Genomic DNA, 72,089 nt, shown 5'->3' with positions numbered 1-72,089 from the left:
CAGAGTTTCAGTCCAATGGAAATTACTTTTCTTTCATATATATAGGAACTTTCTAGCACGGACTCGGTTTTATACTGCAAACTGCTTTTATTTGAAACCGGCTTTGAGAAACATGCTGACAACTCAGAGAATCTGTTTCTGTATATCACTTAACCTTCAATGCTGGATGAAAAAACTCCTCTCCACAGGCTTACTTCTGACATATGAATTTGTTTTGGAGACGACCTTCACCTAACTTGTTTGAAAACCAGAGGTTTTGTTATAGGGGAACTAAGCTACTTACGTATCTAAGGGCAGGCGCTCACTCCAACGTGGTTTTCCACACTAAATTGCTTTTACATTGAAAATGGCGTTAGGAAACATGCTGAAATTTTAGAGAATGTGTGTCTGTAATACCTCTGCATTTTATTCTGCATGAAGGAACTCCTCTCAACATGCTCAATTTTCATAACTCTATGAGTTTGGAAGCTGTAATTCACCTAGCTTGTTGGAAACCCAGAGTTTCAGTCCAAGGCAAACTATGCTGCTTCCATATATATCGGGATGTAATAGTACTAACTCAATTTTAAACTGAAAATCGCCTTTACTTGAAATCGGCTTTGAGAAACATGCTGAGAAATCAGAGTACTTGTTTCTGTATGTAACTTAACCTTCAAGGCTGGATGAAAGAAGCCTCTCCACAAGCTCACTTTTGACATCTGAATTTCTCTTGGAACTGTCCTTCACCTAACTTGTTGGAACTCCAGAGTTTCTTGTATAGGGGAACTACCCTACTTACATATATAAGGGGGGGCTCTCGCTCCAACTTCGTTTTCCAGATCAAACCGCTTTTACATTGAAACCGGCGTAAGAAATATGCTCAGAAATCAGAGAATGTGTGTCTAGAAGTCCCTCTGCCTTTTATGCTGGATGAAGGAACACCTCTCCACATGCTCAATTTTCAGGAATATAGGAGTGTGGAAGCCACCGTTCACCTAGCTTGTTGGAAACCCAGATTTTCAGTCCAAGGTAAACTTCGTTACTTTCATATATATGGGGACGTACTAGCACGAACTCAGTTTTTCACTGCAAACCGCTTTTACTTGAAACCGGGTTTAAGAAACATACTGAGAAATCAGAGAACGTGTTTGTACATTTCACTCTGCCTTTTATGTTTACTGTGAAACGCTGGTTTGAAAGAAAAATCACTTTGCTTTGGTAAACTGCTTTGAATCGAGTTCCTCCGCTTTGATATGTAAATTGGGTAGTTCCCGTTTTCCAGAAGCTCTGGTTTTCCAACATGTTAGGAGAAGGACGTCTCCAACACAAATTGAAATGTCAGAAGTGATCTTGTGGAAAGGCGTTCTTTCATCCAGCATTGAAGGTTAAGTGACATACAGAAATACTTACTCTGAATTCTCAGCATGTTTCCTAATGCCAGTTTCTAAGGAAGAGTGGTTTGCTGTGGAAAACCACTTTGGAGCGAGAGCCTCTGCTTAGATATGTAAGCAGCGTAATTCCCCTAGACCAGAAACCCTTGTTTTCGAAGAAGTTATGTGAAGAATGGCTCCAACTCACATTTAGATGTCAGAAGTGAGCATGTTGGGAGGCGTTCCTTCTTCCACCATTGAAGGTTAAGTGACATACTGAAACACTCACTCTGATTTCTTAGCATGTTTCTGAAATCCGTTTCAAGTAAAAACGTCTTGCAGTGGAAATGAGAGTTGGTGCTAGTTCGTTCACATATATATGAAAGCAGCGTTGTTTCCCTAGTCCAGAAACTGTTGGTTCCCAATGAGCTAGGTGAAGGACGGCTTCCATACATATACAGATTTGAAAATAGAGCATGTGTAGAGGCCTTATTTCACCCAGCATAAAAGGCAGAGTGACATGTAGAAACACATTCTCTAATTTCTCAGCATGTTTACTAATGCCGATTTCAAAGTAAAAGTAGTTAGCTGTGGAAATCCACGTTGAAGCGAGTGCCTCCCCTTAGACATGTTAGTAGCGTAGTTCCCCTAGACCAGAAACAATGGGTTTACTGCAAGTTAGGTGAAGGACAGTTCCAACACACATTCAGCTGTCAGACGTGAGCATGTGGAGAGGCTTTCTTTCATCCTGCATTGAAGGTTAAGTGACATACAGAAACATTTACTCTGATTTCTCAGAATGTTTCGCAAAGCCGGTTTCAAGTAAAAGCGGTTTGCATAGGAAAACCGAGTTGGTGCTAATACGTTGCCATATATATGAAAGCAGCGTAGTTTCCCTAGTTCAGAAATTCTGGGTTCCCAACAAGCTTGGTGAAGGACGGCCTCCACACTTATACAGATCTGAAAATAGAGCATGTGGAGTGGCGTTCTTTCATCCAGCATAAAAGGCAGAGTGACGTGTAGAAACACATTCTCTGATTTCTCAGCATGTTTACTAACGCCGATTTAAAAGTAAAAGCTGTTTGTGTGGAAAACTGCATTGGAGCGAGTGCCTCCCCTTAGATATGTAAGCAGCGTAGTACCCCTAGACCAGAAACTCTTGTTTTCCAACATTTTAAGTGAAGGACGTCTCCAACACTCATCCAGCTGTCATAAGTGAGCATGTGGAGAGGCGTTCTTTCATCCTGCATTGAAGGTTAAGTGACATACTGAAACACTATCTCTGATTTCTCAGCATGTTTCTCAAAGCCGGTTTCAAGTAAAGCGGTTTGCAGTGGAAATGTGAGTTGGTGCTAGGACGTCCCCAAATATAAGAAAGCAGCGTAGTTCCCCTAGTCCTGAAACTATGGTTCCCAGCAAATAGGTGAAAGACGGCTTCCATACATATACAGATTTGAAAATAGAGCATTTGGAGTGGCGTTCTTTCATCCATCATAAAAGGCAGAGTGACATGTAGAAACACATTCTCTGATTTCTCAGCGTGTTTACTAACGCTGGTTTCAAAGTAAAAGTGGTTTGCTTAGGAAAACCGCGTTGGAGCGACTGCCTCCTGTTAGATATGTAAGTAGCGTAGTTCCCCTAGACCAGAAACTCTGGGTTTCCAACAAGTAAGGTGAAGGACACCTCCAACACACATTCAAATGTCAGAAGTTATCATGTGGAGAGGCTTTCTTTCGTCCAGCATTGACGGTTAAGTGACATACAGAAACACTTACTCTGATTTCTCAGTATGTTTTTCAGAGCCGGTTGCAAGTAAACACGGTTTGCAGTGAAAAACCATTTTGGTACTAGTGCATCCCCATAGATATGTATGTAGCGTAGTTTCCCTACCCCAGAAACTGTGGGTTCCCAATTAGCTAGTTGAAGGACAGCTTCCAAACTCATAAATTATCTAAAAATTGAGCATGTGGTGTGGAGTTCTTTCATACAGCATAAAAGGTGGAGTGACATATAGAAACACTAACTCTGATTTCTCAGCATGATTCTGAAAGCCGGTTTCAAGTAAAAGCTCTTTGGAATGGAAAAGCCAACTGGAGCTTGTGCCTCCCCTTATATAAGTAAGTACCGTAATTCCCCGAGACCAGAAACTGGGTTCTCAAAATCCTAGGTGAAAGTTGGCTTCCACTCACATCTGTTTCCAAAATGGAACAAGTGTAGAAGAATTCCTTTATCTCACCTAAACAGCAAGGCTAAATCTCAAGCACTTACCATGATTTCTCTGCATGTTTACTTGAGTAGATTTAAAGCTAAAAGCATTTTTCACTCAGAAACCTAGTTAGAGCTTATTCCTGCTGTTATATATATTGGTCGGGCAGTGCCCCAATACCACAATTCTGTGTTTCCAGCAGTGTTGGTGAAGGATGGCTTCCACACACATTCGGTTTTCTCTCCACCTCAGTCTTCTGCTTAGACATCAATGCAGGTTGTGTATTGTGGAAGCCAAGGAAATTTTTTTTCATTTAGGAGCAGCCTCGGAGAAAACTGAGACCTGCTTCTACTTCTTTTCCCTGCTAGATTTCCTCTTGGTGCATTACCAATCCTCAAGAGTGAGTTCCTTTAACCAAGTAATTATTTCAAAAAAATGAGCAGGTTTCCATAGGGCCATTACTTCTTTTATATTCTTGCTTTTTAATACCTCTCTTCCATCTCTTTATCTCCAGGTGTCTTATTTCTATGTCCTTTGGTTTGGGCTGATGGCTAATCAGCATTAGTGTAGAAATTGTTGCTTGATATTACTGATCTACATTCTTTCCATGGATATTTGATTTATCATTGGATTTTAGGGAAGATAGTTTCTTTAAAAAAATTCTGGTAAGTAACTTGTGGGGGACTCTGATTCTGTTGGTCTAGAACTATAATGCTTAAATTCTGAATAAGTGATACTTTCACAGAGCTCAAAATTCCAAAGGTTTGAGTGCCACCACTGTCCCAAAGACTTTCAAACTTTTCTTTGGGGGCACTCAGAACTGAGTGTGTGTGTGTGTGTGTGTGTCCTTCTGGACTTAGTTTGGCCTGAAATGAGCAAAGGCAAGTACCCCCCATTTTACACAATCGACAGACGACTTTCACAATTTGATACCTTTTAAAAATATATGAACTGTAATGTTGTAGAATTTTACAAGAGGCAGTGACCTTCGGGACTGTCAGCAATGGAGGCAGAACAGTTGGAGGGACAGCAGGTGCTCGTGCTCAGTGGCTGAAGTCACACAACATCCACGGCCACCTCTGGTTAATCTTATAGAGTGGGTGCTGTCTGCAGGCTTTCAGGGCTGTGCCCCCTCCCCACCAAACATATATATTAGGAAAAGTGGTGAGCCTCAGTATGAGAAACAATAAAGAATTAGTAGGGGAAATTGAGTTTATTCTTTTTAAAAGAAAAATTAGCATCCAGGTAGTTTAATTTCAGCTCCTAATAGACTGATGTGTTGACATTCACAAGGATGCGTAAACACCTGCAAGATCATGGGGCAGGACCGGAGACTCTGAAGCAGCAATCACCACACACAACTTCCGCTGCTGTCCTTGACAGCCTTATAGAATTACTTGATTAAGAAAAGGCCATAGATGTTAAATATCATCATTTTGAGAAACCAGTTCTTTTGAAATCTTATATACTAATGTAACTGAATTGGATAAAGAAATGCTAAATGTGTAATAAAGTATCCAAAGAGGTAATGATTACTGAAAACACCACAAATTGAAGAGGACCACAGCATAATGTGCATATATATTTTAATGATCTGGAAGAATCAGCTCAGCAGTGTATTCGAGACATCTAGAGATGATGTCAAAAGTGGGTGTCCTTGGAAAGATTTTTGTGAATGTTAGAGTGAAGTCAGGGTCAGGTACACAAATTTAGTTTAAAAACAAAAGGTGAACCAGATTTCTTTTCAAAAATCTATTGTGTCTTGTTAGAAATCATCAAATCCAGGGTCAAGGGAAGGAAAAAAAAAAACCTAGTGACCACGTGACTGTTTCAGGAGCTGGTAGTAAAATGACGGTTGACAATTGTGTAAATTAGATATGATCTTGATGTCCAACTGACCCAAAGATTTTTAGTCCATGTGCCAAAAATATATCAAGGAATAAATAGTGATCTATGTTTTATCAGCTCTGTTATCCCCCCTTCAAGCCTGCATTCTGATTGGGAAACTAAGAACTTCTACTGCAGGGAGGAGGATTTTCAAAAATGGAGTGTCCCCCAACCGAGAAAATAAAGAAAATGTAGCCATACACTGTAGAGACACAGGGAGATCTGTTGAGCCAGATGACACTTGCTTTACTGTCAACTAGTGGAGGTGCAGCTTTTTGATGACTTGGGTACCACGTTGCTGCCTTTCTCAAGGTATTGCCCATGGCTCTTGAGAAGCGATGAAGTGGGGCCAAGGAATTAGCCTCCGAATGCCCTTTGCCATGGATGTTGTCTCTATTCTCCACTTTTAAGCTTTAGCTTAGACAAGTTGCCGTGTCTTGCCAAGTGAGCTACAGACAGTAAGTACATCTTGAAGCACACGGCTCTTTCCTCCTCACTGCAGCAGAGAACCTCTGCATTGGAGCATCCTGAGATGTCATCGATGGTCATTTTTCATGTTAGGAATCAGTAAGGATGTTATGTCCACATGGATGAGGAGGGTAAGATTTCAGTCTCTAAAGTGGCAATGATGGGTTGACCTTTTCACTTAAAGAGTCTCACATCAACAAATGCGTGTCTGTTCTGGACCAAGAAGAAACAAGTGTTTGAAAAAGAATAGCTTGAAAGGTCAGTGGGACATGCCAGGCATCTTCTTCATGTCCTCAAGTTCGGGTATCCAACATGGTTTTCCTATCCTGAGTGATACTGACAATTTGCGGTGCTCTGTGCCTCATGTATACCAAAGGCTTTCCTAAATAAAATATCTAGAAATGGTAATATTCTTGATATGTGTTAAACCGGGGGAGGTGAAGGATTTAAAATTAGTCCCTAATGTGCATTGATTTTTTTAAAGACATCAATTTTATAGAAACTTTTGAAGAATTAAAGCGACAGAAAATTACAAAGCACCTTTTCCTTCTGGTAAGAAAGGGTTCTGTATTCCATTATTGATGAATCTAACATAGAATCAGTACTAATATTGTTTGTATTGTACTTAGTGTTTACAGAGTGATTCACAGATATTCTCCTATTTCATCTGTGCAATGACCTCTGGAAGATAAGATTTCCTAGTTATGCTTTTTAATGTCTATTTTTAACTCTGTCTAAAAGCAGAATGATTGAGCCCCATTTGCTCAATTTAGAAGGCTGGACTGATTAATTGTGTCAGAACATTCCAGGAGCCAGAGGAAAGGAAGAGACAGGGGTTCTACACGATGGAAGCTGCTCCTGAAATGATTTGACCAGCAGTCTTATCCATTTTTCCCAAGGCTGGAAACAAAACATAACCCAAGACAAGGAAAATAGGGAGCCCATGTGACTCCAGCATTGGCACGTAGAGTCACGGCTGTCCTTCTGTGCCTTGGAAAGGAGGATGCTTTGGGTCTCTGTTCTACAAACTCTGTTTTGCTTTATCTCCACAGTGTCTTGTTTTACTGGCATATGCTGAAACTTGATTTACACTTCATAGCATTAAAACAAAAATCAAGATCTCTTTATCATTTATTAACTATGTGGTAAATAGTTTTTGGTGAATATTTAACTTTATTATTAGGTCTTACCATGGCAATGCACAACACCTAGTTCCCCAGATAACAGCAGTGGCTTAAACAAGCTAAAATTGTATTTCCCTCTTACATAAAGAAGTCAAGCAATCGGTAGCCCAGGGCTGGTTTGCATAATGGCCCCTGGGTCAGAGAACAAGATGCCTGTTATCTTCAGCCCATCAACCTGATGGCCCAAAGTGGCTGCCTGAGGGTCAACCATCAGGTCCACATTCCAGGCAGCAGAGAGGAGGGAAGAAAGGTGCTTCAGTTCCCTTTTGGGATGGTTCTGTAAAGTCCCAGGTAGCTTTCCTGCTTTTATCTTGCTTTAGACAGAGGGCTGAGAGACAGCTTGCTATGAGGTAAGCTCAGCTCAGGACCAGCCTTCTCCCTCGAGGGGAGGGGAGGGAGTGGGCGGGGAGGAACCGATCATCCTGCACATGGTGTAAGACACCACGATGAGCCGCCGGGGGCCTCTGCAGTCCGCCCATTGCTTTGGGCTGCACTGATCGGTTGGTAACGGTTGAGATTTTCATGTAGAAGTGCGTGTATGCTTGAACAATTGCTCGGTTCATTTAAACTAGTGGCTACTAGAGCACGTTGGAGAACACATTTGTTCTCACCTTCTAGCCAGTGACCCTCCCGCCAGGTTTCTGTCCTGCTGTTCATTTCCACGTTATTTTCCAAGACTTCCAGAGGAAATGTAAGCAGCCTGATGCTCAAATGCTTTTCTGTGTGATTCCCCTCTTGTTCTTTGAAGGAACAACAAATTGCCTAGAGAAGAGTGGACAAAATTCCAACCCTCCATTTCTTTAAAGCTCTGAGATTTGGTGTTAGGAAATAGAAGAAAATTCCAGAAAGACCGTTAAGAAACATTATTTCTTTCAAATGTGATTTGGAACAGCAAAGGACAATATATTTTATAGAACAACTTTTAAGACAACTGAATTGGCAGTAAGTTCACATAATGAAACTCCCAACAAGTCTTTATATTTCTCCTGGAAATTCCTTGGCTCTTGGTGTAAATTATTAATAATTAATATCAGCTTTCTATACTTTCTCTTCCTGTAGTTGTAGAGTTAACGTGAAAATAGCTTGTTGTGTCACTGAGAAAGCCTCCTGGTCAGCCTTCTAGTTAAACAGCTTGTGTGCGTTTCGGTGGCAGGTGTGCCAAATAGTAGTTTCCAGGCACTTGGGGGATGCCCATCACACCAGCACTGCGGGAGCCTATTTCTCACCCACAACCAGGTGAGACCCTCCTTTCCTCCACTGCCTCGCCCAGCCCCCTGCATTCTGGTTCTTTCTCACCACCCATTTTCATCAGGTTCAGCCCTGCACCAGCAGAGCAAGTCTTGGTTTCTCAAAGACCAGGATCTTAGTTCTAGGCTTTCTGTTAAAGGGCAGTGTATAAAATCAGGCAAATTTATGTGTCTTTTGAGGCCTCGGGATCTCTGCAATTAAAACAAGAACTTGAGTTACAATACTATTCTTTTCCACTTCTGAATTTCTATAACTCCACACAATAGCTTTTTTATGAATTAGCTAAAAATGTTTCCAGAATATATTTTCCTAAGATTCACAAATATCTGTTACTTTATATTTAAAGATGCTATATTTAAGAAATGGAATAATTATTTACTTTTGAAAAGTAATTTAAGTCAAGAAATGTTTGATACTGAATGTTTACTATGAGTTCAAGTATGTAAGCTTAATTTTTGTGGTACTGTCGATAAACCACACAATGTGAGAGTTGTGGGTTAAGTTTTATCTGGGGCAAAATGAGGACCAGAGCCCAGGTGTCAGCATCTCAGAGAGCTCGGAGGAACTGCTCTGAAGTTGAGGGGGAGTTCAGCTTTATATGAGATTTCATTGAATGGGGATGTGCAGTCAAGTATACGTTAAGTCAGAGGCTGCTGCTAGTCGAGGAACAGGTGTCTCTGTTAATGATTTTAGTGCTTTTCTAGATAGGAGGATATGCAAGAACTTGGGCTCATAAAATTTCCTGAAAATGTCTAACTATCTGAAAGATTTCCTGCCCATTTTCCCAGAGCACAGAGCGCCCCATTCCTGATCTCCACCCTGAACTACTTTCAGAGGGTGTTCAAGGTCAGCAGCTGCAGCGGCTCATGACTTAATCAAATCAGAGGCAGATGACAAGTGCCAATTTTTAGTTGACAATATGTATATATTGTAGGAAAAATGTTACTTTCCAACCCTACCCCTGTTTTACTTTTAGTTAGAGCTCAACTGATAACTTTTAGATGACTTAAGTCAGATGAGGGGTGAAGGAGTCGTCTCGTGAGCTGGCCAGTGCTCTATGTCAGCCTCCTTGATCACATTCAATTGTCTTTCTGTTCAAACAGCATGCATCTGATTTTATGAAGTTTGGAGCCTGTCCTGAGCACATGGGGTCTGGAGGTGGCCCTGTTCCTGTGGTCTTTGTTTATTCTGTGAATTATGGTGTGAATCTTTATGTGCCCAAGCTTCATCATAATTTCAAACTTTAAGGATTTAAATATGGGAGATGGATGCCAAGTTCTGGGAATAGATTTTCAGGATAACAGCCAGGATTGGTAAAAAGTAGGGAGAATGGATACAGCCTTTAAAAAAGAAAAGTTATTTTACAATTTCTGGCAGATAAATTGAAGTCCTTGTTGGGATTCTATCAGGAATGTTTAATTGGGAGACCAACGTCCCATTTTCATGAAATAAAATAATTTTATTATTTGTTTAGTGCCTACTGTCTAACAAATAAGTATCCCGTTTGCATATAGTTTTATCGTTTAATCTCTACAAAGATTCCCTGGAGAACACACGTGTCACAGGTGAGGGAACCAAGATCATCCAGGGTAAGTGGCTGGAAGGCAGATGGGTTGGAGGGCTTACCCTCCTTCAGGCTGAGACAGAGACACCAAGGTTTATTGACAAGCGTGTAGCTGAAGTGGTTTATTTAATATTTTGCTTCCTTGATGAATTGGATCTCTTGAAATTGTTTATGTCTGGCTTATCTCCCCCTCTCTCCTTTGCCTCAGGACTTCTCCTCGTAAGTAGTATGAATTCAGCCTGAGCTGATTCAGGAAAATCAGAAAATAAAAAATTAGCCCACACAAATGACTGCTTAGTCCTTGTAATTCAGTACTTCCTAAAACTCTCAGAAACGCAAGGAAGGTGTGTTACCTCGGGGACTGAGTGCATTTGAAGGGTGAGAAATGTTAAGTGTGATCTGGTAAAGGTGCAGGCTCTATAGACAAAGATCCGGGTTTGGATCCTGGCTCCATCAAGTACTGGAAACATGACCACCTAGAGCCTCAGTTTCTTCATGTGTTAAATGGGCTGATGGGGCTCACCTCCAAGTGGTCAGGTCAAAATGAGATGGTACGAGTGACTCTCAGGCAGAATGCTTGGCAAAGTGCTAGTTGCTCTTGCTGCTTTATAATGTCCTCTTAGGTAATTCCGTTGTCCATTGGCTTGAGAATACCTCCTCATTTGATTTAAGAAAAATAGCATGCCTTAAGAATTTTAAAAATAAGGAATGAAGATTTACTGATTAATGAATGAAGATTTACTGATTAATGCTGGGTGTATTTTTATAGGTCATTTATTTAAAAAAAGTAGGATTTCTCTAAAGAGAATTTATTCAGTGTGCCTAGAATATGATTCAGTTAAAAATGATTTTCCTTTAAATACTTTTCAGAAATTTTCTGTGATATTTTTCTTGAAAAGTACTTGAAGATTTCTGAGGAGGTTTTGCATTTAGAAAAGTTTATTCTTGTAACAATTGACACATTAAATAAATGATTCAAAACCTGGACAGCATAAAGCCCTGGCTTTTTTTTTTTTAATATATATAATTTTGGTGGTTAGTTCTATGACATTTTATTGGGTAGAATTATCTCCCATTTCCATTTTACAGGCAGAGAAGATGAGTCATACGATACTCACTATACAAGAGAAGCAGAGGCTGATTAATTTGGGCAGAAGAGTAAAAGGGTGTGGAGAAAAAAATCCTTGACTCACAAACTGGACGCATTCTGTGGTGCTGTGCAGCTGAAACGGATTTGATTTTGCTTCTGGGTTGTCCTAGGTTTCGGCGCATGTGCCTGGAAATGTCTCTCGGGCAAAGATGCTTATTTAAGAAGGTTGTCATTGTAAATGTTCTTAAGAGGATTAAACAAATTCCACAGCAAATAAATGAACATGTTTGGAAGGTTTTCCACCCCCATGTAATTTCCAGAAAACAGACATGATTCACTTGCTAAACCAAACACACAGGTACAATAATGAGCCTGGCTCACATGACTGGACAGCACGGAGGGAGCCTCATCTATTGCCGTGGGTTACGCTGCAGTAACTGCACCTGAAATTTTAATTAGAATTTATTTACAGCGAGTGCTGCTTCCGCGTTTTTCTCCCCAAAGTAAGGAAGGGCCCTCCTTGCCCGGCCATTAGTCTGCAGAGCCCCGCGGCTCACACACTCCCCTGCTCATCAGGAGGCTGATGGAGCCAGTTTGCTTAGACACACTTAGCTACACTCGCATTGGGGATCATCAGTCTCTTCTGTGTGTTGATCTCCACGTGGAGGGGAGAAAATCGACTTTTGCTGCCGACAAACGCTAATTGACTACCAGTTGTTTCAGAGGGACTGTGATGTTGAAAACTGGTGTCCCATTCATTTTTATATGTTGGATGCTGACAAATTTCACGGCAACACCTGCACGGTAAGTACACCCACCAGGGAGGGTGTCGGAGTTTGAATCTGTGTGTTTTAGTATTCAGATCCTGGCACTGGTCAGTTTTCAGTGTTCTCGCTGGGTTTGGGAGACTGTTTCTGGAGCGATTTCTTTGGCTTCCAATAAATTTGCAAAGCCATCTCCTTCAGTCGATTTCTGATGAGTTGAGTTGGGAGGGGCATGTGAAATTGGGGCGGCCAGAGAGGTGCAATGAAAACTAGCCACCATCTGGTTACTATTCATTTTTTGTGGGCCAAAAATGCTTGTCTTCTTTTCTTTTTTCCTCCATCCATCCCTTCAGGTCAGGGAGTAATCTTCAAGAATTTCTTCCTAAAATGTAAAGTAATGATGAAGGCAGTGTGTTTCTGTGGTTGATTTCATTTGATTTGCTTTCATTGTTAAAGATTTTCTGGTGAGGTTCTTATGAGCTCTTAAAAGCTGGAAGAGAAGCAATACCAAGGAGAGAAAGTCAGAGAAACGAGTCAGCGGCCCCTGTGAGGTCTGCAGGATGAAGGCAGGAGGTGGGGCGGAGGCAGCACCGTGGCCTCCCCTGCAGCCCTGAGGGCAACGTGCGCATGTAAAGCCAGCGTCTCTTGTCACCATGTGTTCTAACAGGACTCCCACTAAAGGAATGCGAGGAGATTTGGGGAGGCCTTACCTTTTACCCTCTTGCCAAACATCTTTAATGCTGACTGTATTTATTCAAGATGACACAGAGATCGCCTGCAGAGTGTGAGGGAGCGGTGCTTGCTTCCTGTCTTGCCCGTCCCAGGCTCACTCATCAGACACCTGATTCTTGCAGGCACTGCAGTGCCCTTGGGGGGAGCTCTGCTCCTGTGGGGTCTCTGCTCCTGTGGGGGGAGCTCTGCTTCTCGGGGAGCTGGGCATGGGAGTGCGCACATTGGAGCCGGTCGCACCATCGCTGATCCCACTCCAAATGGTGAGATGAGCCCTTTGTGTAAGTAGTAGAGGTGGGATCCAGAGTCTTCCTGTGTCTAAGGAGTTCTGCAGTAAAGCCAACTTGGAGGAAAGAAAGAAAATGCCTACTGTCCCATGACTGTGTCCTAAGGGTTTAAAGCTCACTGTGGAGCACACGTGAGATCTCATTCAGTAAATACTCCGGGGTCTTGACTCTGACTTGTTTTGAATTTGGCATTCTCATGTTATTTCTCTTAAAATATGTCTAAGCAATCATTTTTGTGTGATGGTTATGTGTGCGTAAGGGTCCTGAAGAAACTGTTGTGGATGGAAGTGTGGGCATCAGTGGTACCAGAAGGCCTGGTGGCCCTGGGGGCTGCCCGAGCTCCACACCATTTGTTACCAGCAGTCTTTCAGATTGCATCTTATTCCAGAGCTCATCGGGGCTCCCATCTCTCACTACGTGTCTTGAGAGAATATTTGTTCAGAGGGGAGGGGATGGGGTGCTTCCAAGTTTGGGTTCTGGGGTTCCCTGTCTAAAGGTGGCACTGGCACAAATCATTTATTCATCGAGTAATGAAGCCCCCCAGTCTCGTGGCTAATTGGGACTCCCTGTCCTTCTTCATGTTAGGAGCTGGAGGGCATGGGTTAGGCCCCCAAAGCTGTTTTTTGGTGAGATTTCAGCCCTATCACACCACCTGGGTTGTCCCGTTTCAGTCACATGACTTTGATTTTTGCAGGTAGGTGTGAATCCTGGATAGTGCCTGGGACTTCCAGGTTTCCCCTACAGTAGGGACACTGAAGAAAGTTCACCCCATAAGGTGTGTTCGGGGGCCTCGAGGACAAGTAGGGACCCACAGACAGATGTCTGGATGGGTGGCGATCAGGCCCGAGTCTTGGAAGAACAGAGATTCCATTACTGTTTTAACAGTGAAATTGAAGGAGTAATTCTGGAAGGTCTGATGCAACTGAGATTAAAATTATTATATGGTTTTTATTGTTAGCAGGAGTGGTTTTTAACCCTTAGACCCAGTCCCCCCTATTTATAATAAATATTTTGTAACCTTTCTTTTCTGGTGCCCGGAAGTGAACGTCATAGAAAATGTAACCTAACTATAAATATGATAAACAAATAGACAGGTTGATGGAAAGATGTGGTGTCTAAATTCTTATATTATGGGGTATTTTATATTCTATGCTAATTAGTGACCTCTCAGGACAAAAGGCACAAACAAAGGGAGTCACTTCTAATAAACTATTTTTCCAAGCCTTACCTAACTGGGAAACAAGTGGCTTCAGAATGTTAGAGCACCTCCCATGTCCCCGGGGATATCTCCTTGTCAGAGTTACACTTGCTGATGGTGTCCTGTGCTAAGTGCAAGCAAATGCGGTTCGGAAGCTGCCCAGGGGCTGACTCCGGGGATTCCTTCTCCTTCGCAGCTGTGAGGGAGCCTTGTCTTTCCTGACCACAACCACAGAGGCGATTTTGAATCTCTTAAAACTGCCATACCAGTGTATATCACAACCCTCACAAGATACGTTGAATAAAGTAGAAAACTTTAAGTGTCTCCTTTAGGACAGAAATAGGGTATAAAAGAAATAAATTAAAAAATTCTAGTGCCCGAAAAAGTGCTACATTACACTGGCTGCATTATAAGGTTAGAAAACTTCATTACCGCTTTACACACCACATCTTGTAGTTAGATTTTATTTATCTTTTTTTCCCTAAAGAAAAAACAATCATTTGATGAGTTCTTGTGTCAGAGGTGACGAGCAGAGAGCAAGTGTAAAACCGGAAATCGTGGTGCTGGTTAGTCTAAGACCATCTCTGTCACTGCGCAGATCATCTTTACTCATTTTACTGCACTTTTTGGAATCACCTTCTCACTTGGAAAAACCCCTGTGACCGTTGGATTTGCTAGTAAAGCAATTATTTTCTTACCTAAAACATCAGTGATGTTTTCAAGATGATAAAAAAAATTTGCCCATGGCATTTAAACAGTTGCTTGTTCTTGTAACTCATGGCTCACTGTCTCGTATTTGTCACAATTGGAGAACTGTGTTTTCTTTGTGCAAATTCTCATTGCTTTGGTGACGCAGGGACACTTGTCCTTACTGGATGGAGTATGATAGTAGTTTTTTGCATTCTATCCCTAAATCTGGAGTCCTGTGTTATGTTTCCTGTTAACTTAAAAAATAGGAATATTGTTATTTACCTAAATATCTAACCTCACACCAGTGGTGCATATCACATTGGTCCAAATAGGAATTCCAATATTAAATGAAACAGTGATTTCACAACCCACTTTTCCAAAAATTTGGATTGATGGTTCAATTATACCAGGGACATTAGCTGTTTTAATTGAATCAATCATTGCTTTCTTCAATAAAATTTTCCATTCCATCTGCTCTTTTGGTTTATTGTTCTTCAGTGTTTCATTTGCTTTCTTTCCCAAAAATATATGATTTTGGCTTTTGTCATTGAAAACCCTTACTGGTTTTGCTACCTCATGCTGGAGAGGAAGGCTTGTGACTGTTTTATAGTCACTGGTTTCATGGTTGTATGAGTGCTTAATGCCACGTTGCAGGGGTGTGGAGACCTAATGAATTGTGTACATAAAAGGCTTAGTCTACACTGAGTGCAGGGTTAGTGTTCGCAGTCCATGTCATCAGTATCATAATTAATCCATTACAATCATCCTCTATTAATCAGTGTTTTCCTTCTAACGTCTCCAGGAGAGGAAATGTAGTAGTCTAAATGCAAATCTTTGCCAAAATTTGTCAATTCAAAACATTTAAAACTTTGCTGTCAATAGGACTGTGTGCTTTCTGTCCCTAATTCTGCTCCTCCTGACCCAGGACGCGGTCTCCACAGCTGGTGATCCGTGAGACACTGGATTCTTGATCCCATGGCTCTGTGTGTTCTGAGACATCTGGGGACTTCAACACTGTTTTAGGGGCTTTGGGTCCCACCTCTTCATAGCATTGCTGAGATGAGATCTGTGGGTTCACCCTCATTCTTGAGTGTATTGTGCATTTTTTCTAGAACCAACACACGCCACCGTGGCAGCACTGCTTTGACCACGTGCTGGGGCAGCGTGTGCTTGTCAGTTCTTGGGTTTAAATTTTCTGTTCAAATTTCTATAATGGGGTATATTGACAGATACACTCCATGTAAACAGAAGCTCTGTGGGGTTTTCAGCAACTTCTAAGAGCATAAATATTCCTGAAGCAGCTAATCTTCCTCCCAACAAGTGAGGAGCAAGCCGGCAAGTCCTGGGTGCCTGTGGCGGCCAAGCTGTGCAGCCCAGGCTGCTCACCGAGGAACAAGGAGAAAATCTTAAAAACCTACTTCCATGCTGTCTTTCACAGAATCTCAGAAATGAACGTTTTAATATCTAAAGAGGGGTGATTTTTTAAAATAAATTTTTTATTTTTTTCCTTTTTCAGTTTTATCAGGTAGAATTTTTACAGTTCAACGTCACATACACTTATTGCATGTAAATACATGTATAGAGCATACTGCATTTTTTAGTTTACATATATGTACTAATTATTGTTTCTAAGAACAGATTAGAGCTTTAGATTTTTAAAATTAGTTACCAGAGGAATAAGGACATCTACAAAAGAATAAACAGATTATGGTAATCCAATCACAAAGGACAGTCAGATGTGCTTGCATATATTCAAGAAATCAAAACAATATTTAGTTCATTTGTGGTCTTATTATTATTGCTATTAATTTTAGATTCCCCATAAATGAAGTCATATGGCATTTTTCTTTCTCTTTCCACCCCACTTCACTTAGAATGACAGTCTTCAGGTCCATCCATGTTGCTGCAAATGGCATCTTTTATGGCTGAGTAGTATTCCATTGTATATATGTATCACCTCGTCTTTATCCAGTCATGTGCTGATGGACATTTGTGTTGTTTACATGTTCCTTGTTCTATGTCCCTTCTGGCAACAATTACGGATTTTAAATATTTTCCACCTTAAAATCCTTCCTGAAGGAGATGTGGTAACTGGAATCAAAAACAGTTACAGCACAGGGTTGTTTGTGATGGGCCCTGGGGGCTTGGTTGAAAGGTTGGCAGAAAGGATTTCAGATTCTGATCAAATGAGTCCTCCTCTTGTAGCCCTGCTGACCGCCTCTCTCACGGCCTGCCCTACAAGTCTGACCAGTCCCTTTTGTGAATCCTACTGTATTGTGCACAAATTTTGTCCAATTGGTGTCATCCAGTAGGGACCTTAAGTGAGGCACCCAAGCTCCTGTGTTGCTTTCTTCCATCAGCCCTTAACTTCCTTGGGAGCCAGGACTGTCTCATTGCCCCAAGGATCCCTAATGCCTAGTGAGATGCCTGATAAAGCTGGTACTTAATGAGCACATGGGTCAAATGGAAAAACCTGATCAAAAAAAGGCCCTCATTTTTCAGACTTGCCTACTTGAGCACATAGGGTAAAATGACATGTCTTCTTGGATTTGCTGTCAAATACTTCAACAAAGGACAAATAAAAGAACAAAGGTCTGAATAAAGGAAATATGGAAAAGTTTGTGAATTCCTTAATCTGGGTGATGGGCTGATTGTACTATACTTACTGATGTATACTTAAGTTAGTTTATAATTTTACTGTCATTAGCTGAATAGCAAGTATTAATACGTATTAATTGAAATCCTTAGAACTGAACAAACTTACCCCACACAAAATCCTTAATATCCTAGTAGTTTGTCTTTCAGAAATCTTTTCCCACAAAGACAAGAAAAAAGGGAAAGGCAGATCCGTGCAGTATTTCCACGTTGTCAAAAGACCAAAGGCCGATACAAAAGAAGAGATTGTAAAAAAGATAAAGAGGCTGAAATCAATGTCCGGAAAACCTAGCTAACAATCCTAAATGGCCCAACTTAACTAACCTCAGCACTGCTGCATCAAGAATGGGGCAAATAGCACCTAGTGGGTTTTTTTTTTAATAAATAAATAATAATCCAGTTCCTACCACAGGCAATTATGAGAAGACTGAGTATAATTTCTAACACCAACTAGTGTACAAATCATAATTTCTACTTGATTCAAACTGCTTCTTCTATAAAATTTGAATCTTTTTATTCTTAAGACAGATTTGTGGCCTATGACCTAGTGATAAAATTTTCAACTGGCTTGTATTAAAAAAGTTCACCATAGTGAGAGTTTATTACATCAAGTATTCCTTTTTGGGAAACCCATGTGCCTTGTCACTCTCTTTCATAAGATTTCCTGTGGAAAATTCAATCCTTCATTCAGGAAAAGGCTGAGCAATATATCTCATGGAAAACCTTCATAAACTGCAACACAAGAAAATGAAAATGACAGTGAGCAGCCCGTGAAGCCGGCAGACACACAGTGCACGGCTGTGTTCCCGCCTCGACTTTCTGTAACCAGCAGGGAAAATGTGCATTTCAAGAAATAGACACAAACACTTTTCAGGACCTGAGCACACAATTTCCCTTTCAGGGTTTAGTGGGCTTCCATTTAATTCTATGAGAAATGTTTAAAACAACAGAACAACAGCTGAGATAGGGTTTAAAGTAACTTTTATGTCTTAGTGAAAATAAAGCCAACTGATAGTTATCATTTTTACTTTATTTGATCTCACTCTCTTACTTTACCTCCCCACCCACCTCCACAAAATGATGGTGAACATCTCCTCCTGGGTCAGAAGGCTAAGTAGAAAGTACCAATCAAATGGAGGTGTGCTTTGTTGTTTTATTTTTCAAAACAAACAAGTTTCATTCATGTGATTTAATAATTAAGATCAGAAACAAAGTCTACTCAATAAATGGAAGCCAACACATGTCATAATAGCTGCTCATCAGGTTTGGCCCCACGTTACACACTTTTACATGGACATGTGCCATGTGCTGTCATGGGAAATGGTGAGTGGGGACAGGGCCTCTGCTCTCACAGGGCACACAGCCTGGTGGGGGAGGCAGTGTTCAATCATTGCCCTTTTTTTTTTAATGTACTTACAAATTATGGGAAATGCTATTTAAAAAGAACAAAATGAGTCAATGAAAGTGAAAAATACAAGGACAGTATTTAGGCTGAGGGAAGACAGGGAACCTCTTTGAAGGGCTGACACTCCACTGAGACCAAAAGGACAACTCCGGTGCTGCAGGTGAAGGGCAGGGACACACTGATAAAGGGCTGATATCCAGAATACACCAAAATCTCTTTAAACTCAACAAGAAGGATGAACAACCTGATGAGAAAATGAGCAAAATGCCTGAACACACACCTCATCAAAGAAGAAATCTAGATGCCAAAGAAGTCTATGGAAAGATGCTCCACAGCATCTGTCACCAAGGGGCTGCAGACTGAAACAGCGAGGTACCACTGCACACCTGTCAGAACTGCCAAAACGCAGAACACTGACAGCACCGAATGCTGGTGAGGATGTGGAGCGTCAGGAATTCTCATGCATTGCTGGTGGGAATGTAAAAGGGCCCAGATACTTTGGAAGACGGTCTGGCAATTTTTTACAAAACTAAACGTACTCCTAACATATGATCCGGCTACTGTGTTCCTTGGTGTTTACTCGACGAAATGGAAACTTATGTCCACACACAAAACTGCATACAGATGTTAATAGCAGCTTTATTCATAATCACCAGAACTCAGAAGCAACTAAGCTGTTCTTCAGTAGGTGAATGGATAAACTTTGGTCCAGCCAGAAAATGGACTATTATTTGGTGCTAAAATGAAATGAGTTATCAAGGCATGGAAAGACATGGAGGAACCTTAAATGCTTATTACTAAGTGAAAGAAGCCAATCTGGGAAGGTTCCGCAACTGTCTGATTCCAACTGTATGGTGTTCTGGGAAAGGGAAAACCACAGAGACTAAAAGATCAGTGGCTGTCAGAGGCTAGAGGGGAAGGAGCAATGAATGAGGTGCAGCACGGAGCATTTTAAGGTCACTAAGACAGACTACTCTGTATGATGCTGTGACGGTGGATACATGTCATTGCACATCTGTCCAAACCCACAGAGTGCACACCACCAAGTGTAAATCCTAGTGTCAAGTCTGGGCTCTGGGTGATGATGACGTGTCAGTGCAGGTTCACCCAGTGTCGCAAATGCACGCTCTGGTGCAGGCGTCAATAGTGAGGAGGCTGTGGGGACAAACTGCAGTTCATACACCGAATCCAGCCCCAGCCACCACAATTAATAATGCTCTGTGGGTGTGTGGAATGTCCGGCTGCTCTGGCGTCTGAACAGCAGAGCTGAGCAGCTGCACCAGAGATCAGGAGGTTTGCAGACCCTGAAATACTTACTCCCAAGCCCTTGACAGAAAAAGTCTGCTGAGCCCTGTTCTAAACGAATCAGAATTCACCCTGATGAGACAGGAAAGCAGGGCCCAAACCAGGCATGGTTAATGGGACTGAAGCAATGTTTTAGTTCCAACACCTTTGCTGAAGTCCTGCAGATCCAGCGACAGACTGTAGCCAGGAAGCGTCTGCAGAAGGAGTCGGTAGCAGGCCTTCCCGCCAGGCTCCGGGATGCCGGGGGCCGCGCGCTGCACGGGGGCCACCCGCTTGAAGAAGGCGGTCTTGCGGTGGAAGCCGATCAAATCATAGAGCTCGGAGAGGATGCTGCACTGCTGAATTCTCTCCTAGGAATGCTGAAGCACAGGGAGAAAAGCAACAAGCATCTGAACGAAACATGTAATTAAAAAAAGACCCGTAAAAAATTTTCCCTTAAAACAGAGACCCAACGACACAGGAAGGAAGAGGAAGGATGACTTCATGCACTGATGGGACCGGATGCAGAAATGCAGGGACGCAGCGCTGTGCAGACGCTCCAGACCCCCTCTGGGCCCCACCTTTCCGAGTTCCGCCTCTCCTTTTACTAGAAAGGTCCGTATTCCCTGAAACAGAGGAATCTGCTACCTAAACATGGGACACAGAGATGGGAAAGAGGAAAAGGAAGGGAAAGTAAAGGAACAACAGTTCATCTAGACCCTAGGGTTTGGGCGGGACTTTCACCAAACACACAACCTCTCAAAGCACAGAGCACACAGTGAGAGGCTGACAGAGTGTCTGCGACTTCTGCTCCTTAAACACCAGCTACCTGCCAGCACACGCTGTGCCCGTTACTGAATCATTACAATCATTTCAGAAACTATTACTACCCCGGCTCACAGGCAAGGAAATCTGAAACTCGGGGAGGAATTATTATCATCCTGGACAAATTCCCACGGCCCAGAAGTGTCAGAGCCTCCGGCAGACCCTGGACTAAAATGCTCCTCATCACCACGGGCCCTGAGCCTCTGGCTGAGGCCACGTCAGGTCTGCACGGGCCCAGAGCACGAGTCTGTGGGGCAGGGAGTGGTCCCACTGGAAGTGCCAGGCCAAGGCCCTCAGGAACCTATGTAATGAAACCAAATCCCCAAACTCATTTCCAACACACTGCCCTGTCCGGGAGGACTGCTCGGCACATCTGGCTTATCACCTTTGCACAGGCTGTGCAAGGGGCCCAGACAGTGACGTGACGTCCCAGTGGAAGTGGCTCGGAGACCACTTCATCACAGGACAGACTCTCCCGGCTTCCAACGTTAACTCTCCATTCCATTTCCAACTGGAAAGTAAGTTTAGACTTGCTTTCCTCTCCAGAAACAAAGAGAGTGGTAACATCAGCAGGAAACTCAAGACTGAGGAAGAGTCTCCTGGCCATTTGGAAGGATAGGCTGGGGAGGGAACAGAGACAGGGATCAGAAAGACCCGTGTTCCAGTCCAAAGTCTGCACGTCACTCGCTTTGACAGTTTCCTTATTAATACAGGTGAGAAAATCTAATTATGATTGTTGGGAAAACTAAATGAAATAACGTATGCCACTAGCATAGGTGTAAAATCCTCCATGAGTGTTCCAGAAATGGACGTGACCATGGTTAGATACTGTCTGCCAAGTCTTGTGTGCTAAGTTCACATCAGCCAGCCAGAGATGTGCCAGAGAATGCCTCAACAGCGAGCAGCCTTCTCCAACTTGGAAACTCACAGTGTCCGAAGAACAGGCAGCGGTGGATGCTTTGGGACACTCTGGAAGTAGCACTCCAGTGATGACTTTAAAAAGCTGGGGAGAATGTAGGGGACCATACAGTTCAAATACAGAAAACTCATTCCATGTCTACAAATATTCATCTCGAGCCATGATGATTCATAGAGGAAATACATATTCAAACGTACATCATTTTCCCATATAAGTGCATCAAAACAATTTGGAAAGAATGTAACTTTCTTCTCTAGATCACACAGTGGGTATTACAAGGTTTGTACTGAAAGCCCTACGTGTAAATCATCTGCAAACGTAACTGGGTCCATTATCAGTCATCATCATTCGAAGGGAAGGATGGAAAAGAACAAAGCCAAGCTAATACGCTCCGGTATTTTGTTGGGTTACGATGTCACAGAGGAGACGGACAGGTCATCAAGGAATCACTCTGCCGTGATCACGGAGCCGGAGAGCGGGATGGGCGGCAAGATGTATGACGCAGCCATAGCTGTGCCTGCGCTTCTAGGCAGGTACCCAGTCACTTCGACAAGGTGTCAAAAGTGTATGCTCACGTCCTCATCACCTGTCATGCATTAAAGAGAAATGGAAACCTATAAACGGCCAATAACCTCGGTGGGTACACCGTCCAAAGAGCAAAGTCACAGTTTGACAACTGGCCATCCCGGTTCCCTGGGATTCATTCTTGGAGAACCTTAAAAGCCACTCCTCTGTCCTCAAGAAGTGCTTCCTACTTGTCCTATCTTTGGCTCAGGGATACACCACGTTCACATGGACTTTAATGTCTGCACAGATTTGACTGTCTTTCTCCAGGTTCACTTGTCCATTCTGAAGAGGCCTGAGTTAAGTCCAAATTCCATAAGATCAATTCCCTCTAGTGACAACTCAACGAGTCTGCAATTACAAACCAACTGAACAGGACTGTCCTCAGCTAAAAATGTCACCCACCCTTCACTGTTTTCTTAATCTCCTCTCCTGGCTAATTGCAACAGACTAACACCACCCTCCACCAAGTTCCCCAACTATGTCAAATAGAAAGTAAGGTCCATAAAAGAGGAGACAACTCCATAGTCACCTCTGAATTCCTAGCATATATTAATGTCAATAAATAGAACTATGATTATGGCTTCTTTCCTTTAAAACCTTTCTGGTTATTTAAATGAGACCATGGAAGGGAGGTGTTTGGGTCCAGTATCTTGAATCCAGAAGACTCTGGAGACCTTTTTCGGAATGGCTGCCCACTGATTCATTCAAAACACTACTTCTCTTTCCGGGAGGAGCTGTGATTTTCTGCCAGGAGTTTGTTGTCACTCTCATGCCAGAACAGATTTAAACTAAATACTTACATTGGATATGTTATTTTTCCCCGCTTCCAAAAATTTGACTTTCCTTACTTCCTTGCCTTGAGGAATGCTTTTTTACTTTTCTTTCTAATTCACCCTTTTATAAAGCAGGATTCTCAGGATGTGCTTGGCCTTACATAAGAACAGCCATCCAACTCCCAGTGTGAGAGGCCTGGGGCTCACCTCCTGCCCTCCTGTCAAGGCAACTGAAACTCAGTTCAGGAGCCAACTGGCCCCCCAGGGCTTCTAAGGCTCGCATATCTCCCAGAATCCCTGCTTTCTGGTTTGACTTGGCTTCTGAGGGTTTCCCCTCACTTTCTTGACAATTAGCTGTGCAGCTTGAAAGATGAGGAAGGAAGGTCTTATTTCTTAATCAGCATTTTAAGGAACTTATGTAATGAAGGTTTTCAAGAGTTTCTAAACCCTCCATTGCCGAGACAGAAAACACAATAGATATTTTCTAAATTTAGCTATCATGTGGATTTTTTCTTTGCTTTTGTTTTCTTAACTGCTAACAGACATTTTTTAATTAAAAAATAAAATAAGGCCCCAAATAGGATAGAACTTTGAAGAGGAAACAAAATTAAAGGGCAAAGACAGAAAAATGATAAGTACTCTACAAAGTTAATAGAAAACATACACTATGGATCAGATCAGCAATTCTCAGTAACAGCTAATTGAAACCTGATCATGAGGTAAAATGTCTCTCCTGTCAGGAGACGGCCAACAGAAAACAGAATTAAATCAACAAACTAAAATTCTAAGTCTGGCGAGGTAGAGAAGTCTACCAGCTATATGTGTTTTCTTCTGGAAAAGAGGGAGACTCACAAAATCTTTTCTGTGGAGCCTGAGCCCAGGTGAGGACGATGAAGTGAGCTCTGTAAGTACCCAATAAGCAAAGTGAGTGATGAATAAAGAGACGTGAGCTTTGATGACAGAGATGATACTACTATTCACTTGTCCTGTAAGTATGTCTTCACGTTCAATGATCAATACCTCGGCGTCCTCAGGGATTGAGATTATAGGAAAATGCACAGCCCAGGCCCAGACCTCCTCTGTGATTGTGGCACTGCACTTAGATGTTTCAAGGGCACCTCCAACTCCACCTGCAAAGAGCTGACTTCACGGTTCTCCTCCAATAACTGTCCTGCCCAGGGCCCCTGGTCGGGGTCAAGGTCTCTGCCTCTCCCAGCTCAGGCCCATCACTCACAGATGTGACTGGACCCCTCCTTCAGGGCCCAATTTCCTCAGTCATGGAGTCCCACCACCCACACCTCACCTACCAGGTTCTCACTGGCACTCCCTCAGCACTGACTCTGTGCTGGGGACCACGCTGCACACTGTGCACACGTTATCTCACTGGATCTCCACAGCAGTCCTGGGAAGTCGGTATATCACTGCTTCAATTAATAAGATAAATTGTTTCACTTCCTTGAGTGTGTCATCCAAAGTGACACGGCTACTGAGCCACAAACCTGGGACTGAAAATCACTTGAAAATTGAACACTGCTACACCTCACAGCCACCCTACTCTGACTTATCACATCACCTCCTGCCGAGCCTTCTAAATGTTTCTAAGCATTCTACAAGACAAAAGTGATCTACGAGAGCACCCCACTCCCCTATTAAAATCTGACAATGACGTTCCACTTCCCTTAGGAGAAAGCCACACCGGGCCTGAGCACAGCCCAACGGCCCGGCATCCGCGTTCCCTGCGCGGCCGCGCTGCCTCACCCACCACGCAGCGCTACACGTGCCGTGTCCAGGACAGGGATGCTGACTCCGTACAACCCGGGGCTCGTCTCACTCAAACAATGATCACCCTCTTCAGTGCTGACCCTCAGAAAAATGTTTTCTCTGGATGAATCAATATCTTTTTCCTTACAACTTCCCATCATTGATAATGAGCTCCCCCCAAAAGAGAGAAGACCTAATCCTCAGTCTCCTTATCTGTAAAGTGTGAATAACAAGGAAATATGAGGGATTTTAAGCAAAATAATATTCATGTGAAGCTGAGGGACAATTCCCAACATACAGTAAGCACTCAATATGTGTTTACTTAATATTAATAAAATAGATTCCATTCCAGCAACCTTAAATCAATGCTTTATGGCTTTGTCCAAAATACTACTGACAAACTATTGGACGAACCCCTTTGAGCAGATCAGCCCTAGTGTACTGGGATAGGTAAGCCTTGACTCCAGTTACAGCTGCAGCCAACTAGCACTATGGGGCGGGGGCAGTTTGCTCAAACTCTTACATGTTGTTTGAGCATTTAGTTGTAGTTATTGAATAAAGACAGGTATTATATAGTCAAAGCTCCTGAAACATAAATCTTCAAAGATTGATGCAAATTAGGTTTCAAGTACAACACTCTCACTAGAAATTATTTGAAAATTATAGTCTTAGCTCCTCCACACATCAAAAGGGCATGTTCTTAATGTATCTGACTATATACACTGAAAGGATTGTTTAAAAGAAATTAAGATGAAGCCATAATGAATAAGCTTTCAGTTTAATCTGCACAAAGCCCCACCCAAGGGTCTCAATCCTCACTTCCACATAGGTGTTCAGGTAGCTTAACCTGGGTCTTGGTTTCTTATGACACGGGGGTGGGAAGAATTCTGGATAGATTTATGTAGCAAATATAAATCTAAGGTATTTGCTGTGTAAGAATCCTAGAAATAAATAAATTGACATATAGTCCCACCCTTAGGAAGCTCAGCCTTTCCAATTACAACAGCATTAAAAATAAAATGAGAGATACATTTAACAAAATTTTACAAGATTTGCACATTGAACATTTTGAAGTATCACCAAAAAAAAATTAAAAGATCTACATACGTGGAAGGCATCCCATGTTCATGGAATGGTAGACAATATTGTTAAAAATGTTAAGACTCCCCAAAGTGATCTACAAATTTAATGGAATCCCTATCAATATTCCAGATGACTTCTTTGCAAAAATTGAAAAACTGATGCCAAAATTCATATGGAAGTGCAAGGGGCCCAGGACAGCCAAAACAATCTTGAAAAAGAAGAGCAAAGTTGGAGGACTCACTCAAAGGTTACTACAAATCTATAGTACTCAAGCCATTATGGTGCTGGCATAAGTTTGGATGCAAAAATCTATGAGACACAATAAAAAATCCAGGGGGGAAACTTACATTTACAGTCATTTTTCCAGAAATGTGCCAACAACACTCCATTGAAAGAATAGTCTATTCAACCAATGGTGCAGAGACACCTGGGTATCTGAAGGCAAATGAATGAATCTGGAATCTGGACCCCCGTATTTTATATAACAAATAAAATATTAATTCAAAATGGATCACAGACAGAAACGTAAAAACTAAATGTATAAATTTTCTAAAAGAAGACATAGTTTAAATCTTTGTGGTCCTAGGATAGGCTATGGCTTCCTAGATACAATACCAAGAGCACAAGTGAAAAAAAAGAAAGATAAAATGGACTTCATCAAAATTAAAACCATTTGTTAGAAAGGACATCATCAAGAAAGTGAAATGAAAGAGGAAGGGGGTAGCTCAAGTGATAGAGTGCGTGCTTAGCAAGAAAAATAAAATGAATAAATTTAATTACCTCCCCTATAAAGAAATTGTTTTAATGTTTAAAAAAAGTAAAGTGAAACGACAATCTGCAGAATAGGAGAAAAATTTTGCAAAGCATATATCTAATAAGAGACTAGTATCCAGGATATAAAACAAATGCTTACAATTGACCAATACAAAGAAAATCGACCCAATTTTTAAATATGCCAAGTATTTAAATAGATACACAATTGGCCAATAAGCATATGAAAAGATGTTCAGCATCACTAGCGAAATCAACATCAAAATGAGATCTGATTTTGCACTCACTAGGATGGTTATAATCAAAACATGGACAGTAACAAGTGTCAGTCAGGAGGCAGAGAAATGGGAACCCTCAATACGCAGCCGTTGGAAAGGGGCAATGGTGCAGCTTCTTTGGAAAAGCCTGGTGTTTCCTCAAAAGGTTAGAGTTATATGACACAGCAATTCCACTCCTACATATAGAGTCATCCCTCAGTATCCTCGGGGGGTTCGTTTCAGGAAACCCCCACCCTGGATACCATAATCCAAGGATGTTCGAGTCCCTTTACAATCAGCCATCTGGATCCATGAAGTGGAAACTACTGATATGGCGGGCCAACTGTACAGCCAACAGAATGAAAATATATTCTCACAAAAACTTGCACATCAATATTCATGGCAGTATCATTCAGAGTAGCCAAAGGTTACAAACAATATCCATCCATCAATGAACGGATAAACAAAATTACCAAGAATAGTCCCACAAACTTTTGGTCATTGAATCTTTGACAAAGGAGGTGAGAACATACAATGGAGTAAAGATAGCCTCTTCAGCAAATGGTGTAGGGAAAACTGGACAGCTGCATGTAAATCAATGAAGTTAGACTACTCCCTCACAGCATACACAAAAATAAATTCAAAATGGCTTAAAGACTTAAACATGTAGACAAGACACTATAAACCTCTTAGAAGAAAACACAGGCAAAACATCTGACATATATCTCAACAATGTTCTCCTAGAGCAGTCTACTCAAGCAATAGAAATACAAGCAAAATAATACAAGTGGGATCTAATTAAACTTACAAGCTTTTGCAAATAAAAGGAAACAAAAAGCAAAACAAAAAGACAATCTATGGAATGGGAGAAAATAGTTGCAAGAAATGAAACTGACAAGGGCTTAATTCCCAGAATATGTAAACAGCTTTTACACTTCATAAGAAAGAAAAACAAACAATTCAATTCAAAAATGGGCAGAAGTCCTAAAGAAACATTTCTCCAATGAAGACATACAAATGGCCAATAGGCACATGAAAAAAGTGCTCAATATCATTATCAGAGAAATGCAAATCAAAACTGCAATCAAGTCTCACCTCTCACCAGTCAGAATAGCCATCATTCAGAAGTTCACAGACAGTAAATGCTGGAGAGGCTGCAGAGAATTGGGAACCCTCCTACACTGTGGTGGGAATGCAGTTTGGTGGAGCCATTGTGGAAAACTGTATACAGGTTCCTCAAAAGACAAAAAATTGACCTCCCATATGACCCAGCAATCCCACTCCTGGACATATATCCAGAAGGATCCTTAATTCAAAAAGACACCTACACCCCAATGTTCACAGCATCACTATTTACAATAGCAAGACATGGAAACAACCTAAATGTCCACTGAAAGATGACTGGATAAAGAGACTGTAGTATATTTCTCCAATAGACTACTATTCAGCCATAAAATAATAATAAAATAATGCCATTTGCAGCAACATGAATGGACCTGGAGAATGTCATTCTAAGAAAAGTAAGCCAGAAAGAGAAAGAAAAATACCATATGAGATCTCTCACATGTGGAATCTAAAATATATAAATAAATAAATAAATAAATAAAAAATAAAAAAACAAAGACACAAAAAGATAAACTTATCTACAGAACAGAAACAGACACAGAGACATAGAAACCAAACTATGGTTACCAGAGGGGAGAGGGTGTGGGAAGGAATAAATTAGGAGTTCAAGATTTGCAGATACTGACTATGTATAGAATAAACAGCAAGTTTATACTGTATAGCACAGGAAAATATATTTAATATCTTATAGTAACATGTTTAAAAAGAATATGAAAATGAATACAGTTATGTTCCTATTTAACTGAATTGTGCCGTACACAAGAAACTGACACAACATTATAAACTGACTAGACTTCAATGAAAATATTTTTAAATAGACCAAAAACGAAAAAAAAAGAAAGAGGATATTATGAAACCAAAAGAATAAAGTACTGATTCAGGCTACAATATGGATGAACCTTGAAATTTTATGCTAAAATAAGCCAGACACAAAAGGACAAATAGTGCCCTTTAAGGTGAACTGTATCTAAGAGTTTACTGTACTACTTCTGTAAATTTTCCGGAGGTTTGAAGTCTATCAATATCAAAATAAAATGTATTATTCTTTAAAATCATAAAGCGCTTCCTCACAGGAGGGCTTTAATTATTAAATGCAGAAATGCATGTAAAGCTCCGGGAACAACACTTTGCACGTCCACACACAGACACTGCTGTCACTGCCGCTCAGAGGGTGGTGCCAGCGCTGATGAGGGCTGCCTCCACTCGCTGCCCTGCAGACAGGAGTGAGGGCCTGGGCTCTGACAGGCAGGGTGAGCGTGACCCTGTGTCAGACACAGCCATGCCCCAGACTCTGCGTTACCCAACTTTCTTATACAAACTGCAGCATGTAATGTAAACACGCTACAGGGATGTATCTTACAACACAGGGAATACAGCCAATGTTTACAGTAACTATAAATGGAGCATCTATTGTACACCTGAAACATATCATATTTTAAATCAGCTATATCTTTGTAAAAAATTAAAAAATAATTTAAAAATGTTATCACTTTAATATTCAATTCGGTTTTTAAGTAACTACTAAACAGCTTAGAATGTATAAAAACATTTAAGTGTGACGTTTGTTTACATATTTATTTACTTTCTGCCTCCTGCTAAAAGAGAAATTAAACAATTTTTTTAAACACACTTTAACAACCATAACAACAAAAAGGCAAAATTGAGAGTGAAGGGAAATTGGAGATTCAATACTTAAATGAAACCAGGGGGAGGTAAAGTCATAAAAATGGATTCCCTGGAGTCAGGGCAAGTGTTAAAGGCCGACTAGAAATTCAGCTGTAAGATTCTTGGCAGCTAAAGCAAAAAGAAAAGATCATAGGGGGGTGGTAGAGGGTGTGCTTAGCGTGCACGGGGTCCCGGGTTCTAGCCCCAGGGCCTCCACTAACAGATAAATACACCTAATTACCTACCCCCCCAAAAGAGCCCCAAAGAAAAGAAAAAGAGAAATTTCTTTCCAAAAAGCCCTGATATTAAATTTGGATTAAATACTTAAAAAAAAAAAAACAGAAATATAGAAAAGATGAGTGACACTGTGAAGGAAAAGCCCAGCTGGGCTAACGAGCTAACTCACAAATCTAAGTGTGATAAGTGTCGGTTTACTGATCTAAGTTTTGCTGGGATAACTCGTAAATCTGAAGTTTAGTGTCAGTTTACTGGGCTAATAAGCTAACTCGTAAATCCAAGGTCAACAATTATCAGTAACGTGATCTGTTCCAAATTCATAAGTTTCAGTGTACTGATTCCTTGCTTTTTGTTGTTTGAGCCTTATTGGCTAATAGCCCCTTACGTGTAATTAACCCTATAGAACCTCATGTGCAGATCTTGGAGGTGCTCAGAGCTTCGGAACAGAAGCCCCTCTGAGCCCGCCTGCGTAATAAATCTCAGTGCTTGTTTCTTGGCTGGCCTGTTGTTTCCGTAACAACACAAGCGATAATGCCCGTGAGATAAATCTGTGATGGCTGCTGGCAGGTCCCCATGTCTCACGTGGGAAAATCTGAAACATCCTTTTCACCACTCAGAGTCATCATAAGACCACCCCACACCTCCCGCTGTTAAATGCAGGAGAATAGGCAGGGCCCGGCCTTTGCTCTCTCTGTGTCATCACAGTGAGACAGGATGGAAGGGGGCAGGGCACAGCCATTCAAGGAAGGCCACAGCAATTAACATCAAAATGGTGAAGGATTCAACCCCCAGTAGGCCTTGAGGCTCAGGATGAAGAGATTTAACTTCTAGCAGAGCTTGAGCTTCATTATACACCCATTGTAATAGTAACATGGTGAATAACATGCCCCAGGCACCATGGCAGTCCCAAGGCTAGCCACAAAAGGTCAAAGGGTGGGAAATGGCCAACTCCCTGGGAATCCCAGCCCCTTGCCCTTAGGCTGGTCCTTCTACATATTAGCAAATGAAACCACCAAGCCCATGAAAACCAGCAACACAGCGCCTCCTCGAGGTCACCACTCTCTCTCCCTCTTAGGAGAAGGCCCACACTCAGTCTGTGGAGTGTGAACTTTCTTTTAATATGATCATCCAACCCCCGCAACTCGTGGCCTTTCTCTTGCCTTTCAATGAATCTCTCTGAGTAAATCTACCTTTACTCAACACTGGCTTGCTCTTGAATCCTTTACTGCATGAAGCCAAGGAACAACATCCAGCGGGGCACATCCCAGGGGCTCAACAAAAGCCTGGGACACAGCCCTTCTCATGCCGCACCTTTTTTTTCTTGTATCAACAGGACAGGGTTGTGAATGGAGCTCTGAGGCCCCAGCTAAGGGACAAAAGCAGCCCCCAGGGCTCGAATTGGCGGACAGCCTCTTCCCCAGCAGGGGCCTTGGGGTCTGCCAGGTTCTCTGTGTTTCTCTGTTGTGCTGACTTCCCAGCCACAGAGCGTTCTCCCTAGGCCTGTCCCCACAAAACCCTTCTCTCCAAAATACAAGCACATCATGTCAGAATCCTCTTGTTCAACCAGGAAATGTACAACCCACTTTTTCCCTCCACAGTAAAGTACCTAACTGTCCTCCCTCCCATCCCAACACTTCTTTCTTTGTGAGAACTCTGCACTCCCCACACACCATCCTGAACGCAGGTGCCTTGCTGGCTGGGACCGAGATGTTTCAGTCTCACACAGCCTGTGTCCTTTCACTTTCCCCTTGTTACCTTAAAAAAGCCTTTCCTGAGTCACCCACAAATCTGATTCTGAACTTCATAAAGTGCTGAGGTTGCAGTCACTGTGTGCATACCTCCCAGGTTTTGACTAAGTTTCCTTCACAAGATCTTCATTAAGGAGCCGCATCAAGAAGTTGAAAGAGGCTATTCTTACATCTGAGCGGAGGAGCCTGCATAAAACTTAAATGGCTTTGAAGAGAGAGTTAACCAGGGACAGAGAGGTCGCAGGTCCTAGTCAACATTGTCATGAGGCAAAATGTTCTTCAAAGGCTCAGAGTGGCTTCTGAACGCGGAGTCGGCAGGGAGGAGGTGACACGCAGTGAGTGGGGTGAGTGACACGGGGTACGCTCCCCCAGCTGGGGAAGAATTGGATTTTTTTCTAGTTTTCCAAACAATTTTTACTACCTTTTTCTCTTATTGTCACATACAATTTCCTACGAATTAAGAATATCAATGTCAGTCATTTGGGCCACTTGGGAGAAGCAACACAATGACATTCACAGGGCTGGGACATGACAGCCACACCAGTCTAGGTTGAAAGACCAGTGGGGGTATTTCCATGGTGATCACGGGCATGCAGCAAACTCCCCAGCTTCAATGACCTCATCTCAAAGGTGGGGCAATAAAACAACCAAGAAAAGTGCGTGATGATTATGGAAGACATCTGTTTACTAGGTAAGTGCCCGTGACAGCTGCAGCTTAATGGGGAATGAGTATGATTAACAAGGCCCTGTCTACCTGGCCACACGCTCCCTGCCTTCCTGCCTTGGTGCAGCAGCAGAGTTTGTTTAGCTGAGATGAACCTCCCCAGAGCAGCCCCGACGGGAAAGCTCGCAGCTCTGCATTGCGAGGCGTGTTCCTTTCCTTCTCAGTGCTGATCACAGTTTGCTGTCGTCTGTTTTTATGTTTATCCCTTTTGTAACTTCCTCTCCTCCAGAGTTTTTGCTCAAGCAGCGCAGGGCCAGGTGTGTCTTGCGGCCTGCCCGATATTCTGGGCTGGGAAACAGCCGACCACACATCTGGCTCTGGTGCTGAACGGAGAGGGCAGAAGGCCCTGGGGCCCATGCTGAACCGAGGCCCCTGCACCCAAAATTATGGTCTGACTTTGGGAAAATTACAGTCTTCTTTACCCTGAGATTCCTCATCTGTCCATGAAAATAACTGCCCATGGCACACAAAGTTACCAAGATTAAAGGAAATCACCAAATTCACAACCTATTCAAGGGGCTACCAGTGCATCCTCAACAGACAAATGCTGCCTTTACGGCTCTGACACACGCCAAGCAGGGCGGCTGCACACAGTGAACACTGCTAAGTGGCAGTGTGTTAAGTGCTTCATGTGTGCTACAATACTCTTTAGAACTTACAACAATCCCAGGAAGAAACGAATATTATCATGCCCATTTCACAGATTCACCAACAGGTTAAGAGAGGTTACATTCTAGTCCAAGGCCGTATGGTGAGGAAATGGTGATTTAAACAGGAATGTGGGCCCAGGCTTAGGCTCCATCTCTCTCCCATCCACCTGACCACTTGCCTATGAATTCCACCTGTCCAATACACAAGTTTGCAGCCGGCCAGCTCTTAAATGCAATGTGTGCCACCGTTTGTCAATGTTGGTTAATTACCATAAACTGTTCTCAGAAACCACTACAGAAAAGAAAGGTGGACTTAAGGAATTCTGCATTGCGTTCTCCTGTAATGTGCAGAATCCCTTCCCTACACCACCAAATCCAAATGTATGCTTCCTCCATGTTTATGTTTGCACACGGCTTATTAAAGTAGAATGTACCTGCAGTAATTTCATCTCGGTTGCTTTCCAAGGTTGCAGATTATCCATAATCAGTCCGTGAATGAAAATACTACAATGTGAATGAAAATACTGCAACCATGTCAGTAAACAAAGAATGCTGAAACCAAGTCATCAGCGGCTGCTGCCACCCCCCAGCGAGTGCATGCCTGCAGCCCAGCCTCTCAGCCACTCACAGTGGTGCCCTCTGAGTGGACTCAGAGTAAGAAAGGACAGGATACTGGCCCTAGATACCTAGGTACCTGCCAAAGGGATGAATTCAATGACACAAATATTTGCTTCCTCCCATACATACAAAAGCACTAAATACTTGATCTTGAGATATCTGGTTTTCTTTAGATAACAAGCAATATTTTATTGTTCCAACTACCTGGTCTTTCTTGTAAAACTTCTATATTTCCTAGCTCCTCCCCTACCTCTTGGGAGCAGTCCCTCAGAGTGATCTGAGAGGTTGCCATCCCGGCTCGAGTCCTCCAGCCAAATAAAACATAACTCTTAACATTTAGGCTGAACGTTTATTTCAATGAAGTCCCGGAATAGACAGAACTCATCAATTCTGTAATGGAACACACTGGTTCAGGAAACAAAAGCGTGTTTTAGTCTGGAAAAACTACGGTTTCCTCTTTCTTCCTGTCATTATACAATCCCACCAGAACTCATTAATTTGCTGTCTGCTCATCTGGCAACCAAACTCAGAGAAGAGTCAACTCAACAGAGTGCTCTACTCGGGAGAACACCCCGCAGCAGCACTGCAGGCTACCTGTCCTCCCGCACGCTCTGCTGACCCTTGGTGTCCTCCGTGACGACCAGGACAACAGAGCTGTTCCCAACAGCTGCGAAGTCCCACACGTTAAATAAATCATTTTATTTTATACGATATTTTACTTATATACCCATCTCTGAAAACAGCTTTGCTAGAAGCCCAAATCTTCAGCATCAATCTGCAAAGGCAAATCCGGTCCGCAAGGGAAAACAAGACTTAAGAGGAAGCTAAGGAGTCCAAAGTACTCTCCACAACCTAAGGCCTCCAAAGTCCCCTGCAGGACCTTCAACCAAACTGCCTGCAGGCCTGCAGCTGCAGGCGGCAACATGTCTGCTTTTAAAGCAACCCCTTCCTGCCCTCAGGCACTACAATGTCCCTCTACGCCCTCCCATCCCAGGGTTAGAGCAGCCGCTGCAGAACCTCACAGGGCAGCACTGACAGGACTGGACAAAGAGGATCAGAGCTAAACTAAGCCTTCTGATGACACGAGCTTGTCACTCTGTCACTTTACAGATGAAGTTATATATAGAGAGAGGTGGGGTGATCTTGCTCAAAGTCACACAGCTAATAAGTGGCAAAGTCTATAACTCTGCTCCTCCCTCCGGCGTGACGCCCCAGCTGGGACGCCCACAGGGTTCTCTCCTGCCTGCCGGACCAGTCCTTTACTGTCACTCATAAAACACCACAGGGTCTGACCCTAGCCTAATTTTCAGCATCTTTTCCCTGCAGTCTCGCAGGAACAAGGCGGTTCGGGCCATTGTATGACTTCTGGCTCCCAGAAGCCTCCGTGCTCAGGCTGGTCTTGCCTGTGCATCCAGCACCCTGCTCAGAGGCTCTTCCTCCCCTGCAGGAACACGTTCCCACTCTCTGCATGACACCCCCTCAGGAAAGCCCTCTTCTCGCCCTCAGCTCAGCAGGTGTCCCAGGCCACATCCCGAGCTGCCCCATTAGGACTGCGGGTGCCCAGGTTTGCTAGTCAGACCAGCAGCCTCAGAGCCAGGGTTTATGCCCGGGTCCCCCTGCAAACCTACTGCCCTCCTCACATCCCCCAGCCAGCAGGTCACCTGAAAGTCGCAGCAAGTGCCCCACCCAATCCCGAAGTCTCTTCATTTGCCAGCACCGCTGATGACTGGTCTCCAAACTTTGGTCAGTTTTGCACAAAACAGCAGCTTCCACTGTGAAGCAGGGGGTTTTCTCTTCTGCTCCCCATCCTTACTGGAAACGTCTAGGGAAATGAAAAGGCCTTTTCTCAACCCTTTTCTGATGACACCCACCCACCCACAATACTCACATGCTCAAGAGCTTTGGGTAAACCTGATTTTGTTTCCCTTACGCTAAGGGGCTCAAAATACTGCGGGATTCTTTCTCTTTTGAGGGAATTTTTACTCAGTTTATCGGCTTTAATCTGTTTTTGTCTCTCTCTTCAATATCCCTAGAAGTTGCCACTTCTTATTCCCTTCAGCAGCCTCCCTCCCAACATCTAGTCTAGGAAATCAGCTGTGATGAGGGGCCCGGGGGCAGTCACAGAAGATGCAACTAAGGCACAGAGAGGTGACATAATTTGCCCGAGAAGATCAGCTTCAAGCCCCAACACTGTGTGTCACGTCCCTCTGTTTAACTCTTATGGTAAGCAAGCGAACTTTTTGTAGATTATGGTTATAAACAGATGAGGTATGAAAATACATACAAGGACACACATCAACTCTAAGATGTTCATTAACTCCACTATTTTGTTTCTATTTATTTTATTTCTATTAAAAAAAGTTAAGAACCTCTGCAGTCAATATAGCAAAATGTTACTGGGCTTTAAATACAGAATATAGAGGTTTTAAGTGTGTCATTACTCATCCTTATTTGTATGTTCACAAGACAAACTGATTTGAAAGTCTCTCTCCCCTCCCCCTACTCACTACTGGCTCTCACCTGAGCTCCCAAACCACACATCTAACAGCCTTTCACTTTACCCACAGCTGAACTCATCAGTTATCCCCCAGAACTCCCTCTACAGCTTTCCCTCCTCAGAGCACAGCAGGACCATCATTTACCTCATTAATCCACCCAGAAACCTGTTCCTTACTCCATCCTACCTTCACAGACATCATTCATCCTTTCCTTTTTACCATCTAAACATGCCTTCAATCTGTTCGCTTTTACCCGCTGACCATCCCACCGCTCAAGTGGAAGCCACCAACACTGCCCACCTGGACTCACGAGTCTCCCAAGTGGCCCCAAAGCCACTCTCCCCTACTTGAGACAAATGGGATTGTGTCACTCCCACGCTTTTAGGACTGTTTTCAAACCCACTGTTCTTAGAAGAAACTCCAAGTTCTTCACCTGATGAATGTCTTTGCCATCAAATTGTCAGCTCAGGGAGGGGAGGACACGCCCTCTCCCCTAGGACCTGCCCTCTGCCAGAGCATCAGCTTGGGAGGACCTGCTGAGCTACACCAGCCTGTATTCTAACCCTGGTCTTGAGTTCTTAGCAAACTGCTTCAACTATCCATACAAATCCAAGGTAGATTAGAAAGATTTTAGATGTTGAGCTAGACTATTGATTTGGGGATTTTGCACTAGCAACCTGCAAGTACATGTTCTAATGATTCTGTCTTCTTAAAACCACACCCAGATTTAAGTAGTATTTGTGGAATGTCTTCGGAGTAAAAGGGACTGTACTTTTACAGACTTTATGTTTTATACCATGAACAACCCGGACAGAGTCACAAATGGAACCCCCTCACAAGTGACAGAAGACAGTGGACAGGCATACAGCAACAGGTCACAAAGTTGGTAAGAGCAAAGTTGTTTCTCCAACCCCCCAAAAAAATTTTGAAACAACTGAAAACTCTGAATTTTGAAAGTAAAATACTATCATATAAAGAAATAAAATAATCCTCTTCATCAGTGTTTCAAGATCTGACTCCAGAAATTTTAGCATGCCATATTGAATCCTAGCACAGAAAAATCAGATGGACTAGTGGTGAGTAAGTTCCAGGAAAACTGCAGTAATTCCTCCACTTGTAAAAGGACATAAACTCACCTGTCGAAGATGAATGTAAACCGCATTCTGGAGAAATTCGGAAGCTCCCAGGCTCTGCTTCTGGATGGCAAGGACACGGACAGCTTTGAAGCATGCTTCTAACTCAGTCACCAGCATTCTTACACTGCAGGGGGAAACGGAGGCCCTCAGTCAAGAGCAGAGGTGTTCCTGTCGTGTCTCGCAGGCCGTGCCTCAGGGACTCAGTGCCCTGCAGCAGCCCGGCCCCAGGCGAGGACCCGCAGCATGGCCCACCCAAGCAGGAGGTGCACTGGGCTTGAGAAAGCCCATCCCCGATGGGGGCAAGAGTGGCTGGTGGGTTTGAGTGAACCTATAAATGCCCGTAGAAATATGCCTGCATTCATTCAAGTGATACAAGCAACAGTAGCAGGCTATTTAACAAAATTTCAACTGTCAGTGGAAATTTACCATTCCTTTCCGCTTGTCCCCTGCACTCTGAGACAGGCTTAGGCTCTCTCACACCGGCAGCTCTGATGCAATAGTTGTGAAATCGTTTTACTTTGCTGCAAGTGTCCTTGCTCCCCGTGTGGCTGTGACTGTCGTCTCTTAACACAGTCAGATGTCTTCCTGGATCTCTCCCTGCGTTCCTTGCTCCTGCTTCTCAGATCCTAAGATAAAGGGCAAGTGAAGACACATGACCAGTAAAGGCACCGTGGACTTGAACTAAGTCCTCAGTGATCCCCTAGGTGAGTGCTGCCCACCCCTTACCTTCGATTCTCAAGGTTCTGCAAAGGGTGACATCCAGACAGGAGAGCGTCCTGGGCCAATTAAAAGCTGTGTGACTTGGGCCCTGGGGCAGGTGCAGGAGCTGGTTCCAGAGCCGTGCCCCTCCCCACCTCTGCTCCCCTCTCTCCCAAGGACCCACTGCCAAGCCCCCAGGTTCCCTGATATTCTGTCCTTCTCTTGTAATCTAATCCAAGCCCTTTTCCTCTTCCTTTATTCCCTAATTATCACCAGCTGAAGTGGTTTTTCAGTCACAGTATCTGAAAAAATTTCCGGCAGCTGAAAAAGAGTTCTCCAGAGGTCAATGCCCATATGCTGGTTCCTGAAGAGAGCCCCTGGTTATGGGGTCCCTCACCAACACCCACGGGGCATCAGACATGTTGCAGAGTCGACCACCCCCAACAAGAGTTTGCTGTGACCCCAATGCCCGCACAGCATCCCTGCTCTCATAAATGTATTTGGCCCACTTATCCGTTACTAAGAAGCAAAAGTAAAAAAATTGCTCATGTTTCTTACTAAAATTATTTATGAGGTGGAAAAAGAAATTGTAATAGAAAAGAATAAATTTGACTGCATGTTAGATCTGTTCCTTTGGCTTTAAACCTTTGCTGTTTTCTAGGCTCAGACTTGGTAGCTCTGTACCTTTTGTAAAAGAAAGTTGCCTTTAGCCTGAAATATCCAGGAGAGCCTATTCTCCGGGCTCTGATCTTTCACGATGTTAACTCTTCTGCACTTATATAGAGATGGCAAGTTGCAAAATAGAGAATCAACTTTGATTTCTTTCTGGAGGTTTTAGAGGGGCACCATGATTTGACCCACGTGGACAGCTGCAAGAACAAAGAATTCCAAGGAGAAACAATTCGTACTGCAAGAAGTTTGCAACAACCAACCACATCCCCGCCCCTTTTTATTATAGAAGCGGACTGATTTCTGACTTGGGGGAGACGGTTCTCCAGCATGTCATTCTGCCATCTTCTGGGTCTGCCAGCTTTTCAAATAAAGTCACTATTCCTTGCTCCAACACCTCAATCTCCCGATTTATTGGCCTGTCATGCAGCAAGCAGTACGAGTTTCAACTTGGTAACAAGATGACTGCATTGGAGGTAGTATGTCTCCACTCTTTCCTCGTTTCCAATATGTAACATGCACATCATTTATGATCTAGTGCAAATAATTCATCAAAGACTACCACAAAAAGAAACTACACTCACCTAGCTATCAACACTGAAGTCACAACCTATCAATTTTATATGCTGTTTAACAACACAACTAAAAAACCTAACATAGGGAATTGATTCCACAGAAATAAAATTATTTCTACTCCTTCAAAACCTTTTTTCTTTTCTATTTTATTTTGTTTTGCATATTGAAAAGAAAATAAAAGACAAATCATTTTATTTCACGTATTTTGTTATAGCTACATAATTTAAATACTACAAAGAGATTTAAATTGCAATAAAAAATTGTTCATATATTGTACAAAGATATATACACAATCAATGTGGATAAGGAAAGGAATGGACATTTACTAATAATCCACTGCAAATCCAGTCTTTTAGAAGCATATCCTGGAATATAAGCTCTATGATCCAGGGGTCCCCCACCTGCATTCTCACTGCTGAGTCCCTTAGTAATCTTCTACCAAGGCACCAGCATAGAACCACGCGATCAGTATTTTCGGTATAAATGAGGGAATTAGCTCATTCAATTCTAAAACAAAAACCCTAAAGTAAATACTGAACTTATTTACAGATAAAGAAAATTGGGCACAAACAAGTAGAGTTTCTTCCCCAAGTTCACAAAGCTAATAACTGGTAAAGGCAAGATTTGAACTCATCTGTCTGATTCTAAAAACTAAGGTGGAAATCCCTTATGACTGGGGAGGGTCCAGCAGCACAGCCTATCACCCTATCTTTGTTCAGATCTAGCCTTAGACAGCCTGAGACAGCACCCCATTCCTATGGAACTTGAGGGCAAATGATAACAATAAGGATTTTATATCCAGTAGTTTCTTAGGTATCATTTATACAAACTGTCAGCAGGACAGCAGAAAAACTCTGGGAAATATGAGTGGGTCCAGGGCTTTTTGCTGATTAGAAACTCAGTCTATCAGGACAGAGTGACCTTCCCATGAGAGGCCACACGGACCTAAACTAAAGGCAGCTGAGCAATGAAAACTAGCAAGACCCTGGAACTCAAGCAAGAAGGATCCCTGCCATCTCCCGCCCTGTTGCCTCTTCATCCACGTGGACACGAAGACAGAAGACCTAGGTTCTTGTCCAAGTTACACTATCATGAATTCTCACCCATAAAAAGTTACGACTCTATGCTGTCCTAAGTCCTTTCCAACTCAAATATGTTGACACCAATATCTCAACAGAATGTCTATGTCTCCACATCCTCTCTTCTATAAGGAGAATAGTTCTATGGCCACAAAGCAGAAATCCAATTAAAAACACCATGCACTAATCAAGGTGAAATTCTGCGTAAGAGAATTTTCTCTCACGCTCAGTGAATGAAAACTCAGAAAAATTGGTCCTTCTCCCTCAGCAAGTGGGAGGTAGGCTGATTGTGTGTGTGGGTGGGTGTGCGTGTGTGTGTGTAAATCAAATACAATGACGTCTGGGATCTGTACAGATTTTTTTTAAGTTACTATCATTTCATGAGGATGAGACACCCTTTAAAGTAATTTGAATCTAGTGTTCTGAGAGAGTCTCAGGATCTTTTGGTGGAGGAGGGGAAAGGAAAGGAGGAAAGAAGTAAATGAAGCAAAGGAGTAGTAATACTGCAAGGGAAAGGCAAGACATTAATTTTGTTCCTACTTGCATCACAAACAAATTACGGACTGGCTTTGCCCCAATGTCCTGTCGAGCACTGAGTTGCAGATGAAGAGGTGACAGCCCATTTCTCACTGAGATTGTGACTGTACGTGGCATCTTATAGAAACAAATCATTTATCCTGATCAAACACTCTAGCAGCAGGCCGTAATTCTCCTATTTTGAGAGACAAGAAAATAGGAGTTCAAAGAGGGTAGATAACTTGACAAAAGTCAGAGGACCAGTAAACAAGAGAGGATGAATTCAAACTCAGATCTGAATGCAGAGTCTGATCTTCCCACTCCCAGGACTGGAAAATCCTTAACACACAGACTCCCCAGCTCCCCTGCAGTGTTCCTGGCACCAAGCATTTCCCATGATGATGGACTCCAGTTCTCACAGACACAGTTCTCTGTGCAGCCAATGACCTTGATCAGACCTTGATCATCTACCTGCCACGCCCACCAGGCTTCACCATAAAGGTAGGAAAGCTGGCTTTCAAGTGCATACAAAGCCACCCCTGGTCTAACGTGGGCTCTTCTGGAGCTTCTCCAGCCTAAATGCAGCCATAAAAGTGCTCAGAGTTTGTACATGAGCCACACTACCTCTCTCCATCTGTCTCCACACCTATACTTCTTAGCTATGACCATTTTGATAATATTGGAAACAAATTTTTAAAAACACAAAAGAAAGGATCCTCGAACAATTACTTAATACTTACAATTTTAAATGATTTGTTACAAAGTGAGTATTTACAAACCGAATCTGCCTTCCTAGGTGTCAGTTTAAACAGTTAAAAAATATAATAGCAAAAAATTCTCCCTTACAAAATTAACAAAAACATCAACAATAATCTGGAATAAACTCACAATTAATGCCCATGTTGTACATGGAGAAAACTACAGGACTGTACTGAGGGGTAAATAAGAGGTGTGAATGTAGAGACATCAACATATTGCATGGAGGAAAACAGTTTTGTAAATATGGAAGTTCTCCTAAAAATAATTCAAAACTTAATAAAAATCCCATGAATACTCTTATCTGATTTTTTTTAACTTGAACAATATATTTTAGAATTCTTCAGGAATAATAAAGTCATAATAATAGCCAAGAAAGTTTGGGATGGAAGAAAAGAACAAAAAAAAAATCGCACTGTCAGATAATAATTAATTTTTACATTATGTAAGATATAGCGCTGGAGTAAGGAAGTAAGATTGACAGAAATAAAGCATGAGCTCAAAAAGAGACTCTAGTGTACATAAGTATTTTATACATGTGGGATTTCAAATCAAAGAGCAAAGTATGAATTCAATAATTGTCCTGGGACAATCAGAGAATCACCTGGAAAGAACAAATTCTATTCCTGTCATAATGACCACAAAAATAATTACAGATAGTGATGTAAATATTAAAATACTAATAACAGCAAATACAACTCTTTGCTCACATTAATTCAACTTCTCCTCACTATAACAAGTACTATTATCATCTCCATCTTAGACATTAAATAAACCTACATAAGAGATTTATACCATTATAAGAAAGTATTTCTAAGAATAATAACAAAGATAAAACACAAAAGGAAGACATTTACTATCTTAAGAATATTTTGAGCCACAACAAAAATAAACCTACTGAACAAAATGAAACGAAAGAAATGACAAGGAAAAACTCTGTGATAGATGTTGATGAAGACAAGGGATTAATGTTCATAACATACAAAGAGCTGTCACAAAGCAAAAAGAAGCTTCCTCACTTAAATTTGTGCAAAGGACAAAATGGATCATTCACTTTTCAAAAGTCAGATGGCTAATCAGTGAAAAATGCTCAATACCTCACTGGTCATCAAATGCAAACTAAAACAATGAAAAAGCACTTTTGCTCATCTTATTGGTAAATATTTTTAAAAGATATTGTAGCTAGTGTCCATCTGTGGGAGAAAAAACTGTGAGCGAACTTTTTGGAGGATGACATGTCAATGGATATGTAAACTCTGAAAAACGTGTGTACACACTGATTCAACCCCACTTCTAGGAATCGTTTCGTTTAGAAAAAAAAATCAGTTCAAATAGATATACTGTTTACACTGGTGGGAAGAAAAGCTGAAGTGAAATCATATCCAGCGATAGAGAATTGGTTACGTAAGTAATTCTACATTTCTCATTCCACACTGGAGAAGGAATTTCTAGTCACTTGAAAGTAGCCTGTGATGAAAGTAAATGTCACATCCAGGGACTAAATTTCCAGAAGACTTAACTAAAGGCATGCTCATACAAGATCACAGGAATGTCTGTTAAAGAAAATGCCAGTCAAACATCCTTTCTGACAGTGGAAAATGGAGAAAAGTTAAGTGTCCACCATCAAGACAATGATGCGGTAAATCACGGTGAGCTGTGGGCACTGAGGGGGCCAGCGTTTCCCCATGGCCCAGGGCCTTGTCCACAGCACTCTCCCACCAAAGGTGTCCTTGCACAAGAGACCACACCTGCACATCAGGAGACCCCTCCACTCTATCTGAAGGGACCGGGTGAGTCTGGAGTGGGAGGACGTCTATGATATACCCCTGAGTGAATAAAGCGAGCTGCAGAAAACATATAGTATGGCCTTATTTTTCAAAAAAGAATATATACACACATATACATAGATTTCTCATATGTATGTATGTATGTATGTATGGGTATATATATATGTCATAGGCATAAAGGTCATGAAATATATACACCACATTGGCAACAGCTTTTACACTCAGGAAATAAGGGGAAGGGAGGTAGGTCTCTTTCGGTACCACCACAGTTCTCTTTTCAGTATTTCAGTTAAGTACACTTGAAATTTAAAAGTTTATTTAAGCCCGAAGTAAAATGGACGATGCCTCCACAAGACATAATGCTATACTGGTCATTAAAAATCATGCCAGGGGAGATACAATATTGTAGAAAAACATGTAATAAGCCGAATGGAAAATGGAGGTCTCCACACAGTAAACAGGCACAGAGTGCTCACTGGTTTTTATGACAGAGCTGATACACACTGATGAAAAGAACAGAAAGTAGATGTTAAAGTGTTAATTATTATTTCTGACTAGTGGGACCTGGATAGCCGTTTTTGTCCCTTTTTTCAGACTTATTGCATTAAATATACATTATTTCTCATCTGAAAAAAGCATTTTTAGATGTGTAGTACCACACATTGGAGAATAATACACGAGTACTTACAGAAACAAATAACTAGGAGACACTGCAGCAGCGCCACACAATGTAGAATGGGCGATCCTGATTAACACCGCGCAGTTACATAAGAACCCACAAAGTGAGAGCACCTGCTGTAACAGGGCAAGGCCCCCTTCTATTTGTCACCTGTGTCTTCAGGGCTGAGGCAGTTCTGAGCATGGCCAGTGTCAGTGTTGGTGTCTGGATGGATGCCACTGGATGTGAGGGCACCTGCAAGCCGAGAGGAATAACAGAAATCATCCTCTGCCTTTTCTGTCTTGTTTCTTTGTTACTTTAAAAGAGAGGCATAAATAAGATAAACTGTGTATCTTCCCTACTGAAATTTCAGTAATGAAACCGTTTTCAAAGTGTTCACAACTTATATTCTGCCTATAACCGTCTTTTCATCAAAGCTTCATATTTATTAAATGTTAATTAACTCAGTTAATTAACTCCCTGTTGAAACCTTCTACTATAGAACATGAAATGCACTATGTGAAAGAACCACTCCTGCAGTGACTAGCTTGGCTGTCTTGACGGCAGTGCAGTCAGCCCCCAACATCCCGTGGCTCTGAGCTCCTGATGCTGCTAAGAGAGCACGCTGCCGCCTCAGATGGAGAGAAAGTGTGAAAGCATTTCCTGAAATCTACAGCACTGACAAAACATAACTGACAAATCCCAGGCTCCTTTGAAGCTGTCATTTTCGGTTTCTGGCCAACCCCAGTCAATGAGCAGAACCACCTCATTCCCGAGCAATGGCACTCACTTGGTAAGGAGTTCTGGAGAAATTTCCAGGTATAGAATGTAACCAACTATACATAGAACTCTGACAAAGGAAACAATGCAATACCATGATTTTGGAAGACACTCAAAATATTCTCCTAAGCCTTTGTAGCTGGAAAGGTTGGGCTTCTCCTGAGCCACTTATTTATTTCACAGCCAGTAAGCATCTCCCACAAACCCTGTTAACCTGTGTCTGCTGGGAGCCTCAGGCACACTCTTGCTGTCGATCTTAAAAGTCACAGGGCAGAGGTGTGTGTCTCACGGCTGCAACCCTCACACAGGCTCGCCTCCTAGCCTCACAGTTTGAACTTGGCCCCATTTTCTAACCTGTTTATTTGGTATCTGTTCTTCTGTAAGCTGCCTGAAATGCTTTTTGGAACAAGTCAGAAGAATGAGTGGGTAGATAAATGGACAGATGGGCAGGTGAGAGATGGGCAGACCGAAAGAGAGACTCCAAGAAAAGGGGAACAAATAAAATTTCCTGTGCAAAACCCTCTTCTAGTCAGGGAAGAAAACCACCACAGAGAAGAGTGAAGAGGCAGGTAGGTTAGGACTGTTTCCTGGATTCCATGAAAAGTCACACCAAGAGATGAGAGGGTAGAACTATAAATAATAAAAGCAAAAAAGCACACATGCTTGAAAAATATATCTACAATATGTACTTTCTAAAGAATAGATTCAAATCAGCAGGGCCCAATACCACAATCCTTGGGTATTTACAGAAATGAGAATTCCATCTCCAAACCACAAGGCATCCCTTTGGAGCACTGAGAGTCTACACGGGGCAGTCATAAAGCCATCACCGCAAAATTTATGCTATCCTGCACTTACGAGGAACGAGCAGTTGTGCACGCGTGACAGTTACACGCCACAGCACCTCTACGGGGGAGGGAAGCCTAGCGAGCCCCATCTCTGCAGGACAGAAAACCAGTCCTGGAGAGCCTAAGCCAACCTACCAGTTCTCCATCTCACAGGACTGGTCACTCCAGAGCAGGACTCGAACTCGGACACACGTCTGTAAGCACGATATTATCATGCTTTGTGTGATTTTTGTGTGTATAATACATTTGTTTCTGGCATGAAAGGATATTTAATAAATGATTGATTGTCTTGTCTATCTCATTAGCTCACAATCAATCTTTATACTGTTGAATTGTACTCTTTTCCTCTGGAGAACAGAACGGAAAGAGCGGGGGTCAGAATGAGGTGGAGCTCCATTCTTTATCTGGTATCTCATCTCATCCAAGTCCCCAACCAGGGAGAAGGAGCCAATGTTCTCTTCATCTTTTAAAGAGAGGGCTCCACTGATAATGACTTACTCAACCCAAAAACCAAGGCTGGGGGAAGGGCACATGTAGCAACCAGAGCAGTATCAGATGTGGGAAAGTGAAAAGAGCTCACGGGAGGGCTCAGGGGGTCAGCCTGATTTAATTTCAATCGATAAAAAATACCACACTGTAAAAATACTAGCATGAAATGGATTTGTTCTTTCTTGACAAGTTTCCACAGCCCACATGTAACATTATCGTGAACCAGTGAAAGGAAGAGTCTACAGATAGGGAAAATCAATGCCACAGGCAGGCTGAAACCCAGGCTGGAGTTTCGGAAGAGAAAGGGCATAGTTAAGAATTGGGGAAAGGCTGGAGGAAAAAATCACAAGGACTCTCAAGCATCATCCTACAATCATATAATCATTCATTCAAGAGAGAGATACTGAGGTCCTATTTTGTGCAAGATTGTACACAAGGCAAAGCAAGAGCGCAGCGACCATGTTGGCAGCAACAGGAGGGGCTAAAATACACTTCTGATCCCGGTACCTTGCACACTTGTCCTCAGTATAAAGGCAAAGAAAAAAAGTAAAATAATATTCTGTAAACTCAAAGCATTGCTGAAAAAAATTAAAGAAGACCTAAATACCTGGACAGACACGCCACGTAAATTCCTGGATCAGAAGACAGTGCTCTTGGAATGGCAGTGCTCCCCAGAGTGATCCGTATATTCTACGTGGTCTCGATCACAATCCCAGCGGGCTCCTCTGCAAAAACTGATTAGCTGCTGTTATAATTCATATGGGAATTCGAGGGTCTCAGTAACCAAAACGATCTTGAAAAAGAAGAACAACATGAGAGGACTTGTAATTCTCAATTTGAAATTTTACAACTGTATCTCTAGGTGAGATTAGAGGCCATTTTTAAGTTATTACTGTGTTTATCCTTATTTTCTAAATTCTCTAGAATGAATATAATTGTTATAATAAGGAAAATAAAAAGTAAGGTATCTTTTAAAACATGCATACCGATTCATTCATTGGAAAAAATGTATTTTAACTATAAAGAGGTAAACAAATATCTAGTGAAAAAGGACTACTTAAAAACAAGAGAGCATTTACATTTTTAAGAAATTGAAAACTGAAAAGCACAAACACATCAAGTTTCTAGGGAGACAAATACAACATATTAACACTTATTTTCAAAAATTCTAATTGAACAATGAAAACTCAAGAAATGGAAAATCGCGATTGACAGCCAACTGCAGACACGTGGAGAGCAAAGGCCTAGAAATCACAGTTCCTTTAACTCTGCTACTACCTCAGTAGGGGAGGAAATTCCTCACTGAGGAGACAGTGGAATCCCATGCATAAGACAGGATACACAGTACAAACTGCGCTAGAATCGGGGGTGACTTTCTTAGAAGAATTCTAAAGTTAGAACATTGCTGAAAAACTATAAATACACTGACAGACAGATTAAAACACACAGTCATATATATTATATAGAAACATATGAAGTCTGCTCCCATGTTACATAGAAATACAAACATATTTGTTCATTTATGGGCACTGATTACTTTTTCCCAGGTAGAATATTTCAACTAAAACAAATAATCAATAATACACGCCTCTTGTCAAATCTAGTTGATAAGTTACTCTGCTATGTAATCATAATATGCCTAAGACAGATCTAAAATAAGTGAAAAAGATCTTTGTATGGTTTCTTGAACTCTTCTCAACATTCCAAACTTAATTTTAAAATAGATCTGAGCAGTATTTCTATATTATCTTTTCCCTCGTGAAATGACCAATACAGTCTGTTGTCAAAATTCTGTCCTTACAATGATTCACGAACACCGTATCCTCACAAAACTGCTGGACAGCAAGTCACTATCCAGACACTGTGACCAAACAAACGAAACACAAGGAAGACAGTGACCCTATTCTGGAGGGCTTACCGTCTGCGTCAACACCGGGGTTTTTATTTGATTGGTTTGATTGGGTAGCAAAATAAAATCAATCAATTATTTTCTTCTCTGAGCATTCTGTAAGTCATGACTCTTTTCAGTGTCATGAGCAGGAAACACTTAAGCATGACTTGATTAGGTCAAATAGCAACAATCATCACCGGAGAGTGAGTAATAAAGAAGTTAACTGATAGCAACTCTTCTGCCTACATGAGACCTAAAATAAACCTACAGTGATATCCAAAAGGAAAATGAGGAAATGAGGTTCCCAATGAGAAAACAAACAAACAAGAAACCAAAAAAGGAAAGACTTTTTCATTAACGATTCCAGGCAGTAGTGGAGCATGGTGGTGAAGAGCACAGATGCTTGGGGACAATCATGAGGCTCTGAACTCCCACAGCACTGGGTAGCTTTGACACTCATAAGTCAGTGAAATTTTCTGCATCTCAGCCTCCTATCCATAGACTGGGGATAACAACAGCACCCGTCTCCTAGGACGGTCCTAAAAATTAAGATATTTTATATGTAAATTTTAAATAAAATACCTCAGATTTTAAATATTGCCCCAAAAGCACAAGGAAAAAAGAAAACAGAGATAAATTTGAGTTCATCAAATTTAAAACTTTGCTTCAAAGGACACCATCCAGAAAGTGAAAAAAACAACACTCAGGAGAAAATATTTTCAAATAATTTATCTGATTAGGAATTTGTATCTCCAAATAAAAAAGAGCTCCTACAATTCAACAAAAAAGACAACTAAATTAAAAAATGAATAAAGGATCCGAAACGGTATTTTTCAAGGAAAATATACAAATGGCCAATAAGCACAATGAAACGATGTTCAAAATCATTAGCTGTAAGGGAAATCATGTCAAAACTACTAGGAGAAACCGCTTCACACTCACTACATTACGTTATAATTAAAAAAGAATAACAAGAACTAATGAGGACACACAGGAATCAGAGATAGCAGCCCTTGCTGGTGAGATGGAAAACAGCCTGGCAGGACCTCAGAGAGTTGAACAGTTGGTTTCTGAATGACCCAGCATTTCTGCTCTGTGGGCACACACGTAAGAGAACTGAAAACAAATGTCCACATAAAAACTCCTACAGGAATGTTCATGGTGCCATTATTCATCACAGCCAAAAAGAAGAAACAACCAAAATGCCTATCACCTGATGAATGGGTAAACAGAGGGGCCCAGCCATACAGTGGAATATTATTCAGCAATAGCAAAGCATGGAGTACTGACCCAGGCAACAACATGGACAAACATTGAAAACGTTACTCAGTGTGAAACAAGTCAGTCACAATAGACGGTTCCATTTACATGAATTGACTCGATTTACATGAAATGTCCAGCACAGGCAAATCCACAGAGAGAGAAGAGTGGCTCCCTGGGGCTGGGGGAGGATGGGGAAGATGGGAATGAGTGCTTATGCATATGGGGTTTCCTGTTAGGAGGATGAAAATATTCTAAGATTGACTGGGATGCACAATTCTTGGCATAGAGTAAAAACCGGTGTAAATACTAATGGGTGAATTGTATTAAAACCGTTAAGAACAAAAGCACCTCGGGCCAGTACCTTCCCATAGTAGATGCAAATTGCTAACTTTTATTACAGGAAGAAGAAACTGCCCTCAGCATGAAAGCAGGAGATCAGCAAATGTGAGTTAACCGAAATTGGACAAGAGCAGTTTACTTGAAACAGTTGCTGAGTGTATACGAAATATTCAGAATGAAGAAAATCAGTTTGACATCAAGATGAAGCATTCTGCTTCAAATGCAGATCAAGGATTCGGCAAGCCCACCTGCTAGAAATAACCAGAGAAGAAACCTGGTTCTTAAAACAAGCACCACATCCAACAAGGAAATGGTGGTGAGGAATGCAGTCAGCCAAAAAACTGGAACAGTTTGCTACAAATAATTTCTCCACTGAAATTTCAAAAATAAAATGAAAGTGATGCAATGCTGTGCTGCCCTCACGTGAATGGGCTTCCTCCGGTGCTCGACAGTTCTGTAACCCCGAATGAGAGACTCAGGAGAATCAGCATGGCTCCTGGGAGTCCCCAGGTGACTGCCCACCAGCACGCTGACCACCATCACATCTGCCAGGGTTGAATTGCAGAGAAGAGACCAACTTCTGAAAGGCACAGGAAATGATGGCAAGGGAAAAAATGGCTGAAGTCAGTCCTGGGACAGAGGCCCTGACAGCAGAGGCCAGAAGGCTGCAGGTGAACTGGAGTGGCCCTGGGGAAGGAAGGGACCACAAGGGAGCAGATCTCAATTCTCTTCTCTCTCTCCCTTGGGTAGGAGAGATAAAGCCTTCATCATTCTCACCTGGAACTGTGGGTTATGGCTGGCAGAAGTCGTACCGACACGGAATGATTATTCAAGACTCTGTGGGAAAAGTCCAGAAAAAGAGAAGGAGTAGGGAGCCAACTCCACGAGCCTCTCAAGTGCTCCTATATTTACTGTGTATAACGAAAGGAAAAAGTCATTAACAGTTGTGTGATAGTAAGTAGGAACTTGAGGAAAGACGGGAGGAGACAGAGATTGTAGAATCCACAATGAGTACAAAGGCTTAGTGTATCTTTAGGGAAGTCATGGGGTGAGGGGAATAAGATACATTCTTTAGATATGTGAATTACAAAGCAGACCACGAGACCAGCCAGGTCCTTGTTTTGGGGATAATAGACTATCTAAAAGCACACAAGCCCAGCTTTTATAGCTGAGGGCTTGGGTCCTTGCTTTGAAATGAGCAGAGTTCTATCTAAAGCATCAACTATGCAAGCAAAGCATTGTCTCTGCTTTTTAAGGCAAGGAGACAGGAGTGAGGATGCACAGGCTCCTGCTTGCAAAGCAGTTACTAAGCAGACATTTTTCTTCTGAACATTGACAGGCGGCTGGGGTCTGTTACAATTTGTTAACCTAATCTTGGGCTCCCACATGTAACCATTATGGAACCATTAAGGAGGACACCCTAGGATAACAAATCCTAGCCCTGGGTCTTTTCCTGCCACCTTCAGACACTCTAGCAGGATCTAGACACATCACTGACTAACGATCCCACAGAACCACCCAGACTCTTAACTCCTGGCGCTTGAAACTTAATTTTAGCTCTACACAACTTAACAAAGAAAAGTTTCAGAAATAGAAGATATTACATTCTTTTATATCTCATCATATGAACTAATTTTTCTGATTGCTCTAAGCTGCTTCTAATTGGCAAATCACCTAATTCTGCAGGTGAATTCAGTACTTTCCATTGGGCATAACTTGCCAGTTTGGGCTCGCTGAATTCTATTGGTCAAATACTGATACACTTAATTGATTTCATTGTTCATCAGTTTCAGCCGGGAGGAGAGGGAGTGTCACTCTGTTCCTCAGCCCACCCTCAACTCTTTACTCATCAGCAATTCAGGCCTCCTGAAAATAAAACAAAGAATTTGTTTCCCTTCTACGCTTTCCACAAACCCAACAGGAAACATCAGCCTGGAGAAAGAATTCAACAAAAATATTCAAACAAAAATCTATAAAACCTGAAGCAACTCCATCTCCGAATCATGATACACAATGACATGAAAGTAAGTGTGTCAAGCACAAAGCATGCGTGAGCCTGACCACCTCATTTCTATTCTTCAAAGGAAGGAAGGTTTTCATATTTTTTATTATCACTCTTTCTCATTGCTTCTGATTAAGCCAAAAATTAGTTTATGAAATAATTAAGCACTGCAATAACAGATTTTTGTTGTATCAATTATAGAAGGCATTCAGAGGGGATAGGAAAACCCACCTTTGTAAAAAATGTAAAATTTCTTCCCCTGTTAAAAACACGTATACAAAATGCAACAGAGAATTCAAATTCTTGCGGAGAGGAGCAAAAGCCACAGAATCAAAGCAAAGTCATTACTATGAGTCAATTCAAAATTCACTAGACAAGCATGCTCAAAGCATTCAAAGAATTTTAAAGGCACACTGCAAACCATTCACTTAATGATCTGCAGGCTAGAGGAAGAATTTCCCTCTTTAACAGACAACAGAAATCAAAGGGGTGCCCCTCCAAACAAAGATGAAAGATGAATCAGGTTTTTAACAGTTCTGATAAATCAGCATGTTGTAAAGAACAAAATTCAGAAATTTTAAACATTCATTCAAACCACAATGAAACAAGCACTTAAAAAAAAAAAAAAAACCCAAAAAACTAAGCACATTGATCATGCACTTGGATCAATGAGAACGTCTTTTACCCTTCGAAGAAAGAACAGGCTATAGCCTTTTACTTGAAAATTAACACTACTTTAAAGATAACTCCTAAAACGGATTTCATCATTCATGTTGCCTTGAAAACTCTGAGGCACTTGTATCTGATCAGAAAAGCAATTCTGAGTAATAGTATGTTACAATTCAGCGCCAGTTTGCTTTAGAAGAAAAAAGAAAAGCTACTGTTCCTCAAATCCTGCACAGAGTGTGAAGTGCCTCCCGGCCTCTTTCTCCTCCTGTTTTCAAACCTGATGCTCCCCAACCCTTCTGAAACAAGTGTGAGAACCTCGTATTCCCACCAATATGTCAAATGACAAAAGAATATCAATTTACTTGTGTAAATATATGTCTACATCTTGAACTGGAGGAGGAAGGTATCAGAGGGCTACATGGAACTTATTTCTACCTTCCTGAAATCACACACAAACACGTTCACACAGACACAAACACATACACACTGAATTACTGAGCACTTCACAAGCTTAGGAATTCCAACTTCTAGAAGATAACTTTGCAGTTAGTTTAAAATACAAAACTGTCAAGTTTTGAAAGACTTGATCATCTGCTAAATCATCCAAATATCAAAGAGACCCAATTTGCCTTCTCTGTAGAATGTAATTTCCCATGATGTCAAAGCAGACCCTAAGAAGTACTGGATCCAAGACTCGTGTTTATCACTAGCTATTATCGTTTTTAAACAAGTAAACAGATTCAGAAAGGTATGTCCCAACATTTATTCTTATTGAAATAGCATATGTATTCAATTGTCTATACAGAAAATAGGTCCCATGATGGTGTTTAAGAGCTATTTTGTGTATTGCAATATTTATTTTTAAGTGAAGACAAGGAGGGTGGGTATTACTCAGTTGTAGAGCACTTGCTTACCATGCACAATGTGCTGGCTTTAATCCCCAGTAATCCACCCCCCCAAAATGTGCTTATTTAAAAATAAGAAAAAAGTTATAAAAAAATGGAGACTAAAAACCACTGCAATGTAGAAGCCAGAACTATAATAAAAAACATGTGTTTCTATCAAATACTGACTATATGTCAAACACAGGGACAACCACAAATCACCCCTGACAACTATCACGTGTGGTTCTCAGCAACCCTTCTAAGTAGACACGGGTGAGAAGCCCAGCACTGCGGATGAGGAGACGGAGCTCGGAGGAGCCGGGGACGCTGACCGTCCTGCTCCCCGTGACACCACGTCAGCCCAGGACAAGTGCTGACAGAGCTGCAGTGAGGGGACATGCAGCTGCGTGGAAACTTCGGGAGCTGGGAGTCCCAGAAAACACGAAAAATTGTTCAGTGAAAAACCAGCTCAAATATATTACACTGTGTCACATTCTTTAAACAGGGAACATTACTGAGACTTTTTGATGCCTCCGTGTCCTTTATGCCATCATCAGTTATTTGCCCTCACAGCATGACCAGTGATGATCTGGACCCCTTATGAAGTACACTCAGATGGCAGAGCTTTTAAAGCTGTTTTATGAAGTTTGTAAGACTCTGTCTATGCCTCACACAGGCAGTCATCCATCACTTCTCACCGGTGTGGACGTACCACCTGAAATCACTCCTTTCTGCTTTTTAAAATCCCTTCATCTAATCCAGAATTTTCAACAGCAAAGAATCAGCTCAACCACAGACAGTGAACAGCTTTTCACCAAATGGACTTGAACAGCCCATCGGACTACCTGGAAGCCCTTTTCTTTTATTAAACCCACTTCCGGGTACTTCATCATTTTCTGATTGGTGGACTTGGCCACTGACTGGCCTACTCAGAGAGCTCCCAGCCTCACATCCGGGGATGGGAGAGGGCCCTGCTCTTGGGAGAAATCAGTGAGGAAGGCGGACATCCTCCAGTCAGGACTGCAAGTGTAGAAGTGCCACAACGTGCTCAGAAATTATACCGTCAGCACCCCTGGGCTCCCATGGACTGGTTTCACATTAACCAAACTCACGAGACACTGATGCAAGAAAACCAGAAACTTAACTTATTACTGTAACAGAATATGTGAAACTATGAACCAGACTGAAATATCAGAGTTCAACCATGAGTACAGTTTCTCCTCCACGGCCTAATCCCTGGCAGGCAGTAACATGGCAACCATGGACAGAAGCAGAGCAGGAAGGGTTTCTAGATTAACTCAATGGACTAAATTTCTGTTATACCAACAGATCTACTGCCTGGAAAACAATTAACGCTAATCACGGTGCACTCTTCGTGGACAGTGGCTGAGACACGACTGTGAGCACCTGTGTAACTCTCCTTTCCCTGTCCTTATTGGGCAAACTGATGCACAGAGGTACAGAGATCCAGGGATGCAGATACCTCTAAACACCCAAAGCCCATCCCTGGGAGCCTCAAAACCAGACAGCCAGGGTTTAAATACCAGCTCTGCCACTTACTAGCTCTGTGACCTTGGCCAACTTACCCTCTGTGTGCCTCAGTTTCCACACTGTAAAACTGGGATAAAAATCAAACATTCCTTACTCGATTGTTGAGAAGATTGAAGGATTCATTTCTGTAAAACTCTCAGAAAAGAATGTAGCACATTATTGGTGCTCAACAAATGTCAACTTAATATTAAAGTGATTTACAAGTCTCCTTTCTAATCATCTTCTGTGTTTCCTGGCTAGAGTAAGTCCCAAAGAAAATCCTTATTTCTCCTTTTATAAACTCTTGGGGAGCACCCTTCTGTTCCATACCACCACCTGTTTAAACTGAGGGAGGGGATTCCTCCTCCCCACTCCTCTTGGCCACGGAGAGTGCTTCTCCACACCACAGACCCATGGCCCACAGCTAGCCTTTATCACACTAACAGAGTGAGGTGTGAGTCCGGAGAGACAAGCAGGGTATGTGAAACCGTTCCTTTCCTTCCAGTGCTGGCCACACTTGGGAAGCACCCGGGATGCTCAGCTCCATGGCAGGACAGCCCTGTGCATGATGGGGCAGGTCCTCTCAAGGGAAGGCTCGCTGTGGCCCAGAGCTACCTGGGACAGGGTGAGTCTCTACTTCTGGGACACAGTATAATGACACGCATTTTCCCACAGCCCTGAAGTTCATGGAGAACGTGGCTTCATCAGTAAAAATGAAGACATATATCGCCTGCTTACTCTTTTCTGTCATCTCTCAGTTGGCTGCTGGAGACAACATGTGTATAAGTATTGGATCCCATTAAGCCCCAACATATTTGAAGTAACAAAAAATTCTGTGGCTTAACGTTGGTTCAGGGCAACTGTGTAACAGTTCTGACTTTGCTGATGCTAAATTATGGGTATAGGAACTATCGAACCTCCTCAAATATCTTTCATCATAAAACCAGCTTTCCTTATTTTCCTGTTTCTTAGTAATTGCCAAAGACTATCAAATGATGGCTTCTCACAAAACAGTAGCTAAAGTTTATGAGCCCTCTTGACATACCCACTGTGGTAAACACTTTACATAATTTCTAATTCTCACAATTCTACAAAGCAGATATGAGCATCCCCATCTCACAGACGAGGGAAATGTCAGAACGAACTGACTTAGGCTCACGTGGCTCAGTGGCAGCGTGTGCACGCAAACCCAAGTCAAAAAATTACACCCCTTCCTATATGTACAAAATCTCCTACCACTAATTAACACACAGCGGCGGGGTCAATACTCAGGGAACCCAGTACACTTTTCAGCTTTAAGGTGCTCCAGAGGCCGCTTCTAGCTGTTTTATAAATTCCCGGCTCACTGGTTTCTAGCACTGGAAGAAAAGTCCGATTTTGCCATTGTTTGCACAGCAAGTCTGAGATGTTCACAGCGAGATGACAGAATAAAACTAAGATATAAGCAGAATAATTTTTCCAGGTAGACAGACATAATGTAGACTGTGCTATTCTGAAGCATTAAGCAAAGAAATCAAAATAAAATAACGTTGTTTAAGCTTTCTTTAACAAATAGGAAAATTAAGAAGGTAAGAAGGTGCAACAGCGCCACCTATGGCTAAAAAGACCTTCCAGGTTGCCGGGAAACATGCAACACAAAATTGCCTGTAGGATCAGAAACGAGAATCAGATAACTAAAAGCTTCTGTAGCACATACTGCACTTTGTTTCAGGGTAAGGGAGGGGTATTCAATATTTAATCTGTTATTGCTAATACTCCTGAATATAAACAAAAGTCATAGGCTTATGGAAACTCATCTTAGAGGAGGAAAGAAACCAGTCCAGCCTCTTCAGTTTACAGGAGGGGAGACTGAGACCTGGGATATGTCCTCCTGGCAATCGGCAGCAAAGCTCTCCTAGGCCTCATGTCTTGCACTGTAGCAAAAACCAACAGATCTTTACTAGGCCTATATTCATAAAAGTAACGTCTGTATTTTTCCAAAAGTAGGTAATCTAAGTATCTTGCAAAATACTTCTCAAAGAGCCAGGAAATCGTAAAAGTTTGTTGAAATACAAAAACATTTATTTACATATTAAAACAGCATGAGATTTATTCTATTAAAAAAGTTACATGTCAAATCAATGTTTTGATATTTTAAACCTGTTAAAAGTGCAAGAAAAAAAATCAAAATTTTCTTTAATCACAAAAGAGAGAAGATTATTCCCTGAAAATGATAAATGTGGATTTTTTTAAACTTAATGGATCTGGTCAGAATCCACGAATTTAAATGTCTGAGTGGATGTTACACGGTAACATGAATTCTCAGTTGTAACAATACACATTCTGTGTAAATAATCTTCAAGGTCGTCTGCTTAAGGCAATTTAACTAATCCCTGTCTCAATAGAATGATACAGATTTCATTAAAACTTCATAGTGCACTAAAAAAAATAAATGAATCCTTGTTACTTTAAGCCATATTCATATATATCATATATATACATATTGAATATGCATCAGAAATAAGCCACCCCCTTTAGTATTCAGAGTTGATCCTTCTAAAATACCTGTCATCGTGACAGCACATTTTTATTAAGCACCTTTTGGGTGCTTTGTATACAAGGCGTCTAACTCTCACAGACAAGGAAAACGATATTACTCAAATTTCACAAATGAGGAAATGTACTTAAGCCATAAAAACAACTTACCTATTCATCATCAGGAAAGAAAAGAGTAATGATTTTACTTACAATATTCACTGACAATCTTTTCTTCCATACTAAGACTACATAAAACCAATTCAGTCTTTCTAAGTATTTCTGTCAATAAGGGCCACTAGAGAAAAGCAAGTAACATCACTAGCAATGGTTGGACTTTCAAAGCCCACTTCTCTTTTGCACTATAATTTTTTTTAATGTTTTGTTTTTAGTGCTCACAGAGCACTAAAATTAAAAAAAAATTAACTTTTTAACTCATTGCCTGAGAAAGCAACATTTGTGAAAATGTACAATTTTGATTTATGCCACTCTGTCTCACATTCTCACTGGTGTCTCTCCTTTGAAGTCCTCATCAGGCTGAGATCACTAAAATTGGCCATTTATGGAGTCACAGGAGTTCGGGAAACCACTCAACGGGAGGCTGATTAGAGGAGCAATTAAAAATGCATCCTGTGCAGCCAGGGTTCCAGCACTGAGCTAGCCACTGCCAGCTGTGTGTAATTTGGGACAAGCTGCTCCATCTCTCAATCCCTCAGCTGCAAAAAAGGAGACACTGATACCTACCGTCAAACACCTGCTATGAAGTAAAACATGAGGAAAGCATTTTAGCCTTAGGTAGGTGTCCACTCAGAGCGAGTTTGGTCATTATGATGATGAGGATGGGTGTTAATAAATTAAGCTAGACCAGAAAGTAGAAATCACCATAAAGGAGAAACATTTAAATCAATGAGAATTTCCTTTTGGATGGATTGCAGAATATTCTATTGATTTTTTTAATAAACCAAGATTTGTCCATTAATAATAGATTTACAGGTTCATGGACAAGTCTCCAGAAAAAGAATTAGAGGCCTCTAACCTCTGAATACTAAGAAAGTAAAGTTTAGAAAGAATTATGGGGGAGATTTTACCTCATTTGGGAGAGTATGTGCTTAGCATGTATGCGGCCCTCAGTTCAGTCCCCAGTAACTCCATTTAAAAACTTTTTTTTTTAAGAAATGGAGAATTAAAGCAAAAAGATGGAGGAATACAGAATTATTTTAGAGACTCAACTCAGACTTTTGATGGGGAATAAAACATCCATTTCTCAGAGGAAATCTTGAAAACTATGTAAAGTGGATCTGAGATGTCTTGTCTTTTAACATTATTCAAGAATTCATATTAACAAGTCTTAAAACTACCTGATAACCCACAGTGGTGATAGTGATCATAACAGCTGCCAACACGGATCGAGCTCCGGCTAGGAATGCTCTGTTCTGACATCTCTGCCCCTGAGGCCTCACCAGGCTGAGAGCACTAACTTCGGTCATTCATGAGCATCTCGTGTAAATCCTCAATTTGTGCTTCTCACTCCCCCCTCACCAGGCCCTCTGAGGGAAGCACTGTTATCATCTTCCCCACCTGCAGTTAAGGCCACAAAGGCACAGAGACTAAACCCAATCCAGGTCACACTGGCATTAAAGGACGTCTGTATTTCTGCTGTTTTACTTTTTACAAAGGAATCTGAGATATCAATTCAAGGGAGACTGTTAAATAATAAAGTCTGTCTGGTCTCCACTTCAAAGAGCAGATACTATAAATTCCTGATGTAGGATGAGGCTGCTGCCACAAACTGACTCAGCTTGAAATTAATATCCAAGATGAAGCAGCGAATACACGTAAATATTCACGATTGTCAACTCTGCTCATGGGTCTGGGCCCTTCACTGCCTGAACGGGGGTGAAATCCCCACCCCTGTCAGGGATGGAAGCGCGGCTCTTCCAGTTCGCACCTAGGATTCACGGGCTGTTTCCCCCCACAGACTGTCGTCAACGATTAAAAAGCTCTCAAGATTTTTACACCAGGCAAAACTGAAAGACATTTCTGCAGATGGAGCACTTTCTCAGGCTTAAGCCTTTTTTGCCTACACTCAGCAAGGGGGAGAAAACAAACATGACTCTGCAAAGTCTCTGAGCCTCACCACTCACAGGAGTAGAACGGCCTCAGCACAAGATGACTGTTCACATTGCAGGGTGAGAACAAAATAAAGCCGCCCCAACCACAGGCACTCCCAGAGACAGCGCTCAGCAGTCTTCTGCACACTCACGGTTGTGCAGCCCTCACCACCATCTATTTCCAGAACACTCCATCATCCCAGAAGAAACCCCCTGTCACTATCAGTCATTCCCTAATCCCCCTCCACCCAGCCCCTTGCAACCATCACCTGCTCTCTGCCTCTGCATTTGCCTATTCTGCGCATTTCAGATCACTGAAGTCAACAATATGTGGCCGTTTATGTCTGGTTCCTTTCACTTAACGTGCTGTTATCAAGGCTTGTCCATGTTGAAGTGGTATCAGCATCTCTCTCTCTTTTTTTTTTTGAAAACGTTAAAGTTTATTAGAAGGTGGTAAGTACTATCAAAAAGAGTAAAGTGGAGCATAAGGGGTGGGGATTCAAAGGGAAAAGGGCAGGTTGAGTAATCAGGGTGAACTTCCCAGAACAGGTGGCCTTTTTCATCTTCCCCTTTATTTTTTTTTCCTTTTTATTCACCCTTACGTATGAATAATGTTCCACTACATGGAGATACTACATTCAGTTCATCCATTCAGCAGCTATGTATGGACAACGTCCAGAAGAATGAGTGTAAGAGGTGACTAGCAGGGATGGCATTTAAGCAAAGGGCAAGATGTACTTTTAAAAAAAAGCCAACAAACAGAAGCACAAGGAAATTCAGTCCGTTTCTGAGCAAAGTGCATGCTTGCTTCGGCAGGACTACCGTGCAGGGCTGGGGAGGATATTGGCAGGAATCACGGGGAGGGAGTCACCTGAGAAGAATCCCCACCGAAATCAGCTCAGCCAATTCTCCTCCCTCATGTTTCTAGGTTTCTCTTATTTCATGTAATAGCACTTTAACTACACAGATGATCATCTGCATCAGACCACCTTACCTCAAAGCCACAGAAAATCATTCACTGACCGGAGCAGCTCCAGGAAAAAACTGTGATGGACCAGGGAGTCCTGCAGCATCCCAGCCTGCAGGCACAAACCCCACATGTGCCTTGGTGATGTCCGGAAAATAAAATGCATGGAAATATCTCACTGCTGGTGCACGACATCTGCCCCCAAATTGCCCCAAAATCATGCTGGCAAAGCACTACTCAACCCTTTCACTACAAAGAAAAAAAAAAGCTAAGAAGGCAAATTTAGGCTCTGCCATTGAAAACCAGCAACCATAACTGCCAGTATCTGAGCTGGAATGGTCCTGACTTCAAAAACCACTGCGCACTTACTTTTCAAATGGGAAAGCATATATGCATTCCACGTAGATGATATTACAGTAGGATTTTTATTTTCGAAATTTCCAGTTCAACATTAGCACAAGAAAGATTATGTTTCAGCTTTTAAAAAACTCAATTATCTTCCACTTTCTTAATTTTGAACCTATTATTATTTTATAAATGGAGCTATGCTGCATATTATAAACCAAGTGTTTGGCTTCTGCAAACAAAACCTTTATGACCTCACTATTTCAGAGCAAACTTTAATGATGTTTTGAGAGGTGGGGCCTGGGGCGCTCACTAACAACTCTTTAAATACTGACAAGGATGTGCTATTAAGTAATGCAAGGGCTCTAAGTCCACATTAACTAGGAAACCAAAGAAATTACACCAAAGCCTTACTTTATCATTTTTAAATATTCCTATTTTTTGAATATTAAAGTTCTTAAAAGATATGATTTTTTTGAGAAAGACAACAGCTGTATTAAATTTCCTCTCACCAAGAAAGCAATCTTTATCAAGAGTAAAAACCCCTATGGAAATTCAAAAGACAGGACGTTTCTAGCTAAGTGAACATGCAGATCTGAACACAAACATAAATCCTATCAGATCTCACTCAAACGAGCTCAATAAAAGTCCTGGGCTACCCTGGAACTTAGCTCTTCTCTTCCAAATGTTGGCTGAGCTAAGATCATCACACAAGGCAGGGAAGAAGAGAAGAGGAAAGTCCACCTGGTGGCCTCCATCTGTTTTCTTCAAGCCAAAAGGCGCCACAAGGGCGGCCAAGCTAACAAGCCCTCCCCATAAGGAAATCCGGCATCCACACTGCCCCTGCAGTCCCCAAGCAGCCCCGACTCCCCTCTCCCACTTGTGGCCTCCCAGCCTGTGATTGGTCTTCTAATGTCACTCCCCAGTTGGTGGCACCCTCCCCCTCTTCCCCGCTACACACACACACACACACACACACACACACCCACACACACACGTGGAGCCAAGGCAGCCTTCCCAAAGCATAAATTTGATTACATCACCCCACTTCAAACCCTTCAGAGGCTCCCTGGTAGAGTTCTAGCCCCACCCCTGACCCTGCTTGCCCATCCTCACCTCAGTACCCAGGTCCCCAGTGACCTCAGGGGCCCCCTGACCTGCCCCTACTTCCCACTTGCATCCAGGCTCATTTTGACTGTTTCTCAAGGAAGCCTTCCCTCCCTCCAACCTCCGCAATTTGTTCCTCTGTTCCTAGAACATTCTAGACTAATTCAACTTCTGACACTGCTAAGCTCCCAAGGAGCATTTTGCTTACTAATGTGGGTCCAACCTCTCTCCCCTAGACACTCAGAAGTGTGTGTGTTATGAATAAATGAATGATGGGGTGGGTCTCAAAGGGACAGCCAGACCTGCTCTCGCCCATCCCGATCTTTCTTACTGTAGGATATCAGAAGCAAAACCAGAATTACCTTTCCTGATGGTCACTTCCTGCTGACACCATTCACTGCCTCCTGTGTCAGTTCTAGTAAAACCCAAGCTCTTCCAAAGGCCTCCACCCCAGGCCCTCTCCAGTGTCCTCCCCAGCAGGGGCACCCACCAACCTGGACCACACATGGCACTCTCCCCGAGTCCCCACTGTACAAGCCTCCAGGCCTCTACGTGTGCTGCTCTGCCACATGAGCCACAGTCTTCACGCTTTCTACTGGCTGACCCTTGCTCTATATTCACAACTGAATGTAGAGCCCATTTCTTCCAGGAAGTCCTCTTTGATAATATCCTTTAGGTCTTGGCAGGGCTCCCTCTATAGCAGCACTGCATGGTGACCAACTGGGTGTTTGCTTGCTCCTTTGGGACCACGACCTATTGGGGGCCACGTGGGAAGGAGTGAGAGATTACAACAGGGGTGGGAGAAGCAAAAAGCAAAAATCACAGCTGAAGTCCCAAATTCAAGGATTCTTTCTCAGAAAAAGAATAAAATATTTCAAATGTGTGCAATTTGGCCACTATTTTTGTGGCTTGTGGAAAGCAAGGGCTTGGTGTTCTAGTCCAAAACCCAGGTTACAAGCAAAGAAATGTATATATTCATATCCAAAGGAAACGAGAGCTGCTCAACAACAGTTTGCAGTCAGAATTGAAAGGAATTTTGATAAAGGCAATCTCTCTCTCTCTCTTCTTTCTTTTCTGGCATCATATAATTTTAGAAGTATTTGCATGACTAAGAGATGGCTACAGCCCGTGATTCTGCACTGGAGAGTTTGGGCTGAGGAAGCCCAGATTACATTCACTGTGTAAATGCAATCACACCAACACAAAGACAGGCGCCCTGGTGGTGGAGCTGATGTTCCAAAGCAGGCAACCTTATGCAATAAGAAAACTCTAAAAAAAAGTAAGAAATTCAATGTTCTGTACTCAATTTCATTAGCTTTATGGGCCATTAACTGATAGTATATCTTGTCTAATGAAACCCAAAAATAAATTGTGAACGTTGATTTTCTTCATCTGACTGTTTTATGCTAAATTTGGATATCAAACCCACAATCCATACAGACAACTCAGGCCTATGCTGCAGCACAGCTACATCCCGTAGAAGAAAGTCTATCAAGGGAGAACTGGAGAGTTTCCCTTCAGAAGCTGCTAAATCTGGTTTTGCACCTGTACGTCATTTGCAACCACGTCATCGTCAAAGGAGTAAGACCTTACCTCTGTGGGGCGTAAAGCACTGCGGTGCTACCGAACCATCAAAGAACACTGAGCTTTGTGAATCAGTCCTGAGGCACTTAAATCGTACTTTTTCTGAAAGGCCCCAAAACTGACCCACTTCACCATTTCACGTACAACAGAGAGGTACCGGAATTAGCAGAGAAAACACACCCTTGAAGTCTGACAAGACCCTGCTTGAATCCTGTTACAGCATTTACTACACTCTAAACGGACTAATACCTTAACCCCTCTGAGAAGGCTTGCCAATACGCAAAAGGGGGCTGCCACCGCCCACCTGGGAGGCATGGATGTGAATGCAACATGCAAGTAGGGCGGCAGACTGGTACCTGACACGGGGCCTGGCTAGTTTCCCTCTGCTGCCCTTGTCCCCCTTTAAACTTGTGCTGTTTCCCCGGTACCAAACGCCCGGAATAGACTGCCCGAATATTCTGTGTATCCCTGGATACATGCCTTACCCTTAGGAGGCCAGAAAAACAACTGCCTCCTCCCCAGTCACTATCAATATTCTTAAGAGTCTGGATTTTTTTAACCTCTATTTTGCAGGGAGAATATTCCAGAATTTTTCAAGCACCATTCTCCAGGTAGGCTTCTCTCCCAGCGCCCATCCCTTCTCACCTCAGATCCTCTGTCTGCCTTCTGTTCATTGGAACGCGAGTCAGGAATAGCGGGGATTCCCTAGGCCTCCTTCCCTCAATGACAGGTTAGTGTGACTACCTTCAACCCACTACTCCAACTCCAGCTTCGAAGGAGTCTACCCTCCGGACCCTGCAGACTCTGCAACTTCCCAAGACACACACGTGGCCACGACCCTCCCTTCAAATTTCTTCCTGGCTGGCCCTGCCCACCCCCCGGCCCCTTAAGGATAAATGACATTGCCCTGAAAATCCTAAACGCCGCTGACTGACACACCAAAGCTGCATGGTCTGGGCTTTCCTTCAACCCAGGCACAGCCCTGCCCCCCCTCAGCCTCAGTCTGCACCTCTCAAGATGAGCTAATTCACATGCAAGGCTGTGAACACCAGCTAAGAATGACGACTCCCAACGTGTATCTCTAGTCTGGCTCCTTCACATCAGACCCAGGCTCATAGACCCGAGTGACTCTATGAAGTCCTAACTTGGATGAAAAATGGCATCTTAAAAATGCCTCATGTCCACCATTTACTCTGGAATTAAATTTCTGGCAGGTACCTCCCATGCTCCCCATTTTAGTAACAGACCCAGCACTCACCTAGGTGTTTGAAGTCACATTCAATTTCCCCTGTTCCCTCCCTCCAGCCCTGGCCTGTAATATTAGTCCTGTCATTTCCGGCGCTAAGCCCATCTCAAGTCTGGTTCTGCAGGGACCACGGCCGGATCCCCACAAGCTCACAGCAAGGTGCACTGAGTCACAGTCCTCCGAAGGGTGCTCCCTGGAAGGGGAGGCATCTCCTGCCGCCGGTCACCTCAGAAGGCACTGGATTCTCACAAAGGAGGCCCAGGAGAAGGGACTCAAGGTTCTCCCGTGATCTGAGCTTTGAAGGTCCCGAGGTCTGGGGGAGCTCCTAATAAGCAGACACACTTGCCAGTGAGCAGATGAGGATGGGGGAACCCAGGCAAGGCTGTTCTCACTCCGACCCCTGGGCAATCGGGAGCCACGGGAAAGGCCTGTGTCCAGGGCACAGCCCACCAATCACAGATCCCAGCCTGCATTTGCCAACCCGGACAGCCTAGACTCCTTCTACTTGCTACACTTACTTCTTTTCTGTTCCCCCCGAGAATGTGGTGGACTCTTTCAGATATTATGGCCTGTCTCAAGCGAGACCAAGTCAGTGAAGGATGAAGTGTCTACATTTGGACCAGAGCATGAAAGGAGAAAGAAGGCCTCATGGCCAGCATGACGGTGGTGGCCAAACCCTTCCCCCGGGTGAGATGAACCAGGGTGGGGGTGAGAATCCAAGGTCCTAGGTCGGTCAAAGCATCTCCCTTCACAGCTGACTGGGGTGTTGGTGTCTCACTACCGCAAACTAACGACACGGCCGTCAGTGGGGGACGTCAGCTGCAACAGAGTCAGCTCTTTACTGCCAACATGGGTTAAAAGTAAAGGCCGGTGCAGGGAGGCGTGCACGGCTGCTTAAGCAAACCACAGACCCGGCTCTGAATGCCCACTGGCTGAAGCAGAGAGGAAGCTACGGTTCCCGTTAGCAGTCCCTGGGTCCACCAGATCCAAGTGAGCCAGCTACTTAGCAGAAGGCCACATTTTCCTGATTCTCAGAGAAACCAGTGTCATAAAGGGAACAAAAGAGTGACATGGATTTTAGACCCATTTCTGCTCCTTTATGAAGGCAACGTAAAATAAATGGGATGGGGAAGGCAAAAGCAAAAGAAAACTGCTTCCTCCAACAGTGCCCCTTGTGGGCTGCTAACCCCACCAGCTGGCCACGTCCTCCCCACTGACCGCCGGCCCAGAAGCCCAGTCAGATTCATTACACAGCGACGGCCAGGAACCGCGTGCGAGTAAAAGCCAGAATCAAACAAGGTACTGCAGACTTTGACTTTCCAATTGAAAATACCCATGAAAAACTTCCCTCAGAAGCCACCTAAATCAATTCGCATCTCACTTCCTCAAAACACACAAACAAGCAAAATTAATAATGGCTCACTTGTCACCAATATAAGGAGGACCAAACAGGCTCCTCCAAGCAAGGATTTTAACAGATATCAAACACCAGTGTGTGATGTGTTAACAAAGCAAAAATTCCAAAATTTTAGAAAATAATAGGATGACTAGGATAATAAATGGATCAAGGCAGCTGTTAAGTTTTTGCTTTTTAAAGCGATGGAGGCAGCACGAAGTGAAATGTAGGTATTTCCGATGCAGGGTGTGCACAACCCACCTTTTCAGACCCAACAGCATGCTCACAGGGTGGTACGAGAGTAAAAGGAAAAGAGGAACAAGCAAAAGTTAGAAATACACAACAACCAAAATAATTTTGACAGCATGAATATAAGAATTTACGTGAGTGTGATGAGGCTAGAGATGGGGGAGAGTGAGATCCACCCTCACCTCCTGCTCCGGGGAAGCCAGGGGCCTGAGGGGAGCATCACTGCCATGGGAACCCCAACGTCGTCAGCGCCCCAAACCAAAACTCCACCTACATGCACCTCGACAGCTTTTGATCTACAATACTTGGTCTCATTTCAGGCTTGACAGTTTTGCTCACTCCCACCAAGAGTAGCAGGAGAGAATTAGGCTCTGCTCCTGCAACAAAGCATTGTTTTAAGAGTTGGGTGACTATGGAATAAAAGCAACAATGGAGTAAAAGTGATGGGAGGAGAACGTGTTTGACCGGAGCTCACTGGCTGCGTTATCTCACTGACGTTCAGATGCAAGCCAAGCGCTTCTGGTACCAGAACAGACAGATCCAACAGGAGGGAGGTTTAATGTGCTGCTGTATTTTGATGCCCAGAGCTGTGCCTGGTAGACGAGGTTCTGGGTAAACAATGGTGACAGTGTCAATCACTATGCACTAAGCACACTGTCCTGAAACTAGCTCCTCCGCCAAATCCCGAGGACAGACTTCAAAAGGCAAAAACAAGCTGGCAATTTCCGGTGGGCCCACAGACTCATAGCCAAGCAGTTGCTGAGCAAAAATGTCACCAGTGCCTCCTATGACAAAAGAGGAGGCACTGGCCAGGGGGCTGGAGCAGGGTTCCAGGCTTCCACCGCTCACCCACCAGTCTGTCCAGGGGGAGAAGGTGGTCCCTGCTGACGCTGCAGCGCTGTGCGCACGAGCAGCCCCACCTTAGTGCATCACCGATGTACCTCTCTCGCCTAATGCCTGGGGGCTCAGCAGGAGGTGACAGGTGAGGTGAACAGAGCCAGCCTGGTAGTGGCCAGGTGCTGGCAGCTGTGCCCTCAGCAGTGCCTAGGACCCTAAACGTGACACCTCATCCTCAAGGAGCAGAAGGGAGTTAGGTGTGTAGATCACAGAGCCCTGCAAGGACAAGTACACATCATGGCCACAACATGTCTCGCCATTTCCTTAAGCCATAGAGGCATGTCCGGGGAGGAACTGAAAATTCATCCAGAGCCCGCCAGGCACCACACGCAGGTGGGACTCTGGTCCCCTGTGCCTTTCACTCGCAGGGCTGGCCGGGACATTCTTTTTGTCAGTTCTCTGGTGTCTTCTCCTCTAACTTACCAAAACCCAGAAAGTATGGTCTGACCTTAGATAAGTCCAAGAATTACGGAGCCTCCACTCTACAGCGGGCCCGGTAGGATGTGCAAGGACCACCAAATGTCACCTATGAGACCACTTTGCGTGCTCTCCAGTGCAGGGAGAGCAGACTCAGGGCCCGAGGCCCGAGGCCAGAGGACACAGCTTCCCTCGCTCTCCTCAGCAAAGGGGGACCACCTCTCAGCAAAGGCATCTCGCCCTCTTCTGCCCGAGGGATGGCACGATGGCCACACAGGGAAGCAGAGCAGAGGGTGGCGGAGGGGGCAGATGGCCCAGAAGAGCTCGTCTGCAATTCCGGGGCAAAGTGGGGCCACTGACTTAATCACAGGGACAAAGTAAGAATGAACTTTTCCATACTCTGTCCCATACTCCTTGACACGCCTTCCCCTGCCTAAGGAGCTCCTTTGGAAATCCCTGGCAGTGTTTCTGATGTCCTACCTGGCATGCTGGCTGTCAGGCAGGAAGAACAGCCTGGGAGGCAGGAGACATGGGCTCCAGCCCCAGCTCAGCTAGTGCCTCGATCTGCTGGGTCTAGGGATTCAGCCCCTAACCTATACATGAAATGGACGAGACTGTCCCAGGACAACGGGAATGCAATGAGAGTCACACAAAGAAAGTTTTCCAGTTGCCACATTTAAAAAAGTAGAAAACAAACACTTTAAAGTGATTCTAAGAACAGATCTAATTTAATGTAATATGTATTATAGTATCATTTTGACATGTAGTAAATATAGACATTATCAAGTTAGTTTACATTCTTTTTTCTAGACAAGTCTCAGTGTCTGATGTCCATTTGACCTTCTGCACGTCTCAGCTTAGACCAACCTCCTCCCCAGCACTCCCAGCCTCTTTGGCTGTGGCTACCCTATTGGACAGCAACTCCAGGGGTCCCACCAGGGGTCTTGGTTGGAAAGGGGGAGTAAGTATCCAAACTAACCCTAAATGGATCTCTCTGAACTAAAGATGAATTCATTTTTAAAACTATGAAAACAATCAGGCTGCATCTCCCTCCCCCCTTGGCTGCAAGACAGCTCCCCTTCTTGCTGATTCCTTTCTGGATGTAGGAAAGCAACCCAGGCACACAGCCAGGGTGGCCAGGACTCCACATAGGCTTACCTGCTGTCTGTGTCCAGTCCCACCAAGTCCTTATTCTCAAATGGGATGCAGAGGAGGGGGATCTTGTCCCCAAAATTGTTGGTGGCCCTGTCTAGGTGCTCAGACTTGAGCACGATGAAGAGCGACTCGATGAAGTCCTTGATCCTCTTCTCCACCATCCCACAGTCCTCGTAGCTGGGGTACAAGGCCACATCAGTGCGCAGCTGCTCGGCGAGCTTGCCCTTCAGCACAAAGACGAAGAGCCACGAATCGTCCTGCATGTTGCCACACATCTCCTCTGCACAGGGATCTCCTCGATCTGCAGCCAGTCCTTGGCCAAGCGGTCAGTGATGGTGACGAGGCCCGTGACCCTTCGGTGGGTCTTGAAGTCTACCCACTCGTTCTTGTGTGGGTAGTGGTACCTGTAGCAGATACAGAATGACTGCTGGAAGCCGCACAGCCTGACCTGGCTCACTGAGGATATCTGTTTATAGATGCATAAGAGATTCTCCTCCAAGATAATCCCCACGTGCTGGACCACCATGGGGAGAGTCTGGTGGTCCTCAGCACACTGCATGTAGTCAGCAATGCTCATGTTGCAGGCTGTGCCAAGAGGGGAGAGGAGACTGAGGTACACACTATGCTGTGGACTGCAGTCCCCTCTGGGATGCGGTGACCTGCGTGTACCAGCCAGAAGTCAATGGAAGCCCAAGCAAACCTGGGGGTACAGTCTGTCCTCAGAGTCTGCACATGGCTACCATAGCTAGGATCACATTATCCTGCTCTTTCTTCCAGCCCCTGCAAAAAAGGGTCATTTCTTGTTTTCTGTTTCCAACATCTAGCCAGGCCCTGATGCTCAAAAATCCTGAATAAATGAATGAACAAAGGAACTGCTTCACACCCCTCAGCAGAATATAATGAAAAGAACCACAGTGGGATCGAAAGATCTGGATTTCAACTCCAATTTACTTGAACTACTATGCTGCAAAATAATGGATAAGAAAACTCGCCCTGGGGAGGAGGGTACAGTTCAGGGGTAGAGCACATACTTAGCATGCACGAGGTCCTGGGTTCAATCCCAAGTATCTCCAATAAAAAAAGAAACAAAAAATAAACTTAATTACCCCATAAAAATTAATTAAAAATTAAAAAGAAAAAACATTGCAATTAACACAACATTCTAAACTTGACTATACTTCAATTAAAAACAAAACAAAACAAAAAACAAACCTTGCCTTACAAGAATATATCTAGATCAAGGCAGATTGCAAATGCAAAATGCCTAGGTTACCACCTGCATAAAAAGGGGGGATGTACAAATTTACTAATCCCTCCTTTATGAGCTGTATTTCCTTTGGGAGGTTTTATGACCTCTGAGATTTAATTTTCACAGATGAAAAAAGAAAACGTTAGCTGATTCTCAGTACTGCTGAAGAATTAGATAACCGTATGAAAGCATCTGATCCACAGAGTGTACTCAATAAATGTTTGTTGAATGAATGAATAAACAAGCATCTGAATGCTGCTCCCTGCCACAATCATAATGGTACTGTCTGGAAATCCCAAGCCCGTTTCCCTCCCGACTCTACACTAACCATGTGGGTGACCTGGGCAGGCCTGTGTGCTTCTCTAAACCCCACTTTAATCACGAATAGAAATGGGAGTAATAACACAAACCTCAAAGGGTTAGTGAGTCAATAATGAATTGTACCCCAACCTTGCAAGATGGAAACATTAAGGAAAATTGGGCAAAGAGTACATAGTCTGTCTCCGTATCAGCTCTTACAACTGCATGGGAATCTTGATTACATCTCAAGATAAAAAGTCTAATTTTTTAAAGAGGCTATTGAGATTAAATGAGCTCACTGTATTAAATAAGGAACACACAGTACAAATAGGACAATGCACAGCCTATGATATACACACAGTAAACATTCCCACTGAACCTACTGGTCCCTCCAACTCCAGAGCACAAGGATGGGTCCTCGTGGCCAGAGGCCACTGCACCTGAAGCTAACAGAGATAATTGTCCCCACTTCCAAGAGCCCCTGCCACCACCCTAGGTCTAATGTTGTATTTGTAACTTTGTTTTCTTATACTTAAATAGGAATACCCAATTGCATAGCCTTCAGGTCACCAAAACCTGACCACGGAAATCATGACAGCAGCCCTCCCCAGTGAAACAATAAAATTAAAAACCATATCCACAAGAACTCTGTGTAATTTTAATGGCAGGAACTTCATCCTGGACTGAGAGGAAGAGGACTGGGGAGGAGGGGGCAATCTGGGGCACACAGACCCAGGCGCCACCTGTCCCATGATGGACTTTAGACTCAACCCTCACCCTCCAGGAACTTCAAAATACACATCGACAGCATGCCATGGACAAGGTTTGTTTTTTTTTTTTTAAAGAAATCCCTGACTCCCTAACAGGTCATGTTTCTACTGAGAAACTAATGACTTCTGTGTATATTGTTTCATGAAGACCCTAAAATAATAACATTCCAACTTGACACATGAAGAAACGGAGGAAAAGAGAGGTTTATCACATTGTGCAAGATTAGAGAGAGACCATGTCAGAGGCTGTATTTAAACCAAAGCCCCTGCTCCAGCGCTTATACCAAAAAGTTTGACATACTGTCCCTCTCCTGCCCCCTCCCTGAAATAAATCTCTGAAGTCTTTTCTGCACCACTTGGAAAGAACCAAAATCACATCAACTTTCCACAAAGAGCTGTGTCACCCCTTGGAGGACGTATCAAAATCTGAAGAGTTAGGGTGGGGGAGGGACTTGAGTTCTTGGTTTCTCAAAAGGAGACATGGGTTTAAGAGAAACCAAAAAGCACTTATCTAGTCCAAGCTCTCACTGTGCAGAGAAGGAACTGGAGTCTCAGAAGAGATGAGGAAAGGGACTTATTAACAAATATTGCCTCAGTGCAGCACCAAGCCAGCCCTGAGCACTGCTGGGGGAGGATCTGGGAGGCCCAGGAGAGTGAGTGTTAGAAAAAAGGAAGCCCTGTCTCTACACCGCCGTACCATGAAGTTCCATCAAATGATCCACTACAGGTGCAGCCAACATTAAGGTGGGTTAAGCGTAGTTTACAGAAACCCAGAAGTCTAAATTGTACTGGAAATTTCAAACTTTACTATGTTTTTTCCCAGTTGAAGCATGAGCTCAGTGGGAGCTCCGTGCCAGGCACTACACGAGGCCTGGAGTTCTTCCAAATACAGATCTGTATGAACACGTGTGCAAACCACATGCAGGCCCACCAGAAGAAAAACACCTACAGATAAGTTGGAATTAATGAAAGTGAAGGCAGC

At 42.9% G+C, this 72,089-nt stretch overlaps 1 pseudogene; it reads right to left on the bottom strand.

Moving 5' to 3' along the window:
* Positions 1-18,060: 18,060 nt before the first annotated feature.
* LOC135319938 (trafficking protein particle complex subunit 9-like) lies at positions 18,061-69,661 on the bottom strand (annotated as a pseudogene).
* Positions 69,662-72,089: the final 2,428 nt, after the last annotated feature.

Source organism: Camelus dromedarius, chromosome 35 (assembly GCF_036321535.1).
Source record: "Camelus dromedarius isolate mCamDro1 chromosome 35, mCamDro1.pat, whole genome shotgun sequence".
Taxonomy (NCBI): Eukaryota; Metazoa; Chordata; class Mammalia; order Artiodactyla; family Camelidae; genus Camelus; species Camelus dromedarius.
The sequence above is the reverse complement of the archived record's forward strand: the minus strand, read 5'-3'. Positions and strand labels throughout refer to the sequence as shown.